We start from the raw sequence: 72,089 nt of genomic DNA, 5'->3' as shown, positions 1-72,089 counted from the left end.
AGGATCATCAACTATATTCTTGAATAAGGTGAACAAGAAATTATTCAAATGTAAAATTGTACTAGTGAGAATTTTCAATCCACATTTAGATTTTTTCATATTACAAGAATACTAAATTGACAACATAAAAAATTAAATTGGGCCTCTTTTTAAATAAGAATTCTATGCGTGGAGAGTTTTACACCATGCTTTATATACTTCATCTCAAAAAGAGCATAACATACTAAACTACTGGGTATTAATTAGTAATTCACAAAATAAACTTTAAATCCTCTCTTAGTAGCTTTTATGCACTTCAAAGATATGAAATAATTTTTTTAAAATTTAAATCTTAATAGTGTTATATAAACTATAAGTATCTTGTCAAAAGATGATAATATTCTTATAAAATATTTACCTTATGGATATAACAAGCATAGTTTATAAATTGTATGATGTCATGATTTTTTATTCAACTTTTATAATTTCAATTCTTCCATTTTATACATTATTAGATACTACGGAAGTTGCTATATACAATGAAGATTTCAGTTATATAAAAAGTATTAAAATAATATAACATTATGCATAAAATTTAATTTACCCTAATCTTTATATTACCTCACTCTTGTGATTAATAATTCAATCATCTACACATTACATCAATAATGCAAAATTTATTTTTTTTACGTATAATGTAATGTTAGTCTATCACGTTTCGAAGACAACTTCTTATTGGCCTAACGATCTTCCTTCTTTAAACGACAATGTAATTTTTTGCACTATCATATAAAGAGATTGCTCCACCATCATCTTGAGAATTAGAATAGTTGGCTAAAATATTATTTTCGCAATATTATAGTTTCACTTGCTTAAGATATTCGGAATAATATACGATGACGCATTATGCATGTTTCGATGTTAAAACTTATGATTAATAACACCAAGTTTACCACAATATGGACCGTAAAAATAAATAGTTTGTGAAAATTTGTGTAGTTTTTTTAATGCCATCAAGATTGCTTTTTTTTTTTAAACTAATTATGCTATATTATTCAACATTTTAGATAATATCATATAATTATTAAAATTTAGATCTTTTTTCAAAATATTTTACTAACATGAATTACTTTTATTTTTTAGCCATTGCTATAAAAGAGGCGATAGTTGGGGATGAGATCAGATCAATTGATATTAATCCTATAATCATACCTCCCCTTTAAAATCTAGTACACCTTACATCTCCTTGAGCTAATTTTTTCTAATATCCTAAAAAATAAATTTTAATGCATTATGTATTATCATTATCATAATATGTGATGAATAAAAAATGATAAAATAAAAGTCTTTAATACTATCGATAAAATTGATATGGTTTGATGTCAACTTGAGGAAAAAATGACCCAAACGAAATTATAAATATCAATTTTGAACATTTATAGATTGCCAACAATCATGACAAGTATTATTATATCAAAGAATGCTCTCTTTCTATTTCTAGAAATAGAAACATCCAAGTTTATAAGAAAAGAAGTTTTGACATGACTATTACCACGTGAAATCAAGTTATATCATTATTTTGCAAAAATTTTCCAGTAAGATGAATAATTTTTTTTGATATTATTTAATTATATAGTTTATTATTTTAAATGTGCAATTCTTGTAATAGGGGTAGATTTTCAATTTCCTCTACAAATGCAAATCAATGTCCATAAAACTAACTTTATTAAAGTACAATTATATTATTAGCTACTAAGTCAAAATATTTCTATAAAAAGAAACTCTCATTATAAGTTACCTATAATAAAATAATCTTAGAGCATTAGAATTTGCTCATCTTGAAATTTAAGTGATTGCAAAGTCAATGTTGGCAAAACAAATATTTAAGGTATTTTAACAAAATATCTAATTTGTCTTCATAAATTTTGATTATGTTTAACTTTTTAGTTCACATATTTATACAATTGATTATTAAAATTCATCTTTGTTATTTAGCATGAGGGAAACAAATTAACACAAAATGAAAGAATTTTTTACAAATATTTCTAACTTTGCCATGCTCGTTTAAAATCATGATAACATCATATTATGACTCAAATTATCATGATAATCTTGATGTTTATTGAAATATTTTGCTCTTTTGATATAAAATAATGAACAAACATCTTGAATATGTCAAATTGACAATAATTTCATCCACATTTTGATATTTTTAAATTTTATGAAAAAGATTATCGACTAGGTTCATTAATAAAGGTGAAATAGATATTATTCAAATCATTATTTCTAAGAGTGAGAAATTTTGCTTTTTATATTTTCAAAAATTACAAGAAAATTGATCGTCAAAAATATTAAGTTAGTTTTATTTTTAAAAAAGATTTCTATGTGTGGAGTTTAGGACTATGCCTCATGTAATTGTTCACAAAATTAGCATAAAGTATTGGATGACTAAAGGATTACTAGCCAATTTACAAAAGAGATGCTTATTCCTCTCTCAATTATATTTATGCACTTGAAGGATATGGAATATATTTTTTTCAACTTACCATACAATAATCTTAGTTTTTACATAAAGTATATGCATTATGTTAAAAGATGACATTATTTCTATAAAATATTTATTAATAAATATACCAAGCATAGTGTATAAAGTCACAATTCTTTATTTAATTTATATACATTTCCCTTGTACCATGAGATATGTTATTGCATGCAAAGAAAGTTACAATATACAATGAAGATTTCAGTTTCTAGACGACCATGGTTAGTTACAAAAAACTAAAACCTCATGCATAACGTTTAATTAATCCTAATCTTTAAAGCAAATCACTCTTGCGATAAAAATTCATCCATCAAGATATATTACTTCAGTATTGTAATTTCATTTACAAATATTCAAGTGTTGGCCCATCATGTTTCTAAGACAACTTCTCATTAGCCTGATGGTCTTCCTCCTCTTAACGACAATGCAATTTTTCCCGGTAGCGTCTGATAAGCTTGCTCCAACATCATCTTTAGCATTAGAAGAGTTGGCAAAAATCTTAAGTCAGTAGTAATTATTATTTATTTATTTATAATATTTGAAATAGCGTATGATCCAGCATTATTTTAGTTTTGATATTAAAACCATGATAAATACCACCAAGTTCTTCTAAATGCGGACCATATAGGAAATATGTTAAGTGAAGAGTTATCTTCAATTCTTTTGATGCAAATATAAAAGCTTATTTCTTTTACTAATTTTGCTATATTCGATAATCGTATGCTTGTTAAAATTTAGATCTTGTTTCAAAATATTTTACTAATTGAATTACTTTTGTTCTTTAGCCATTGCTATCAAAGAGACTATAGCTGGAGATGACATCAAATCATTCGATATAAAACCTTTTATCATTCCTCCTCTACATAATCCTATAGTCCCCGCTGTACACGATTAGGTTCATTGTCTTAATATCATAAACAATAAACTGTAATGCATTATGCGTTGTCATTATTTTACTTCGAAATGAACTAAAAATTATTAAAATACATGTCTCTCAAATTTTGTCGATAAAATTGAAATAGTTAAATGTGAGCTTATAGAAACGATAACCCAAATGAAATTTTAAATATTAACTTTAATCCGTGAAAAGCATTATTATAACTATCGATTTTATATTTTCTTGAAAAGAAGGTTGGATATAACTATTACCACATAAAATATAGTTACGTCATTATATTACATAATTGTTCCAATATAATATATTGTTTCTCAATATTATTTAATTATATAGTCTATTGCCATAAATTGATAATTCGTGAGAGCGAGTTAGAGTTCCAATTTCCACTACAAAAGTAGACCAACACACAATATCCTCACTCGATTATATTATACCAATATTCTAAGCTCTTATATTTTAATGATAAATAACTTACATGATAGTTAAATGAAAAAATTTTAATTTCAAGTCACTAGTTGGTAATGAGTTGAAACATTGCTATAAAAAGAAAGTATAAATGCCTTATTAGTTGCCCAAGATAAACTAGCATTGGACCATTAAAATACTCTCATCCTGAACTTTAAGTGGTTATAATCTTAGAGTAGGGAAAACTAAAGTTTTCTAAAATTTTTATATAATTGTGACATTTTAGATTTTTAATATGTTTGACTTTTTGTTCACTCCTTTTAACAATACATTATTAAAATTTATCTTTTTTAGGATTTGAGTAAAAGAATTAACATAAAAGCAAAGATAAATAATTACAAATATTTTTAGGTTTATTATCGACAAATACAATATTGATAACATCATATCTCGATTTAAATTATCATGAGATAATAGATATTTATTATAAAATATTATACTTCTAATATAAAATAATTAACAAATGACTCGAACAAGTCAAGTTGACAATCAATATATCCGTATTTTAATATTTTTAACTTGTACGAAAAGGATCATCAACTATATTCTTGAATAAGGTGAACAAGAAATTATTCAAATGTAAAATTGTACTAGTGAGAATTTTCAATCCACATTTAGATTTTTTCATATTACAAGAATACTAAATTGACAACATAAAAAATTAAATTGGGCCTCTTTTTAAATAAGAATTCTATGCGTGGAGAGTTTTATACCATGCTTTATATACTTCATCTCAAAAAGAGCATAACATACTAAACTACCGAGGTATTAATTAGTAATTCACAAAGTAAACTTTAAATCCTCTCTTAGTAGCTTTAATGCACTTGAAAGATATGAAATAATTTTTTTAAAATTTAAATCTTAATAGTGTTATATAAACTATAAGTATCTTGTCAAAAGATGATAATATTCTTATAAAATGTTTACCTTATGGATATAACAAGCATAGTTTATAAATTGTATGATGTCATGATTTTTTATTCAACTTTTATACATTTCAATTCTTCCATTTTATACATTATTAGATACTACGGAAGTTGCTATATACAATGAAGATATCAGTTACATAAAAAGTATTAAAATAATATAACATTATGCATAAAATTTAATTTACCCTAATCTTTATATTACCTCACTCTTGTGATTAATAATTCAATCATCTACACATTACTTCAATAATGCAAAATTTATTTTTTTTACGTATAATGTAATGTTAGTCTATCACGTTTCGAAGACAACTTCTTATTGGCCTAACGATCTTCCTTCTTTAAACGATAATGTAATTTTTTGCACTATCATATAAAGAGATTGCTCCACCATCATCTTGAGAATTAGAATAGTTGGCTAAAATATTATTTTCGCAATATTATAGTTTCACTTGCTTAAGATATTCGGAATAATATACGATGACGCATTATGCATGTTTCGATGTTAAAACTTATGATTAATAACACCAAGTTTACCACAATATGGACCGTAAAAATAAATAGTTTGTGAAAATTTGTGTAGTTTTTTTAATGCCATCAAGATTGCTTTTTTTTTTTAAACTAATTATGCTATATTATTCAACATTTTAGATAATATCATATAATTATTAAAATTTAGATCTTTTTTCAAAATATTTTACTAACATGAATTACTTTTATTTTTTAGCCATTGCTATAAAAGAGGCGATAGTTGGGGATGAGATCAGATCAATTGATATTAATCCTATAATCATACCTCCCCTTTAAAATCTAGTACACCTTACATCTCCTTGAGCTAATTTTTTCTAATATCCTAAAAAATAAATTTTAATGCATTATGTATTATCATTATCATAATATGTGATGAATAAAAAATGATAAAATAAAAGTCTTTAATACTATCGATAAAATTGATATGGTTAGATGTCAACTTGAGGAAAAAATGACCCAAACGAAATTATAAATATCAATTTTGAACATTTATAGATTGCCAACAATCATGACAAGTATTATTATATCAAAGAATGCTCTCTTTCTATTTCTAGAAATAGAAACATCCAAGTTTATAAGAAAAGAAGTTTTGATATGACTATTACCACATGAAATCAAGTTATATCATTATTGTGCAAAAATTTTCCAGTAAGATGAATAATTTTTTTCGATATTATTTAATTATATAGTTTATTATTTTAAATGTGCAATTCTTGTAATAGGGGTAGATTTTCAATTTCCTCTACAAATGCAAATCAATGTCCATAAAACTAACTTTATTAAAGTACAATTATATTATTAGCTACTAAGTCAAAATATTTCTATAAAAAGAAACTCTCATTATAAGTTACCTATAATAAAATAATCTTAGAGCATTAGAATTTGCTCATCTTGAAATTTAAGTGATTGCAAAGTCAATGTTGGCAAAACAAATATTTAAGGTATTTTAACAAAATATCAAATTTGTCTTCATAAATTTTGATTATGTTTAACTTTTTAGTTCACATATTTATACAATTGATTATTAAAATTCATCTTTGTTATTTAGCATGAGGGAAACAAATTAACACAAAATGAAAGACTTTTTTACAAATATTTCTAACTTTGCCATGCTCGTTTAAAATCATGATAACATCATATTATGACTCAAATTATCATGATAATCTTGATGTTTATTGAAATATTTTGCTCTTTTGATATAAAATAATGAACAAACATCTTGAATATGTTAAATTGACAATAATTTCATCCACATTTTGATATTTTTAAATTTTATGAAAAAGATCATCGACTAGGTTCATTAATAAAGGTGAACTAGATATTATTCAAATCATTATTTCTAAGAGTAAGAATTTTTGCTTTTTATATTTTCAAAAATTACAAGAAAATTGATCGTCAAAAAAATTAAGTTAGTTTTATTTTTAAAAAAGATTTCTATGTGTGGAGTTTAGGACCATGCCTCATGTAATTGATCACAAAAAGAGCATAAAGTATTGGATGACTAAAGGATTACTAGCCAATTTACAAAAGAGATGCTTATTCCTCTCTCAATTATATTTATGCACTTGAAGGATATGGAATATATTTTTTTCAACTTACCATACAATAATCTTAGTTTTTACATAAAGTATATGCATTATGTTAAAAGATGACATTATTTCTATAAAATATTTATTAATAAATATAACAAGCATAGTGTATAAAGTCACAATTCTTTATTTAAATTATATACATTTCCCTTGTTCCATGAGATATGTTATTGCATGCAAAGAAAGTTACAATATACAATGAAGATTTCAGTTTCTAGACGACCATGGTCAGTTTCAAAAAACTAAAACCTCATGCATAACGTTTAATTAATCCTAATCTTTAAAGCAACTCACTGTTGCGATAAACAATTCATCCATCAAGATATATTACTTCAGTATTGTAATTTCATTTACAAATATTCAAGTGTTGGCTCATGTTTCTAAGACAACTTCTCATTAGCCTGATAGTCTTCCTCCTCTTAACGACAATGCAATTTTTCCCGGTAGCATCTGATAAGCTTGCTCCAACATCATCTTCAGCATTAGAAGAGTTGGCAAAAATCTTAGGTCAGTAGTAATTATTATTTATTTATTTATAATATTTGAAATAGCGTATGATCCAGCATTATTTTAGTTTTGATATTAAAACAATGATAAATAACACCAAGTTCTTCTAAATGCGGACCATATAGGAAATATGTTAAGTGAAGAGTTATCTTCAATTATTTTGATGCAAATCTAAAAGCTTGTTTCTTTTACTAATTTTGCTATATTCGATAATCGTTTTTATTGCTTCGTATGCTTGTTAAAATTTAGATCTTGTTTTAAAATATTTTACTAATTGAATTACTTTTGTTCTTTAGCCATTGCTATCAAAGAGGCTATAGCTGGAGATGACATCAAATCATTCGATATAAAACCTTTTATCATTCCTCCTCTACATAATCCTATAGTCCCCGCTGTACACGATTAGATTCATTGTCTTAATATCATAAACAATAAACTGTAATGCATTATGCGTTGTCATTATTTTATTTCGAAATGAACTAAAAATTATTAAAATACATGTCTCTCAAATTTTGTCGATAAAATTGAAATAGTTAAATGTGAGCTTGTAGAAAAGATAACCCAAATGAAATTTTAAAAATTAACTTTCATCCGTGAAAAGCATTATTATAACTATCGGTTTTATATTTTCTTGAAAAGAAGGTTGGATATAACTATTACCACATAAAATATAGTTACGTCATTATATTACATAATTGTTCCAATATAATATATTGTTTCTCAATATTATTTAATTATATAGTCTATTGCCATAAATTGATAATTCGTGAGAGCGAGTTAGAGTTCCAATTTCCACTACAAAAGTAGACCAACACACAATATCCTCACTCCATTATATTATACCAATACTCTAAGCTCTTATATTTTAATGATAAATAACTTACATGATAGTTAAATGAAAAAATTTTAATTTCAAGTCACTAGTTGGTAATGAGTTGAAACATTGCTATAAAAAGAAAGTATAAATGCCTTATTAGTTGCCCAAGATAAACTAGCATTGGACTATTAAAATACACTCATCCTGAACTTTAAGTGGTTATAATCTTAGAGTAGGCAAAACTAAAGTTTTCTAAAATTTTTATATAATTGTGACATTTTAGATTTTTAATATGTTTGACTTTTTGTTCACTCCTTTTAACAATACATTATTAAAATTTATCTTTTTTAGGATTTGAGTAAAAGAATTAACATAAAAGCAAAGATAAATAATTACAAATATTTTTAGGTTTATTATCGACAAATACAATATTGATAACATCATATCTCGATTTAAATTATCATGAGATAATAGATATTTATTATAAAATATTATACTTCTAATATAAAATAATTAACAAATGACTCGAACAAGTCAAGTTGACAATCAATACATCCGTATTTTAATATTTTTAACTTGTACGAAGAGGATCATCAACTATATTCCTGATTAAGGTGAACAAGAAATTATTCAAATATAAAATTGTACTAGTGAGAATTTTCAATCCACATTTAGATTTTTTCATATTACAAGAATACTAAATTGACAACATAAAAAATTAAATTGGGCCTCTTTTTAAATAAGAATTCTATGCGTGGAGAGTTTTACACCATGCTTTATATACTTCATCTCAAAAAGAGCATAACATACTAAACTACTGAGGTATTAATTAGTAATTCACAAAATAAACTTTAAATCCTCTCTTAGTAGCTTTTATGCACTTGAAAGATATGAAATAATTTTTTTAAAATTTAAATCTTAATAGTGTTATATAAACTATAAGTATCTTGTCAAAAGATGATAATATTCTTATAAAATGTTTGCCTTATGGATATAACAAGCATAGTTTATAAATTGTATGATGTCATGATTTTATATTCAACTTTTATACATTTCAATTCTTCCATTTTATACATTATTAGATACTACGGAAGTTGCTATATACAATGAAGATTTCAGTTACATAAAAAGTATTAAAATAATATAACATTATGCATAAAATTTAATTTACCCTAATCTTTATATTACCTCACTCTTGTGATTAATAATTCAACCATCTACACATTACTTCAATAATACAAAATTTATTTTTTTTACGTATAATGTAATGTTAGTCTATCACGTTTCGAAGACAACTTCTTATTAGCCTAACTATCTTCCTTCTTTAAACGACAATGTAATTTTTTGCACTATCATATAAAGAGATTGCTCTACCATCATCTTGATAATTAGAATAGTTGGCTAAAATATTATTTTAGTAATATTATAGTTTCACTTGCTTAAGATATTCGGAATAATATACGATGACGCATTATGCATGTTTCGATGTTAAAACTTATGATTAATAACACCAAGTTCACCACAATATGGACCGTAAAACTAAGTAGTTTGTGAAAATTTGTGTAGTTTTTTTAATCCCATCAAGATTGCTTTTTTTTTTTTAACTAATTATGCTATATTATTCAACATTTTAGATAATATCATATAATTATTAAAATTTAGATCTTCTTTCAAAATATTTTACTAACATGAATTACTTTTATTTTTTAGCCATTGCTATAAAAGAGGCGATAGTTAGGGATGAGATCAGATCAATTGATATTAATCCTATAATCATACCTCCCCTTTAAAATCTAGTACACCTTACATCTCCTTGAGCTAATTTTTTCTAATATCATAAAAAATAAATTTTAATGCATTATGTATTATCATTATCATAATATGTGATGAATAAAAAATGATAAAATAAAAGTCTTTAATACTATCGATAAAATTGATATGGTTAGATGTCAACTTGAGGAAAAAATGACCCAAACGAAATTATAAATATCAATTTTGAACATTTATAGATTGCCAACAATCATGACAAGTATTATTATATCAAAGAATGCTCTTTTTCTATTTCTAGAAATAGAAACATACAAGTTTATAAGAAAAGAAGTTTTGACATGACTATTACCACATGAAATCAAGTTATATCATTATTTTGCAAAAATTTTCCAGTAAGATGAATAATTTTTTTCGATATTATTTAATTATATAGTTTATTATTTTAAATGTGTAATTCTTGTAATAGGGGTAGATTTTCAATTTCCTCTACAAATGCAAATCAATGTCCATAAAACTAACTTTATTAAAGTACAATTATATTATTAGCTACTAAGTCAAAATATTTCTATAAAAAGAAACTCTCATTAAAAGTTACCTATAATAAAATAATCTTAGAGCATTAGAATTTGCTCATCTTGAAATTTAAGTGATTGCAAAGTTAATGTTGGCAAAACAAATATTTAAGATATTTTAACAAAATATCAAATTTGTCTTCATAAATTTTGATTATGTTTAACTTTTTAGTTCACATATTTATACAATTGATTATTAAAATTCATCTTTGTTATTTAGCATTAGGGAAACAAATTAACACAAAATGAAAGACTTTTTTACAAATATTTCTAACTTTGCCATGCTCGTTTAAAATCATGATAACATCATATTATGACTCAAATTATCATGATAATCTTGATGTTTATTGAAATATTTTGCTCTTTTGATATAAAATAATGAACAATAATCTTGAATATGTCAAATTGACAATAATTTCATCCACATTTTGATATTTTTAAATTTTATGAAAAAGATCATCGACTAGGTTCATTAATAAAGGTGAACTAGATATTATTCAAATCATTATTTCTAAGAGTGAGAATTTTTGCTTTTTATATTTTCAAAAATTACAAGAAAATTGATCGTCAAAAAAATTAAGTTAGTTTTATTTTTAAAAAAGATTTCTATGTGTGGAGTTTAGGACCATGCCTCATGTAATTGATCACAAAAAGAGCATAAAGTATTGAATGACTAAAGGATTACTAGCCAATTTACAAAAGAGATGCTTATTCCTCTCTCAATTATATTTATGCACTTGAAGGATATGGAATATATTTTTTTCAACTTACCATACAATAATCTTAGTTTTTACATAAAGTATATGCATTATGTTAAAAGATGACATTATTTCTATAAAATATTTATTAATAAATATAACAAGCATAGTGTATAAAGTCACAATTCTTTATTTAATTTATATACATTTCCCTTGTACCATGAGATATGTTATTGCATGCAAAGAAAGTTACAATATACAATGAAGATTTCAGTTTCTAGACGACCATGATCAGTTTAAAAAAACTAAAACCTCATGCATAACGTTTAATTAATCCTAATCTTTAAAGCAACTCACTGTTGCGATAAACAATTCATCCATCAAGATATATTACTTCAGTATTGTAATTTCATTTACAAATATTCAAGTGTTGGCCCATCATGTTTCTAAGACAACTTCTCATTAGCCTGATGGTCTTCCTCCTCTTAACGACATTGCAATTTTTCCCGGTAGCGTCTGATAAGCTTGCTCCAACATCATCTTCAGCATTAGAAGAGTTGGCAAAAATCTTAGGTCAGTAGTAATTATTATTTATTTATTTATAATATTTGAAATAGCGTATGATCCAGCATTATTTTAGTTTTGATATTAAAACAATGATAAATAACACCAAGTTCTTTTAAATGCGGACCATATAGGAAATTTGTTAAGTGAAGAGTTATCTTCAATTCTTTTGATGCAAATCTAAAAGCTTGTTTCTTTTACTAATTTTGCGATATTCGATAATAGTTTTTATTGCTTCGTATGCTTGTTAAAATTTAGATCTTGTTTCAAAATATTTTACTAATTGAATTACTTTTGTTCTTTAGCCATTGCTATCAAAGAGGCTATAGCTGGAGATGACATCAAATCATTCGATATAAAACCTTTTATCATTCCTCCTCTACATAATCCTATAGTCCCCGCTGTACACGATTAGGTTCATTGTCTTAATATCATAAACAATAAACTGTAATGCATTATGCGTTGTCATTATTTTACTTCGAAATGAACTAAAAATTATTAAAATACATGTCTCTCAAATTTTGTCGATAAAATTGAAATAGTTAAATGTGAGCTTGTAGAAAAGATAACCCAAATGAAATTTTAAATATTAAATTTCATCCGTGAAAAGCATTATTATAACTATCGATTTTATATTTTCTTGAAAAGAAGGATGGATATAACTATTACCACATAAAATATAGTTACGTCATTATATTACATAATTGTTCCAATATAATATATTGTTTCTCAATATTATTTAATTATATAGTCTATTGCCATAAATTGATAATTCGTGAGAGCGAGTTAGAGTTCCAATTTCCACTACAAAAGTAGACCAACACACTATATCCTCACTCCATTATATTATACCAATATTCTAAGCTCTTATATTTTAATGATAAATAACTTACATGATAGTTAAATGAAAAAATTTTAATTTCAAGTCACTAGTTGGTAATGAGTTGAAACATTGCTATAAAAAGAAAGTATAAATGCCTTATTAGTTGCCCAAGATAAACTAGCATTGGACCATTAAAATACACTCATCCTGAACTTTAAGTGGTTATAATCTTAGAGTAGGCAAAACTAAAGTTTTCTAAAATTTTTATATAATTGTGACATTTTAGATTTTTAATATGTTTGACTTTTTGTTCACTCCTTTTAACAATACATTATTAAAATTTATCTTTTTTAGGATTTGAGTAAAAGAATTAACATAAAAGCAAAGATAAATAATTACAAATATTTTTAGGTTTATTATCGACAAATACAATATTGATAACATCATATCTCGATTTAAATTATCATGAGATAATAGATATTTATTATAAAATATTATACTTCTAATATAAAATAATTAACAAATGGCTCGAACAAGTCAAGTTGACAATCAAGACATCCGTATTTTAATATTTTTAACTTGTACGAAGAGGATCATCAACTATATTCCTGAATAAGGTGAATAAGAAATTATTCAAATATAAAATTGTCCTAGTGAGAATTTTCAATCCACATTTAGATTTTTTCATATTACAAGAATAATAAATTGACAACATAAAAAATTAAATTTGTATTTTTTTAATAAGAATTCTATGCGTGGAGAGTTTTACACCATGCTTTATATACTTCATCTCAAAAAGAGCATAACATACTAAACTACTGAGGTATTAATTAGTAATTCACAAAGTAAACTTTAAATCCTCTCTTAGTAGCTTTTATGCACTTGAAAGATATGAAATAATTTTTTTAAAATTTAAATCTTAATAGTGTTATATAAACTATAAGTAACTTGTCAAAAGATGATAATATTCTTATAAAATATTTACCTTATGGATATAACAAGCATAGTTTATAAATTGTATGATGTCATGATTTTTTATTCAACTTTTATACATTTCAATTCTTCCATTTTATACATTATTAGATACTACGGAAGTTGCTATATACAATGAAGATTTCAGTTACATAAAAAGTATTAAAATAATATAACATTATGCATAAAATTTAATTTACCCTAATCTTTATATTACCTCACTCTTGTGATTAATAATTCAATCATCTACACATTACTTCAATAATGCAAAATTTATTTTTTTTACGTATAATGTAATGTTAGTCTATCACGTTTCGAAGACAACTTCTTATTGGCCTAACGATCTTCCTTCTTTAAACGACAATGTAATTTTTTGCACTATCATATAAAGAGATTGCTCCACCATCATCTTGAGAATTAGAATAGTTGGCTAAAATATTATTTTAGTAATATTATAGTTTCACTTGCTTAAGATATTCGGAATAATATACGATGACGCATTATGCATGTTTCGATGTTAAAACTTATGATTAATAACAACAAGTTCACCACAATATGGACCGTAAAAATAAGTAGTTTGTGAAAATTTGTGTAGTTTTTTCAATCCCATCAAGATTGCTTTTTTTTTTTAACTAATTATGCTATATTATTCAACATTTTAGATAATATCATATAATTATTAAAATTTAGATCTTCTTTCAAAATATTTTACTAACATGAATTACTTTTATTTTTTAGCCATTGCTATAAAAGAGGCGATAGTTGGGGATGAGATCAGATCAATTGATATTAATCCTATAACCATACCTCCCCTTTAAAATCTAGTATACCTTACATCTCCTTGAGCTAATTTTTTCTAATATCATAAAAAATAAATTTTAATGCATTATGTATTATCATTATCATAATATGTGATGAATAAAAAATGATAAAATAAAAGTCTTTAATACTATCGATAAAATTGATATGGTTAGATGTCAACTTGAGGAAAAAATGACCCAAACAAAATTATAAATATCAATTTTGAACATTTATATATTGCCAACAATCATGACAAGTATTATTATATCAAAGAATGCTCTCTTTCTATTTCTAGAAATAGAAACATCCAAGTTTATAAGAAAAGAAGTTTTGACATGACTATTACCACATGAAATCAATTTATATCATTATTTTGCAAAAATTTTCCAGTAAGATGAATAATTTTTTTCGATATTATTTAATTATATAGTTTATTATTTTAAATGTGCAATTCTTGTAATAGGGGTAGATTTTCAATTTCCTCTACAAATGCAAATCAATGTCCATAAAACTAACTTTATTAAAGTTCAATTATATTATTAGCTACTAAGTCAAAATATTTCTATAAAAAGAAACTCTCATTATAAGTTACCTATAATAAAATAATCTTAGAGGATTAGAATTTGCTCATCTTGAAATTTAAGTGATTGCAAAGTCAATGTTGGCAAAACAAATATTTAAGGTATTTTAACAAAATATCAAATTTGTCTTCATAAATTTTGATTATGTTTAACTTTTTAGTTCACATATTTATACAATTGATTATTAAAATTCATCTTTGTTATTTAGCATGAGGGAAACAAATTAACACAAAATGAAAGACTTTTTTACAAATATTTCTAACTTTGCCATGCTCGTTTAAAATCATGATAACATCATATTATGACTTAAATTATCATGATAATCTTGATGTTTATTGAAATATTTTGCTTTTTTGATATAAAATAATGAACAAACATCTTGAATATGTCAAATTGATAATAATTTCATCTACGTTTTGATATTTTTAAATTTTATGAAAAAGATCATTGACTAGGTTCATTAATAAAGGTGAACTAGATATTATTCAAATCATTATTTCTAAGAGTGAGAATTTTTTCTTTTTATATTTTCAAAAATTACAAGAAAATTGACCGTCAAAAAAATTAAGTTAGTTTTATTTTTAAAAAAGATTTGTATGTGTGGAGTTTAGGACCATGCCTCATGTAATTGATCACAAAAAGAGCATAAAGTATTGGATGACTAAAGGATTACTAGCCAATTTACAAAAGAGATGCTTATTCCTCTCTCAATTATATTTATGCACTTGAAGGATATGGAATATATTTTTTTCAACTTACCATACAATAATAATAGTTTTTACATAAAGTATATGCATTATGTTAAAAGATGACATTATTTCTATAAAATATTTATTAATAAATATAACAATCATAGTGTATAAAGTCACAATTCTTTATTTAATTTATATACATTTCCCTTGTACCATGAGATATGTTATTGCATGCAAAGAAAGTTACAATATACAATGAAGATTTCAGTTTCTAGACGACCATGATCAGTTTAAAAAAACTAAAACCTCATGCATAACGTTTAATTAATCCTAATCTTTAAAGCAACTCACTGTTGCGATAAACAATTCATCCATCAAGATATATTACTTCAGTATTGTAATTTCATTTACAAATATTCAAGTGTTGGCCCATCATGTTTCTAAGACAACTTCTCATTAGCCTGATGGTCTTCCTCCTCTTAACGACAATGCAATTTTTCCCGGTAGCGTCTGATAAGCTTGCTCCAACATCATCTTCAGCATTAGAAGAGTTGGCAAAAATCTTAGGTCAGTAGTAATTATTATTTATTTATTTATAATATTTGAAATAGCGTATGATCCAGCATTATTTTAGTTTTGATATTAAAACAATAATAAATAACACCAAGTTCTTCTAAATGCGGACCATATAGGAAATATGTTAAGTGAAGAGTTATCTTCAATTCTTTTGATGCAAATCTAAAAGCTTGTTTCTTTTACTAATTTTGCTATATTCGATAATAGTTTTTATTGCTTCGTATGCTTGTTAAAATTTAGATCTTGTTTCAAAATATTTTACTAATTGAATTACTTTTGTTCTTTAGCCATTGCTATCAAAGAGGCTATAGCTGGAGATGAAATCAAATCATTCGATATAAAACCTTTTATCATTCCTCCTCTACATAATCCTATAGTCCCCGCTGTACACGATTAGGTTCATTGTCTTAATATCATAAACAATAAACTGTAATGCATTATGCGTTGTCATTATTTTACTTCGAAATGAACTAAAAATTATTAAAATACATGTCTCTCAAATTTTATCGATAAAATTGAAATAGTTAAATGTGAGCTTGTAGAAAAGATAACCCAAATGAAATTTTAAATATTAACTTTCATCCGTGAAAAGCATTATTATAACTATCGGTTTTATATTTTCTTGAAAAGAAGGTTGGATATAACTATTACCACATAAAATATAGTTACGTCATTATATTACATAATTGTTCCAATATAATATATTGTTTCTCAATATTATTTAATTATATAGTCTATTGCCATAAATTGATAATTCGTGAGAGCGAGTTAGAGTTCCAATTTTCACTACAAAATTAGGCCAACACACAATATCCTCACTCCATTATATTATACCAATATTCTAAGCTCTTATATTTTAATGATAAATAACTTACATGATAGTTAAACGAAAAAATTTTAATTTCAAGTCACTAGTTGGTAATGAGTTGAAACATTGCTATAAAAAGAAAGTATAAATGCCTTATTAGTTGCCCAAGATAAACTAGCATTGGACCATTAAAATACACTCATCCTGAACTTTAAGTGGTTATAATCTTAGAGTAGGCAAAACTAAAGTTTTCTAAAATTTTTATATAATTGTGACATTTTAGATTTTTAATATGTTTGACTTTTTGTTCACTCCTTTTAACAATACATTATTAAAATTTATCTTTTTTAGGATTTGAGTAAAAGAATTAACATAAAAGCAAAGATAAATAATTACAAATATTTTTAGGTTTATTATCGACAAATACAATATTGATAACATCATATCTCGATTTAAATTATCATGAGATAATAGATATTTATTATAAAATATTATACTTCTAATATAAAATAATTAACAAATGGCTCGAACAAGTCAAGTTGACAATCAATACATCCGTATTTTAATATTTTTAACTTGTACGAAGAGGATCATCAACTATATTCCTGAATAAGGTGAACAAGAAATTATTCAAATAAAAAATTGTACTAGTGAGAATTTTCAATCAACATTTAGATTTTTTCATATTACAAGAATAATAAATTGACAACATAAAAAATTAAATTGGGCATCTTTTTAAATAAGAATTCTATGCGTGGAGAGTTTTACACCATGCTTTATATACTTCATCTCAAAAAGAGCATAACATACTAAACTACTGAGGTATTAATTAGTAATTCACAAAGTAAACTTTAAATCCTCTCTTAGTAGCTTTTATGCACTTGAAAGATATGAAATAATTTTTTTAAAATTTAAATCTTAATAGTGTTATATAAACTATAAGTAACTTGTCAAAAGATGATAATATTCTTATAAAATGTTTACCTTATGGATATAACAAGCATAGTTTATAAATTGTTTGATGTCATGATTTTTTATTCAACTTTTATACATTTCAATTCTTCCATTTTATACATTATTAGATACTACGGAAGTTGCTATATATAATGAAGATTTCAGTTACATAAAAAGTATTAAAATAATATAACATTATGCATAAAATTTAATTTACCCTAATCTTTATATTACCTCACTCTTGTGATTAATAATTCAACCATCTACACATTACTTCAATAATGTAAAATTTATTTTTTTTACGTATAATGTAATGTTAGTCTATCACGTTTCGAAGACAACTTCTTATTGCCCTAACGATCTTCCTTCTTTAAACGACAATGTAATTTTTTGCACTATCATATAAAGAGATTGCTCCACCATCATCTTGAGAATTAGAATAGTTGGCTAAAATATTATTTTAGTAGTATTATAGTTTCACTTGCTTAAGATATTCGGAATAATATACGATGACGCATTATGCATGTTTCGATGTTAAAACTTATGATTAATAACACCAAGTTCACCACAATATGGACCGTAAAAATAAGTAGTTTGTGAAAATTTGTGTAGTTTTTTTAATGCCATCAAGTTTGCTTTTTTTTTTAAAACTAATTATGCTATATTATTCAACATTTTAGATAATATCATATAATTATTAAAATTTAGATCTTCTTTCAAAATATTTTACTAACATGAATTACTTTTATTTTTTAGCCATTGCTATAAAAGAGGCGATAGTTGGGGATGAGATCAGATCAATTGATATTAATCCTATAATCATAACTCCCCTTTAAAATCTAGTACACCTTAATCTCCTTGAGCTAATTTTTTCTAATATCAAAAAAAATAAATTTTAATGCATTATGTATTATCATTATCATAATATGTGATGAATAAAAAATGATAAAATAAAAGTCTTTAGTACTATCGATAAAATTGATATGGTTAGATGTCAACTTGAGGAAAAAATGACCCAAACGAAATTATAAATATCAATTTTGAACATTTATAGATTGCCAACAATCATGACAAGTATTATTATATCAAAGAATGCTCTCTTTCTATTTCTAGAAATAGAAACATCCAAGTTTATAAGAAAAGAAGTTTTGATATGACTATTACCACATGAAATCAAGTTATATCATTATTGTGCAAAAATTTTCCAGTAAAATGAATAATTTTTTTCGATATTATTTAATTATATAGTTTATTATTTTAAATGTGCAATTCTTGTAATAGGGGTAGATTTTCAATTTCCTCTACAAATGCAAATCAATGTCCATAAAACTAACTTTATTAAAGTACAATTATATTATTAGCTACTAAGTCAAAATATTTCTATAAAAAGAAACTCTCATTATAAGTTACCTATAATAAAATAATTTTAGAGCATTAGAATTTGCTCATCTTGAAATTTAAGTGATTGCAAAGTCAATGTTGGCAAAACAAATATTTAAGGTATTTTAACAAAATATCAAATTTGTCTTCATAAATTTTGATTATGTTTAACCTTTTAGTTCACATATTTATACAATTGATTATTAAAATTCATCTTTGTTATTTAGCATGAGGGAAACAAATTAACACAAAATGAAAGACTTTTTTACAAATATTTCTAACTTTGCCATGCTCGTTTAAAATCATGATAACATCATATTATGACTCAAATTATCATGATAATCTTGATGTTTATTGAAATATTTTGCTCTTTTGATATAAAATAATGAACAAACATCTTGAATATGTCAAATTGACAATAATTTCATCCACATTTTGATATTTTTAAATTTTATGAAAAAGATCATCGACTAGGTTCATTAATAAAGGTGAACTAGATATTATTCAAATCATTATTTCTAAGAGTGAGAATTTTTGCTTTTTATATTTTCAAAAATTACAAGAAAATTGATCGTCAAAAAAATTAAGTTAGTTTTATTTTTAAAAAAGATTTCTATGTGTGGAGTTTAGGACCATGCCTCATGTAATTGATCATAAAAAGAGCATAAAGTATTGGATGACTAAAGGATTACTAGCCAATTTACAAAAGAGATGCTTATTCCTCTCTCAATTATATTTATGCACTTGAAGGATATGGAATATATTTTTTTCAACTTACCATACAATAATCTTAGTTTTTACATAAAGTATATGCATTATGTTAAAAGATGATATTATTTCTATAAAATATTTATTAATAAATATAACAAGCATAGTGTATAAAGTCACAATTCTTTATTTAATTTATATACATTTCCCTTGTACTATGAGATATGTTATTGCATGCAAAGAAAGTTACAATATACAATGAAGATTTCAGTTTCTAGACGACCATGGTCAGTTTCAAAAAACTAAAACCTCATGCATAACGTTTAATTAATCCTAATCTTTAAAGCAACTCACTGTTGCGATAAACAATTCATCCATCAAGATATATTACTTCAGTATTATAATTTCATTTACAAATATTCAAGTGTTGGCCCATCATGTTTCTAAGACAACTTCTCATTAGCCTGATGGTCTTCCTCCTCTTAACGACAATGCAATTTTTCCCGGTAGCGTCTGATAAGCTTGCTCCAACATCATCTTCAACATTAGAAGAGTTGGCAAAAATCTTAGGTCAGTAGTAATTATTATTTATTTATTTATAATATTTGAAATAGCGTATGATCTAGCATTATTTTAGTTTTGAGATTAAAACAATGATAAATAACACCAAGTTCTTCTAAATGCGGACCATATAGGAAATATGTTAAGTGAAGAGTTATCTTCAATTCTTTTGATGCAAATCTAAAAGCTTGTTTCTTTTACTAATTTTGCTATATTCGATAATAGTTTTTATTGCTTCATATGCTTGTTAAAATTTAGATCTTGTTTCAAAATATTTTACTAATTGAATTACTTTTGTTCTTTAGCCATTGCTATCAAAGAGGCTATAGCTGGAGATGACATCAAATCATTCGATATAAAACCTTTTATCATTCCTCCTCTACATAATCCTATAGTCCCCGCTGTACACGATTAGGTTCATTGTCTTAATATCATAAATAATAAACTGTAATGCATTATGCGTTGTCATTATTTTACTTCGAAATGAACTAAAAATTATTAAAATACATGTCTCTCAAATTTTATCGATAAAATTGAAATAGTTAAATGTGAGCTTGTAGAAAAGATAACCCAAATGAAATTTTAAATATTAACTTTCATCCGTGAAAAGTATTATTATAACTATCGGTTTTATATTTTCTTGAAAAGAAGGTTGGATATAACTATTACCACATAAAATATAGTTACGTCATTATATTACATAATTGTTCCAATATAATATATTGTTTCTCAATATTATTTAATTATATAGTCTATTGCCATAAATTGATAATTCGTGAGAGCGAGTTAGAGTTCCAATTTCCACTACCAAAGTAGACCAACACACAATATCCTCACTCCATTATATTATACCAATATTCTAAGCTCTTATATTTTAATGATAAATAACTTATATGACAGTTAAATGAAAAAATTTTAATTTCAAGTCAATAGTTGGTAATGAGTTGAAACATTGCTATAAAAAGAAAGTATAAATGCCTTATTAGTTGCCCAAGATAAACTAGCATTGGACCATTAAAATACACTCATCCTGAACTTTAAGTGGTTATAATCTTAGAGTAGGCAAAACTAAAGTTTTCTAAAATTTTTATATAATTGTGACATTTTAGATTTTTAATATGTTTGACTTTTTGTTCACTCCTTTTAACAATACATTATTAAAATTTATCTTTTTTAGGATTTGAGTAAAAGAATTAACATAAAAGCAAAGATAAATAATTACAAATATTTTTAGGTTTATTATCGACAAATACAATATTGATAACATCATATCTCGATTTAAATTATCATGAGATAATAGATATTTATTATAAAATATTATACTTCTAATATAAAATAATTAACAAATGACTCGAACAAGTCAAGTTGACAATCAAGACATCCGTATTTTAATATTTTTAACTTTTACGAAGAGGATCATCAACTATATTCCTGAATAAGGTGAACAAGAAATTATTCAAATATAAAATTGTACTAGTGAGAATTTTCAATCCACATTTAGATTTTTTCATATTACAAGAATACTAAATTGACAACATAAAAAATTAAATTGGGCATCTTTTTAAATAAGAATTCTATGCGTGGAGAGTTTTACACCATGCTTTATATACTTCATCTCAAAAAGAGCATAACATACTAAACTACTGAGGTATTAATTAGTAATTCACAAAGTAAACTTTAAATCCTCTCTTAGTAGCTTTTATGCACTTGAAAGATATGAAATAATTTTTTTAAAATTTAAATCTTAATAGTGTTATATAAACTATAAGTAACTTGTCAAAAGATGATAATATTCTTATAAAATGTTTACCTTATGGATATAAAAGCATAGTTTATAAATTGTATGATGTCATGATTTTTTATTCAACTTTTATACATTTCAATTCTTCCATTTTATACATTATTAGATACTACGGAAGTTGCTATATACAATGAAGATTTCAGTTACATAAAAAGTATTAAAATAATATAACATTATGTATAAAATTTAATTTACCCTAATCTTTATATTACCTCACTCTTGTGATTAATAATTCAATCATCTACACATTACTTCAATAATGCAAAATTTATTTTTTTTACGTATAATGTAATGTTAGTCTATCACATTTCGAAGACAACTTCTTATTGGCCTAACGGTCTTTCTTCTTTAAACGACAATGTAATTTTTTGCACTATCATATAAAGAGATTGCTCCACCATCATCTTGAGAATTAGAATAGTTGGCTAAAATATTATTTTAGTAATATTATAGTTTCACTTGCTTAAGATATTCGGAATAATATACGATGACACATTATGCATGTTTCGATGTTAAAACTTATGATTAATAACACCAAGTTCACCACAATATGGACCGTAAAAATAAGTAGTTTGTGAAAATTTGTGTAGTTTTTTTAATCCCATCAAGATTGCTTTTTTTTTTTTAACTAATTATGCTATATTATTCAACATTTTAGATAATATCATGTATTTATTAAAATTTAGATCTTCTTTCAAAATATTTTACTAACATGAATTACTTTTATTTTTTAGCCATTGCTATAAAAGAGGCGATAGTTGAGGATGAGATCAAATCAATTGATATTAATCCTATAATCATACCTCCCCTTTAAAATCTAGTACACCTTACATCTCCTTGAGCTAATTTTTTCTAATATCATAAAAAATAAATTTTAATGCATTATGTATTATTATTATCATAATATGTGATGAATAAAAAATGATAAAATAAAAGTCTTTAATACTATCGATAAAATTGATATGGTTAGATGTCAACTTGAGGAAAAAATGACCCAAACGAAATTATAAATATCAATTTTGAACATTTATAGATTGCCAACAATCATGACAAGTATTATTATATCAAAGAATGCTCTCTTTCTATTTCTAGAAATAGAAACATCCAAGTTTATAAGAAAAGAAGTTTTAACATGACTATTACCACATGAAATCAAGTTATATCATTATTTTGCAAAAATTTTCCAGTAAGATGAATACTTTTTTTCGATATTATTTAATTATATAGTTTATTATTTTAAATGTGCAATTCTTGTAATAGTGGTAGATTTTCAATTTCCTCTACAAATGCAAATCAATGTCAATAAAACTAACTTTATTAAAGTACAATTATATTATTAGCTACTAAGTCAAAATATTTCTATAAAAAGAAACTCTCATTATAAGTTACCTATAATAAAATAATCTTAGAGCATTAGAATTTGCTCATCTTGAAATTTAAGTGATTGCAAAGTCAATGTTGGCAAAACAAATATTTAAGGTATTTTAACAAAATATCAAATTTGTCTTCATAAATTTTGATTATGTTTAACTTTTTAGTTCACAAATTTATACAATTGATTATTAAAATTCATCTTTGTTATTTAGCATGAGGGAAACAAATTAACACAAAATGAAAGATTTTTTTACAAATATTTCTAACTTTGCCATGCTCGTTTAAAATCATGATAACATCATATTATGACTCAAATTATCATGATAATCTTGATGTTTATTGAAATATTTTGCTCTTTTGATATAAAATAACGAACAAACATCTTGAAAATGTCAAATTGACAATAATTTCATCCACGTTTTGATATTTTTAAATTTTATGAAAAAGATCATCGACTAGGTTCATTAATAAAGGTGAACTAGATATTATTCAAATCATTATTTCTAAGAGTGAGAATTTTTGCTTTTTATATTTTTAAAAATTACAAGAAAATTGATCGTCAAAAAAATTAAGTTAGTTTTATTTTTAAAAAAGATTTCTATGTGTGGAGTTAAGGACCATGCCTCATGTAATTGATCACAAAAAGAGCATAAAGTATTGGATGACTAAAGGATTACTAGCCAATTTACAAAAGAGATGCTTATTCCTCTCTCAATTATATTTATGCACTTGAAGGATATGGAATATATTTTTTTTAACTTACCATACAATAATCTTAGATTTTTACATAAAGTATATGCATTATGTTAAAAGATGACATTATTTCTATAAAATATTTATTAATAAATATAACAATCATAGTGTATAAAGTCACAATTCTTTATTTAATTTATATACATTTCCCTTGTACCATGAGATATGTTATTGCATGCAAAGAAAGTTACAATATACAATGAAGATTTCAGTTTCTAGACGACCATGGTCAGTTTCAAAAAACTAAAACCTAATGCATAATGTTTAATTAATCCTAATCTTTAAAGCAACTCACTCTTGCGATAAACAATTCATCCATCAAGATATATTACTTCAGTATTGTAATTTCATTTACAAATATTCAAGTGTTGGCCCATCATGTTTCTAAGACAACTTCTCATTAGCCTGATGGTCTTCCTCCTCTTAACGACATTGCAATTTTTCCCGGTAGCGTCTGATAAGCTTGCTCCAACATCATCTTCAGCATTAGAAGAGTTGGCAAAAATCTTAGGTCAGTAGTAATTATTATTTATTTATTTATAGTATTTGAAATTGCGTATGATCCAGCATTATTTTAGTTTTGATATTAAAACAATGATAAATAACACCAAGTTCTTCTAAATGCGGACCATATAGGAAATATGTTAAGTGAAGAGTTATCTTCAATTCTTTTGATGCAAATCTTAAAGCTTGTTTTTTTACTAATTTTGCTATATTCGATAATAGTTTTTATTGCTTCGTATGCTTGTTAAAATTTAGATCTTGTTTCAAAATATTTTACTAATTGAATTACTTTTGTTCTTTAGCCATTGCTATCAAAGAGGCTATAGCTGGAGATGACATCAAATCATTCGATATAAAACCTTTTATCATTCCTCCTCTACATAATCCTATAGTCCCCGCTGTACACGATTAGGTTCATTGTCTTAATATCATAAACAATAAACTGTAATGCATTATGCATTGTCATTATTTTACTTCGAAATGAACTAAAAATTATTAAAATACATGTCTCTCAAATTTTATCGATAAAATTGAAATAGTTAAATGTGAGCTTGTAGAAAAGATAACCCAAATGAAATTTTAAATATTAACTTTCATCCGTGAAAAGCATTATTATAACTATCGGTTTTATGTTTTCTTGAAAAGAAGGTTGGATATAACTATTACCACATAAAATATAGTTATGTCATTATATTACATAATTGTTCCAATATACTATATTGTTTCTCAATATTATTTAATTATATAGTCTATTGCAATAAATTGATAATTCGTGAGAGCGAGTTAGAGTTCCAATTTCCACTACAAAAGTAGACCAACACACAATATCCTCACTCCATTATATTATAACAATATTGTAAGCTCTTATATTTTAATGATAAATAACTTACATGATAGTTAAATGAAAAAATTTTAATTTCAAGTCACTAGTTGGTAATGAGTTGAAACATTGCTATAAAAAAAAAGTATAAATGCCTTATTAGTTACCCAAGATAAACTAGCATTGGACCATTAAAATACACTCATCCTGAACTTTAAGTGGTTATAATCTTAGAGTAGGCAAAACTAAAGTTTTCTAAAATTTTTATATAATTTTGACATTTTAGATTTTTAATATGTTTGACTTTTTGTTCACTCCTTTTAACAATACATTATTAAAATTTATCTTTTTTAGGATTTGAGTAAAAGAATTAACATAAAAGCAAAGATAAATAATTACAAATATTTTTAGGTTTATTATCGACAAATACAATATTGATAACATCATATCTCGATTTAAATTATCATGAGATAATAGATATTTATTATAAAATATTATACTTCCGATATAAAATAATTAACAAATGACTCGAATAAGTCAAGTTGACAATCAATACATCCGTATTTTAATATTTTTAACTTGTACGAAGAGGATTGGGGTAGAGAGCTCGCAAGAGGAACAGAGTCCAGGATCGACAAAGTTGAGGCCCTAGTCGATCGATTGTCAGATGACACCAAGGACTCCGTGCAACACCTGCAGGAAGTTGTGGCGGAACTCACTTCGAGGGTGACCATGCTGACAAGGGCACTAAATGCGGGAGGAAGCAACACCCGCGTTGCACCACCACAAAACTTGAGGGCACCTGAGCGTCACAGTTATGGAGGGGCCAGAGATGCCAAGGAGTTCGAGAACTTTCTATTCGATATGGAACAATACTTTCGAGCTACAAGGCCCGATTCTGAGGAGACCAAAGTTTCGATAGCGACCATGTATCTTAATGGAGATGCAAAACTTTGGTGGCGAACCCGTTGGGAGGAGATCCAATAAGGTCGGTGTCGAGTCGGCACATAGGAGGACTTGAAGCGGGAGTTGAGAACTCAGTTCCTACCGGAGAACACCGAGTTCGTCGCAAGAAGGAAGTTGAGACAACTCCGCCAAAATACTTCCATCCGAGACTATGTGAAGCAATTTTCTGCACTAATGCTGGACATCCAGGATATGTCCGAGAAGGATAAATTGTTCAGCTTCCTCGATGGTTTAAAGTCATGGGCGCAACAAGAACTACATCGAAGGAATGTCGCCGATTTAGTCGGGGTAATTGCTGCTGCAGAAAGGCTCACCGACTTCATTTCCTCTGAAAACCCAGGGAGAAGGAAATAGTCTTCAAACAATCGCCCTCCAAAATATTCTCGTGGGAAGGAGCTCGGTGGCGAACAAAAGAAGAAGAGTTCCCACAAAGGGCCAAGCCCGAAGGGCAAGGCCTCGAAACCTAGTGGATGCTTCTTGTGCGGAGGGCCGCATATGGTGAGGGAGTGCCCACAAAAATAGGCACTCAATGCTTTAACAGCTTTCATCCACCCCCCCCCCCCCCCCCCTCAATCAAACAACGGCAAAGCTGTTGCTCTTAGTTCAAGCAGTTCTGAATCCAGCAGCGACGACGAGGAGTCGCAAGGACCCCGGATGGGAGCAATGCGTTTGTTGAACACCATGCGGGGTCAAGTGGGGGAGAATTCGAAGACAAGGCTACATAAAGCAGGAAATAGTGAGCTAATGTACGTCGACATCAAGCTCAATGGCCAAACAACCTGTGCGATGGTAGACACGGGCGCTACCCACAATTTTATTGCCGATCTAGAAGCAAAGCGACTTGGATTGATCTTAAAGAAGAGCCCAAGTCGAATGAAGGCGGTGAACTCGGAGGCCAAGCGAATCTCTGGGTTGGCAAAGGGAATCCCCATCAAGATCGGAACATGGAGCGGGAGCACGAACATGATGGCGGTGCCGTTGGACGACTTCCAAGTGATCCTTGGAATAGAATTTATGAACACGACGAAGTTGGTGCCGATGCCGTTCCTTAACACCCTATGCATGATGGGGGGTGACGACCTCTGTGTGGTTCCCGTCTCTCGGAGAGGAACCAAGGACCCCCAACAGATATCGGTATTACAATTAAAGAATGGGGTACGAAAAGGCGAACTAACATTTGTGGCTGCTATGAAGCTAAAGCCACTCGACAAGGAGGCCAATCATGAACCTGCTGTGGTGGCGAATGTCCTGAAAGAGTTTACTGATGTTATGCCACCCGAATTGCCGAAGACTCTTCCGCCACGCAGGGGCGTGGATCATAAAATCGAGCTGGAGCCAGGAGTGAAGCCTCTAGCGAGACCACCCTACCACATGGCCCCGCCAGAGTTGGCAGAACTCAGAAAGCAGTTAGGTAAACTGCTAAGCGGTGGTCTCATCCGCAGTTCGAAAGCACCATTCGGAGCTCCAGTTCTCTTTCAAAAGAAACAAGATGGGAGCCTCTGACTCTGTGTCGATTACCGAACCCTCAACAAAGTGATGGTGGAGAACAAGTATCCCATCCCGCTCATTGCGGACTTGTTCGACCAACTGGGCAAAGCCAAGTATTTCTCAAAACTCGACCTTCGGTCGGGGTATTGGCAGGTGCGCATCGCTGAAGGCGACGAAGCGAAGACTACCTGTGTAACCAGGTATGGAGCGTTTGAGTTCTTGGTGATGCCTTTCGGCTTAACCAATGCCCCGACCACGTTCTGCACTCTCATGAACTAGCTATTCAAGGAGTATTTGGATAAGTTCGTGGTCGTTTACTTGGACGATTTCGTCGTCGACAGCCAAACGCTTGAGGAGCACATCAAGCACCTTCGGAAGAATTTTCAAGGTTCTCAAGGAGAACACTTTGTTCATAAAAAGGGAGAAATGCTACTTTGCCATTCGGATGGATAAGTCAAAGGTGCAAGCGGTTATGGAATGGCGAACTCCAAAGAAGGTGCCAGAGTTGAGATCCTTCCTTGGTTTTGTCAACTACTATCAACGCTTCATTGTGGGATATTCGAAGCGTGCAACTCCACTAACGGAGTTGCTGAAGAAGGAACAGCCTTGGAAGTGGTCTAACAAATGTGAAATAGCATTCCAAGATTTGAAGGCTGCTGTTCTGGAAGAACCGGTGCTCAAATTGCCAAACTACGGAGAGCCTTTCGAAGTCCATACAGATGCTTCAGACTTCGCAATTGGGAGAGTGCTCATGTAGGAGGGTCATCCGGTAGCCTACGAGAGCCGCAAGCTCAACGAGACCGAGCGTCGGTATCCAGTGCACGAGAAGGATATGACAGCGGTGATCCACTGTCTACGAGTTTGGAGACACTACCTTCTCGGATCGCGATTTGTGTTGAGGACGGACAACATCGCTCTGAGTTATTTCCATACACAGAAGAAACTTTCCCCAAAGCAAGCACGATGGCAGGACTTCTTGGTTGAATTTGATATGGTAATGGAATACAAGCCTGGAAAGGCAAATGTCGTGGCCGATGCATTGAGTCGGAAAGTGGAGCGCGTGAATGCCGTACAATTGGAGGGCGGAGGCCAAGCAAGTCAGTTGCACTCCAACTTCCCTTCCAGGATCAGGGATGGACTGTATAGTGACCCCCAGGCAGTTATCCTGATGCAGCTCATCAAAGAAGGCAAGGCACGACGATTTTGGGTCTAGGAGGGCCTCGTGTACACAAAAGGGAATAGGGTTTATGTTCCTCAAGTGGACAATTTGAGGCGTGAACTCCTAAAAGAGTGTCACGATTCCCTTTAGGCTGGACACCCAGGTATTCACCGAACGTTGGCTCTCGTGGAGAGGGCCTTCTACTGGCCGAAGATGTGGATTGATGTGGAGGAATATGTTCGAGCGTGCCTCACTTGCCAACAAGACAAGGCGGAACAACAGAAGCCGGTGGAACTTTTGGAGCCGTTGCCTGTACCAGAAAGGCCGTGGGAGAGCATTTCCTTGGACTTCATATCAAGCTTGCCACTTGTAGGGAGACTCGGATCGATACTCGTGGTGGTCGATCGATTTTCAAAGTATGCAACTTTCACTGCTGCTCCCCTACATTGTTCAGTAGAGGAGGCGGCCAAGCTGATGATGAAGGATGTGGTGAAGTATTGGGGAGTCCCACACAATATCATTAGTGATCGAGACGCTCGGTTCCTGGGACGATTCTGGACCGAGCTATTCAAATTATTGGGGTCAAAGTTATACTTCTCCACAAGCCTCCACCCCCAAACGGATGGCTAGACTGAAAGGATAAACTCGCTCTTGGAGCAATATCTTCGGCACTACGTGAGTGCCAACCAACGAGATTAGGTGAAGTTGTTGGACATTGCCCAATTCTCCTACAACTTACAGCGGAGCTCTGCGTCCAACAAGAGCCCCTTCGAGATTATTACAGGACAACAATCGTCAACTCCTCACACTATGGCAATTGGGTATACCGGGAGTAGTCCGTCAGCTTACCACTTTGCGAAGGAGTGGCATCGAAATACAGATATTGCGCGGGCTTACTTGGAGAAGGCGGCAAGAAGAATGAAGAAGTGGGCAGACTTGGGAAGGCGACCGCAAGAGTTCAAGGTCGGCGATTTGGTGTTGGTAAAACTCCAACCAACATCACTCCAATTCTTCAGGAACAAAATCCACAAAGGATTGGTGCGCAAGTATGAGGGGCCCTTCCCAATTATCAGCAGGGTAGGCAACGTCTCCTACAAGTTGCAACTGCCGGTGTGGTTCAAGATTCACAATGTTCTTCACGCCAGCAACCTAAATGCCTACCATTCGAATCCGCAAGATGCGTCTTGAAGTGTTCCAACTCGGCTACCCCCTACCACCGCCTCCTACGAGAAGCGAGTTGAAACCATTCTGGCGGACCGGAATATAAAGCTACCCAATGGAGCTGAGTAGACAGAGTACCTGGTGAAGTGGCGAAAGCTTCCCCGAACTGAAGCCAGTTGGGAGTCTGAAGATGCCCTACGACATGAAGAAACAATCATCAACAACTACCAACAAGCGTCGATGAGGGCGTCGACAATTTAAGTGGGGGAGAATGTCACGAACGGTCGTCGCGCACCCGCAACAACTCCATTTAACGAACCGTTCGTCGCTCACACCTACATGTATAGCTGCTTGGCAGCCTATTTTGTCTTAGTTTTGGGTCATTTTGCTTGTAAAAATATAAGTTCGAATAAACTGCAGCATTACAAAGCGACCGCTCACCGAACCGAGCAAAACAGCCCCAAAACAGCCCAAAATAGCTCCGTTTTCGCGTGCCGCGGGCTGATTTCTGGAATCTGCCTCCGCTCACCAAAACGTCAGCCATCTCAGCCCCTTTGAACCCCCCGGGTGGCACAGGGCTGGATGGGGCTTCGGATATATACTGGGCGTTGAACACTCTTTCGCAAGTTCGTACGTTGCCTTGACGGGAACTTGTTGTCGCGCTCGGGACCAGGTGAGCGGCTGTTTGTGGGCTTGCAGCTTTTCGTTCCACCTTTTAAAGCCCTTGTTTTCCCCCTCTCCCTCTTTTCTCTTGTGCATGCAAGGTGCTCGTTGAATTGCTTGTAAAGCTTCCCCTTTTCGTGAGACGTCGGGACTTATCCGTCGCTCGTTCTTTTGAACTAATCAACTTTCTCTTTTTACAGGTCCTTCGGGACCTGCAAGAGGTTACAAGTGGGCTGATCCTTGCGGAGCAATATCGCAAGGGCGAAGCGCGACTTAGGCAACGCAAGCTATGTTCACGTCTTTGCCGTAAGGGTGACTTGCGACTTAGGCAACGCAAGCTAAGTTCGTGTCTTTGGCTGCAAGGGTGCCTCACGCCTTAGGCAATTCCAGCTAAGGCCGTGACAGTTCGTCGGAAATTCTGCAGGAACCAGTCGAGAAGTCTAGGAGCTTGCCGGAAGAAGCTCGTCGAACTCGCCAAGAAGATCATCGTGAAGTCTAGGAGCTTGTCGGGACTCCGTTGGAACATTGCCGAGAGATCATCGGAAGTTCATCGGAAGATTGCCGAAAGCTCATGGAAGAAACTAGACTTACGAACTTATTTAGCTTAGGAAATGTCTTAGAATTCGTGGTTAGCATGTAATTGGGATTGGATTTGGGCCAACCCAATTAGGGGCCAGTTGGGCCCATGTAAGGACTGTGTTGGGCCCAATGAAAGGCCCAAACAATGACCCAAGAGATCGCACAGTCTCCGAGACTATGTCAGGCGGTGGTACAGCCCAGACATAGCCTCCGAGAGGCTGCAGGCAGTGGTACCGCTAGTCTGGGTAGTGGTACCGCCCAACACATCCTCCCAGGTAGTGGTACTGCCAGACTGGGCGGTGGTACCGTCCAGTGTAGTGTCAGTGTCAAATTGACACTGGCGGTGGTACCGCCTGGACCCAGGAAACCTAAGATGAGATGTTTTTAGGCTCAAAGTTTGAATCAACTTGAGGCCTATAAATACCCCTCTCATCCCTGGTTAATATACACAAGCACAAAGAATTTAAAAAGTGAAAAACACTGTTGTAATCTCTTGTGAGAATCCTCCTCTTCAAAGTTCTAAGTGTTAGAATAGTTTGAGAGAGGAGTGAGTGCTTGTAAGGGTTGTCTCCTAAACCCGGTAAAAGGAGAAGAGGGGTGTAAGAAGGAGGTTGATCTTCGCCTATTAAAGGAAGATCGATAGTGGATGTCGGTGGCCTCGAAGGAAGAGGAATCGGCGAAGTGGATGTAGGTCACGATGACAGAACCACTCTAAAATCTGGTTTGCATTTCTTTGAGCAATTTACTTTAACTGCAAACCTCCTTACTTACTCTTTACATCCAATACTCTCTTACGTACGCTTTCAAAGTTATTACCTTTACGAAATGGTTTTTTATCGGAAACGGATTTTATCGTACGAAAGTTTTTTGAATCGACGTAATCTTTCCGCTGCACTAATTCACCCCCCCCCTCTTAGTGCCGACTCTGTTCCTAACACCTACGATCACCATCGCTCTTATGGGCAGTTCTGCTCACAGGCTACCAGTAGCAGTCTATCGCTCGTCGGCTGCTTGCACGCAAATGGCGGCCAATGTTGCCATCTACAAGGGTCCTCCTCTTTGTGGGAGAGGATGAAGGAGGTCAAGCATCATCCTCTTTAGCGGTGATCCATATGGCAGGGGCTGCAAAGTCACTCCTAAAATTGCTAGTCAAATCTCCACACCTATTGGCTGAAGAGAAGGGGAGAGGAGAATATAAGGTGATAACCAAGAAATCTAGCCTGTGGCCCTTTAGTTCTCTCCTCTTTATAGAGGCTCATTGTCAACTTAACCTTAATGGATCCTACCCTATTGGGTATTGGATCTCCGTCCAACTATCCAAGCCTTTTAGATTAGTGGATCTCTATCTAATAATCTCTCATTAGCTCTTATTGGATCTCATCCATAGGATCCAATAATTCAGGGGCTTATTGGATATCCAATAAGATATGAGCTCTAACGGATATCTCATATCCAAACTTGTACTCGTCAAAACACCTATCATATATGTATGACCCTTAGGCTCAATATCAAGTTGGGCATGAGTCATACCTGTTAGAACTCCTTCTAGCTCTATGAATTATTATCTCCATAATAATTCACTTGTCTCATCGACTATGAATGTACTAGGCTACTATGCTGTAATCCCCAAATGATATAGGGGAATCTAATTCTTTGGACCTATCTATCTTTAGTTATCGTATATTTATAGTCCCTCATCCATCTAATTTTCAAGAGACCGTATACTAGGCATGGTGTTGTCAGGCCCATACGGTTTCACCTCGAGTCTCGCTCTAATCGGATACTCTCGGAGAACTATTTCTCTCAATCCGAATGACCTTAGCCAATGATTTATTTGAGCAAGAACATATAGGATATTCCTCTCATAATATTGAGAGTGGATGATCCTCTATCGATAGTCAATAGTCCTCGTAAGGTTAGCTGCCACTCCCGATGACCGACTGTATTAGATCTAGAACTTCTAAACCTATAAGTTTAATATCAAAGAGTGGAGTACTCATATAGGACATATTTGGTATTTCAAGTCTAAGGACCAGGTACACCACTAAGATGATGGAATCGTTGTCTGACAATGAGGTATTATCAACCATCCAGCATTCCATGAGCACTATAACCTATATGGACAGGTTGATTCACTATAACCCATCAGCGAATCAATCATGCAAGTGTGGGGATAACGAGGTATCATCAATCATCCAGTATTCCGTGAGTACTATAACTATAGTACAAGTACTCACTGTAACCCTAGTGTCCCACACGAGCAACTATGAGACCAACCACCTCCATTATATGGACGGGTATACAACACACCAATTTGTCCAGTTATCTCGATGTCCATCTCAAGTAACCTATAACCAGGATTATTTAGGATATATGTTTAAAGGTAAATCGATCTCATTATCGTGATCTCGTCATGATCCAATTTCTATTGTAAAGATCCATGGACATCATAATATATTTATGCATCAAGCAATATAAAGTGAGAAATGTCATAATAATAATAATAAGCAAAAAGACTACGTGTCATGTCACATGTGCCTTTACTTATGTGATTGGCTTGTATGACACTTATGATTAGCACCTATTACTAGAGGTGAAAAATTCAATCAAAACCAGTATCCAAAAAATAACTTAGAAAGGAATCAAATGAAAGATATTTCATATGCATATGTAGTTGAAAGTCTATTATATGCTCAAACTTGTACAAGACCATATATCAGTTTTATAGTTGCAATGCCGGATATATATCAAAGCAACCTAGGAAAAAAATATTGGAAAGATGCAAAGAAAATAATTAATATCTGCAAGGGACGAAAGATTATATGCTCACATATATGAGATCAGATCAGTTTGAAATAACAGGATATTTAGATATTAATTTTGTAAATTGTCTCAATAGTAGGAAGTATAATTTAAGATTTATATTTATGTTGGCTGGAGGGACAATTTCTTAAAAAAGTATAAAGCAATCACTTATTATATCATCAACAATGAAAACTGAATTAAAGACATACTTTGAGGTCACAAATCAAGTTTTATGGTTATGAAATTTCATCTCAGGACTTAGTGTGATCGACTCAATTGTCAAGCAGTTGAAGATATTTTGTGATAATACCGTAGTAGTTTTCTTCTCTAAGAATGACAAGTACTCTAGTGGTTCTAAGCATATTAAGATAAAGTTCTTGGTGGTTAGAGAAAGAGTCTAGAAACAACAAGCGTCAATTGAGAACCTGAGTACCACCAAGATGATTGCTGGTCCATTTACTAAAGTCTTACAGTCTAAAATATTTAAAGAACATATTTTTAAAATGAGGCTTGTGAGCAAGCCATAAAAAATATGGTGATGTATGTTTAGGTGGATACTATTATTGATATTTTTTCTTAACTAAAGTTATTTATTTCTGCTATTATGTTTATATTTATGTTTATACATATTTTGATTGAATGTAATAATAGGATTATCTTTACAAAATAAATTATATGGGTCATTATGAATTATATTAGGAAAGACTAACAATATTATGAAACCTAGAAAGGAGTATGACATTGATAATATACAACTACTATGACTCACATTAATAATTTGATGTAATATAGTATTATTATACTTATTGGACTTATTGGCTTTTTTTTAAACATTTATGGTCATATATATAATTGTTTTTTAAAATTTTCATAATCCAATTAGGTAAAATTATTTTCAAACAAATTTTGTTTTGTTTATTTTGATTTTGATTTTTTTTTTATCTTACCAATTAATGGGCTAAGTAGGAGAATGTTAGATTATGTGGCCCTATTTAATTGATAATATATATTTTAGACTGATTGGATTCTGATAAAAGTTATAACTAATAGAAAGAAAGTCCATATTAAGATAGGATTTCTTAGGAGATGCTATTAGAGAAATTCTTTTAATTACTTATTCTGGACCTTCTGCTCTCGCTTATACATAGATAGGACCTCCTAGAGACTAAATATGATACTATGCATGGTTACACAGTGTGTTGATGTGATGAATGTAGACACAAACATGGGACATGAATACGTGATAATCATTGAGAGATACAGTTCCTCTCTAATCCTTCATGTCCCTAATCTATATCAATCTAAGTAGTACTATAAAAAGATAGGAGGAGAGGAGAAAGAGAGTCTAGTTCTCCTAACAGATCGATAGTAGTTTTTAGATCTGAAGATGGTGTTCTTACAGATTTGATAAAGTTCTTTCTAGATAACATCGAAAGATACACATCTTAAATTTAATCTATTATTATTTGATTTCAATCTTGATATAAAATTTTTTTATATTATATGTAACATATTATAGATTTATATTTACAAGAATAAGTCAATGAAGAAGAGGACTTCAGTTGCTAGTTGAAAGGTAAGAAGGTGGTCGGCTATTGATGAAACAAGAATAGTAGTACCTCCTTCTCTTCCTTACCTTTTCTCTTAGTTCGAACTGAAGTTCTAGGTCAACTGACTTCAGAAAATTGCTGCTGGAACTCAATCAACAGTTGTTGCTTGAAGAGTACTCTCTTTGATGTCAAATTTTATTTCAGCACGGGCCACGAAAGGCTGATGGACGAAGGATTGTTGGAATGCCGACTTCTTCCTCTCTTTTCCCTCTTCTCTTCTTGTTTGTAGCTATGACTTTTCCTAGGACTGACTAAACCCTAAGGAGGCTAGCTTCTTGATGATGATGATTTAAAGTCTTCGGATGTCTTTTAGGAGGGTACAACTTGGATGCCTTGAAGAAGATTATGCATCACTTGTTTTTTAAATGAAGGGATGGAGTCCTAACCAAGTTAGGACATTTGAATCAACTCTACTTGAGCCAAATTAGAGTCTGACTCGAACTCAACTAGATTGGTTAAATACTATAAAATATTTATTAGAAACTTCTTAAGGATAGTTATTTATCTGACCAGATTAACATGAAAGAATATTAAATTTGAATGACGAGCAAAGTTTTTCGGAAAAGATGATGAGTGCTCATATTTTAGTATATGCTTATATGATGAGGACTTATTCCTTCAGGTAGAAATAGCTTCTGTTTATAGCAGGGACAGATAGCTTCATAGTTTGTAGTAATGCTTCAATGTAGGAATTTGGGTGTGTGCTAATGCAGATAGAGAAGTTCATGGCTTATGTATCTGGAGAACACAAAAATCATGAAAAATATGATCCCACACATGATATTGAATTAGCTACAATTTATTTTGTTCTAAAAATTGAAAGATATTATCTTTATGAGTAGACATATGAAGTATATATTTATCATAAAAGCCTCAAATATATATAAAAATAGATGAAATTAGACATGAGACAGAGGAGATGGATGATTTTTCTTAAAGACTATGTCCTTAGTACTAACTATAATCTTGGAAAAGCAAATTTAGTGGTTGATGTTTTAAGTAAAAAATTAGCTAGTTTGTAGCTCATCTTTGTGTCCAAAGGACTTCCTTATTATCAAGTCTATTGGACATAGGAGTATAAATAAATATTGGATTAGGCATAAAAAAAATTTCTGGCTACTCTTATGGCACAATCATCTTTTGTGGAGAGAAACAAAGAAGATGATCCATTCCTACAAACAATAGCCAAGGAAATTATCCAAAAAGAAAGACCAAAGTTTCAACAAATGGATAATGACTCTATTAAATTGAAGAATTGACTATATGTTCTAAAGAGCTATATGATAAAATTATAAAATATGATGAGTCACACAAGTAATAGATTTATTTTGCATCATAGAAGTACCAAGATATAAAGAGATTTATGTTAGAACTATTAGTGGTATGGGTTATAACTAAGTATATTTCTAAATGTTTAATTTGCCAATAAGTTAATATAGAGCACCAAGTGCAAGTTAAAAATTATAGGGAATGTCTATTCTAGAGTAGAAATGGGAGCATATAATAATGGACTTTTTGCCCAGATTGCTCAAAATACTAAACAGATATAATAAAATATGATGATGATGAACTGTCTCATGAAATCAACCCTTATTCTTTTGATTATTAAAACCTACTCATTAGATATTTTAGTCAAATTATATGATAGAAAGATTGTGCTATGTTATGAAGTGTCTATCAAGATCATATTAAATTAAGATCCAAGGTTCATATTAAGGTTTTAGAATAGTAAAACTTAGGATACACAACTCAAGTTTGGTATGACCTACAATAGACAATACGAAGGAATTTGTCATATTAAAGGATCTCTTAAGGGGTTATGAGGGACATTTGCATTTAGTAAATTTATTTATAATAATAATTTTTATTCTGGTATCTAGATGGCACCAATTGAAGCCTTGTATGGAAGGAAATGTAGATCATCCATGTTCTGGGATGATGTTGGGGAAAAATTCTTCTAAGACCATAAACTCTGACTCACACACCCTTTCCTTGCACAAATTGGCTTGGGTTTTGGGAGCTTGGAGGAGAAAGGGCAGCTAGGTCTAGATATAAGTTATCTGTATTTAATAATTATTAATTTTGTATTTAATTATTTTTTCTTTTAGATGATATCATATTAGTTGTTTCAAAAATTTTGATACAATTTTACAATTTTATGAAGGCATCATATAAGATATTCATGAAATTATGGTATGGAATCATGATTTAATAATGTTGTAATTTTCTACTAATTTTGGATTTATAAAAACAAGAAAATAAATTTAAGATGGAATCCAAAATAATCAATCTTATTAAATTTGGTTTGTTTTCAGAGTTAGATGGTGTCAGTAAATTATCCGGTATGAGATGCAATCTTGATTTAATAATTTAAAATTCATACATCTAATTTTTGGATTATAGTATTTCAAGTAATTATTATTCTGTGACAAAAAAGAAGAAAAGAAAAACAGCAGGTCCGAATTGGACCGGCCCAGCTTGGGTCGGATATGGATTTGGACAAGCCCAGCTCAGATCGAGCCCATGGAGGCTCAGTCTTCTGGGACTTGAATCGGGTCAGGTGAAGAGTCTCTTTTAAGTATACGAAAAGGATTATAGACAATTTCTTACGTGGAAGAATTAGCCATATACTCAAACAAAAGGGTCAAGATAAATCCAGCCTCTTGAGAAAGATGCCAATTGAGTTTAGATACCTAAACTTCGTAAACCATTTCAATCAGGATTATGCAGATAACTCCATCCACTCCCGAGTCAACACAAGGGCTCCGTATGGGCAGGTTTTGATATCCTCTCTTGCAGAGAACTTCATCCACTCCAGAGTCAACGCGAGGGCGAGGGCGATGGTTCTGTATGGGCTAGTTTTTACTGTTGAATCTCGGATTTTGATGATAAAATCAATTGATGGATTAATTGATCTAATCCATATTATTGAGTTAAGTGTGCAAGATTAATTACGATAACCAGAAAATATAAAGTAAGAATACCGGAGTCAAGTTCGAATCGGGTGGTGAAGAGTCTCTTTTAAATATACGAAAAGGATTATAGATAATTTCTTAGAATTAGTCATGTACTCAAACAAAAGGGTCGAGATAAATCCAACCTCTTGAGAAAGATGCCAATTGAGTTTAGATACCTAAACTTCCTAAACCATCTCAATCAGGAGCAGATAACTCCATCCACCCTTGAGTCAAAACAAGGGCCTGTGCACCAACAAGAACAAGATGCCAATTACCCCCTTCTTGAAGGCATTACCAACAAGAACAAGTTGCCTGTTATTTAAATCAGCAGATAACTCCACAGCCCACTCTTCTCCATTGCCCACTGATTATTGCCTCCTCCATTTCCTTCGTCAACAATTGCCGGCCGACCTATGGATATATATATATATATATATATATATATATATATATATATATATATATATATATATATATATATATATATATAAGACATACCGAAACAAACTCATGTCACAGCTCATCAATGTATTTTGACCCCAAGGAAAGCCAGTGAAACAAGCAAAACGATGGTCAAACAGGCGCCGGTGCACCAAAGCAAGCACAAAGTTTCCAGAACTTGGAGCAAAGCAAGACGAAAAAGATAATGGTCAAACGCAAAACAGAAATCCCCAAGTGGTGCAAAACAAATCCCGGTCTTGCACGAAAGGCTCCTTTCGTTTCAAAGCAACAGAACTTTCTCCCCCTTGTTTCAGGGAATGAAAGGGCACATAAAGTTGGACCAACTGATAACGCCCATGGCCTAGATTGTCACACCCATCAACCTCAACGTTTTGTTCATTCATACATTCTCTTTGCATGACGTAAAGTTTGTTCGCCGTGCAGTGAGAGAAGGGATGGTCGACAAAACCTGCTGTCGAAGCAGCGACTGTAGCTTGGCATGCCTTTTTGTTCTCCATCATGTGCTTGCCAACATCGTTGGTGGTCTTCTCAAGGGCACGCCCGAGGGCATGTTGCCGTCTGCCATGCATTGTCAGGATCAAAGAGATTGTTTCAAGTGCCAAAATTTTTACAAAGTAAAGGACTGAACTAAACCTAGGCGGCGAGCAACCCAAGGAAAAGAAATTAGCATCAAGCAGCTCGAAATCTTCATCACTTGCAGAATCCTTGGGCTCTCTCAATCATAGCTTCTATGATTTCTTCAACTTCCATTTATATGCCTAAGGGTATTGGTGTTGAAGCTGCTGCTCTGATGCCATCTTAATTCACAAAAGTAATCATGAACCATATTATCTACGTAATCTTGGATTAGGACGCACGGGAAAGACCACCTGAGGTGCAAAAAAACGCATATCAAAGGTAAGAGTAAATGATGGAGGGATGATGATGGATGCTGAACATGGTTGCTTTATGGACATGAAAAGGGTGTTAGAAAAGTTGAAAAGGTGAGCACTGATCTTTGATTCAAAGATCTGAGTTGAGGCCTAAACCCCAAGCTAATGATGAAGGCAATGATATGTTTTGTGGGAATTTAGGCACTTAATCTACCTCGCCTTTTTTTGGATTAGGGTTCTCGGTGGAGAAAAGGTTTTGCATGGGAAAAGCTTGAATGGAAAGTCGATCCAAAGGTTTGCTCATCGTCTTCGGACGTGCTCGATTCGTCCTTGAGTGCTTTTTTCTTCTTTGACAACTTCTTCTTCAGTTTTATATACTCATCTTTAGAGTACCCCAGTTTCTTGCATTCGTAGCAAGTAGTTGTGTTCTTTTTAAGTTTATTTTTATTATTTGATTCTTATTTCATGAACTTTTTAAATTTTATAGTGAGGAGTTTTATGTCATCATCATCATCACTTGATTTATCACTCAAGTAGTCTTCTATTGTTCGAAGTGCCAAATCCTGCTTATTCTTTCGAAGGTTGTTATCAAGTACATTATGTTCGATACAAGTCATTTCATAAGTCATTAAAGACCCGATAAATTTATCAAGTGAAAAATAGTTCAAATCCTTTACTTCTTAAATAGTCATTACTTTAAGATCCCAATTTTTAAGAAGATATTGTAAAATTTTGTTTAAAAGTTCAAAGTTAAAAAAACTTTTACTAAGTACTTTTAAACTATTGATGACATCCGTAAACCAGGTGTACATGTCAACAAAAATTTCGCTTGGCTTCATTCGAAATACCTCAAAATCATGCATCAAAAGATTTATTATAGGCTCTTTTACTCTATTCATACCTTCATGAGTTACTTCTAGTGTATGCCGAATCTTATGTGTAGTTTTGCATAAATAAATACAATTAAACTTATTTTTATCCAAAGCACAAAATACAGCGTTCATAGCTCTAGTATTTAAAGAAAAAATATTCTTCTCCAAATCATTTCATTCGTTCATTGGTTTAGAAAATTTTTAAAAATTATTTTCAATAATATTTTATAAATTGAGGTTCAATGAAGGCAAGAAAACTCTCATCCGAGTTTTTCAATAAGTGTGGTCTATCCCATTAAACATAGGAGAATGAATGATAGAGTGAACATCTTGTAAGCCGAAAAGAGCCATTACTCTTAGGTGTTAAACCAAACGAGAAAAAATGTGGCTCTGATAACAACTGTTAGGATCAAGTCGGCACTAAGAGGGGGGGGGGGGTGAATTAGTGCATATGTAAAAATTACGTCGAATTAGAAATCTTCGTACGATAAACCGTATCAAGGAGTGTTCAACTTTAAAAATGTTCATAAGAGTGTACAACTAAAGTAATGAGAAAGTAAAGCAGTTTGCAATAAAGGTAAATAGTAAAACAGAAATGCAAACCAATTCATAGTGGTTCGGTCGTCGTGACCTACCTCCACCCTCGATTTCGCTTCACTCGAGGCCACCAGCTTCCACTATCGATCTTCTTTCCAATGGGTGAATATTAATTACCCTTACACTCTTTCTCCTTTATTCAAGTTCAGGAGAGAACATTTACACCCTTTTTTTATAAGTGTTCCCTCAAACACCTCTCTTAGGATTATTACTAAGCTCTTAGAGGAAGGACTCTATACTTAAAAGAGTTTTACAATCTTGGAATCACAAAGTTTTTGCTCTATTTTCATGTGTATTCATAGCAAAAATTTGTGGGGTATTTATAGACCCAAAATGACTTCAAAACTTGGAACCAAAATTCAAATCCCCGAAAACACGAGTGGTACCAATACCTGCATTGGGCGGTACCATATTTGATAGCATGGAAAAGTGTGCTTTTAACTTTTTCAGCTCATGGGTGGTTCTATCTAACCTTGGGTGACCGAATGAGTCTTCTACTTGGCCCAAAATAATCTCAACTCAGGCCCAATGGGCCCCTAATTGAGTAGGCCTAATTACATTCTAAACCAACCTAATTAGAACTAAAACTACTGTGCTCTAGACTTATTACAAAGCATTAATCACATGTTGTCCAACATGTCATTGGTTCATTCGATGCTTCGTCTGACCCTTCGACGCATCATCTTCTCCTTCGATGTATTACCCAATCGGCATGTTACCTTCTCGCAACATCCGATCTCCTTGGCGCAATGTCCAATCTTCTTGGCCCATTACCTGAACTCATGGTATGAAGCCTTCTGCCAATACGTTGATTGATCATCCGACTCGACGTCCAATCTTCTAACATGTTCCACTCTAGCCCAACATTGATTTTTTTTATTTTAATTATCTCTTCATGATTGAAGCTAGTCCTGCATCATTCAAAACTTAGATTAGATCATTAACTCTATCAATTGATTTTATCATCAAAATTAGAAATTCAAACACTTTATTGTCCTATTTCTTTCTTTTTGGTGCTTACTTTGGAGCTTAAGCAAAAGAAGTAAAATGTACTTTAATACCGACTATGTTCTGGTGGAGTTGAAATTTATATTTTCTTGTTTGAAATATGATTTGATAAAGTTAACTCAGTTTTTCCTTTCCCTTTTATCACAAGTAAGAATCTAAGTTTACAGTGTCATCTGCAACTGAGACATGTCCAGGTATGTAGTATGCCCTCCTTTTAATTTTGATGCTATTAGTAGCAGTTTAGTAGGTTATTTGACTATTAGTTACCATTAAGGCTTGTCATAGCTGTTAAACGTGAAACCTCTAGAGTGATTCTCTTTGCAAACGGACCAGTTGAAGAGGTGATTTAATGGTGAAAGAGAAATACTAATATGGTTGGCATCATCTCAGCGCTGGATCCTCGGGTAGTTGATATTCTAGTATCTAAGTGACCAATATTTCAATATTAGATAATAGACATCTCACATTTTACATAATCTTTTCTCTTATAATGCTAGTTGAATCCTCTAAATCGTCTACTAACTTAAGCAGAGGAGTATTGTTGAAAATATCTTGACCTAATTTTACAAGGTTGGGCATAATTGGAGTCTAATTTATTCGATGTTAATAGAAATTAACTTGGGATCAATTTAGAAGAAGTTTCTCAGTTTACTTCGAATAAACTCCCAACTTAGATAATTAAAATATTATTAGATCTAACCCGGGCTTGAACCGGACAATAGGAGCATTGAGCCTAAATCTAATCAGTTATTAAAAAAGAAAAAAAGTAAGGTCGTGGATGGCATAAGAGGTGGGCCAACGGAAAAAGATCTACTTAATAAACAAAAGAAAGTTAGAGGAGAGAGAAAGCTTGGTTTTGAGGCATTTGATCAAGTGATTAAATTTCATCGACTTTAGCTTATATAGAGAATCCTTACAATAAACTCTACAATCCTAATGGTGCTAATCTACGATTTGTCCTCTCCGAAGTGCTTTTTTGATATACTCACTTGGTGAGACTTAAACCTTTCCTTTGATGAAATTCATATATGGCAATGATGATATATTATTATTGAGCCAAGATCTGTATTCTTGATGTTATTATGATCCTCTAGTTATTTTAGAGAATACTTATTGTAAACCTATTATCATTATTGGTGACAGTGGAGATTTGAAGTGGACTACGGTCTTGTGATTTCTCCCGCATTGGGCTTTTCACGTAAAAATTTAGTGTCTCACTTTATGATTGATTCATTATTCTACTATTTATGTTGCTTTGGTTAATATTTGTTTTGGGTAACATATTCCACTTTGAGGTCTATGATGGAAGATTTGCTATATTGTAAAGATTTGTATAATCCTATCAAAATTAAAGAAAAAATTTTGCATTGAAAGATGGGAAATGAGAGATTCAACATAGAAAAGCTATTGCCTATATTAGAAGATGGATGGATATAAATTTGCAAGAGCATATTTTTGATAAAATCAAAGCTAATGTTATTTGATAAATGTTAGAAAATATCTTTGTGAAAAAGGCACCGAGAAATAAAATTTCTCTCCTCAAAAGCTTATCAATTTAAAATATAAAGATGGTAGTAACATTGTTGAGCACATAAGCTCGTTTCAAAGTCTTGCAAATAAGCTGGTTACTATGAAAATGAATATAGATGATGATATGCAAGGATTATTACTTTTTAGCTATTTATCAAAAAGTTGAGAAACCTATATGGTGACAATTTCTAACTCCATGCCAGAGGAGACTATAACTATAAACATAGTTAAAAATAGTTTGCTAAATGAAGATGCCAGAAGGAAAGAACAAGGAGAATCTTCTTCTAATGCACTTGTTATTGAAAAATAAGAAAGACGTAAAAGAACTCATAATAAAAATCCATATGATTATAGAGGAAGATCTAAGTCTAGAAGAGATATCAAGTGTTTCCACTACAATACGCCAGGTCACATAAAGAAAGAGGGTAGGTTTTGGAAGCGAGAATAGAATGAAAGGAAGAAAAATAAAAAAGAGACAACTACATTTATTGCTAAATGTGATATCATTATTGTTTGTGATGACGAATGTGTCAATCTTGTAGCTCAGGATAGTAATTAGGTAATTAACTCTGGTGCTTCAGTCCATATTACTTCTTAAGGTGATTTCTTCAGATCTTACACTACTGATAATTTTGACAATGTTAAAATGAAAAATAGTGATATATATAAGATTGTGGGTATTGGAGATATTTGCGTGGAGACCAGTACTAGGAGTGTTAGTCATAGGTGCCTTGTAAACCAATCACATGAGTGATGTCATGTGTGATACAATACACTATCTTTTTGCTTATTATTATTTATTAATATTTTCTCACTTTCTGTTGCATGTTACATATATTGTGATGTCCATGGATCTATACAATAAGAATCAGATCATGATGAGATCACGATAATGAGACTGATTCGCCTTTAAACACATACCCTAAATAATCTCGATCATAGATTACTCGAGAGGGATATCAAAATAATCGAACAGACTAGTGTGCTATATACCCGTTCATATGATGGAGATGGTTGGTCTCATAGCTACTCATTTGGGGACACTAGGGATATAGTGCAGGTGCTCATTGGAGAATGAGTTTACTGATTGATCCACTCATAGAATATTGGATGGTTGATGATACCTTATTGTCATACAGTAATTTCATGATTCCAATTGTGTCTGCTCCTTAGACTTGAGACACCATGGATATCCTGTATGAGTGCTCCACTCTTTGATACCAGACTTATAAGTCTAGAAGTTCTACATCTAACACAACTAGTCATTAAGAGTGGTAGCCAACTTTATGAGGGCAATTAAGTCTCGATAGAGAATCATTTGCTCCCGATGTCATGAGAGGAATATCCTATATGTTCTTACTTTGACAAATCCCTAGCCAAGGTCATTCGAATTGAGAGAGAAAGAGTTCTCTAGGAGAATTAGATTAGAGCGAGACTTGAGTAGATTCCATGTGGGCCTTATAGCACCATGCCCAATGTATGATATTTGAGATATTAGATAGATGAGAGATTATAAATACATGATAACCAAGGATAGATAGGTCCAATAGATTGAATTACTCTATATCATTTGGGGACTACCCCGTAGTGGCATAGTACGTCCGTAGTCGATGAGTCGAGTGAATTATTATAGAGATAATAATACATTGAGTTAGAAGGAGTTTTGATAGGTACGACTCATAACCAATTCGATATTGGGCCTAGAGGGTCACACACATATGGTAGGTGGTGTGACGAGTAGAGGTTCAGATATGAGATATCTATTGGAGCTCCTATCTTATTGGATATCCAATAAGCCAATGAATTATTGGATCCTATGAATAAGAACCAATAAGAGCTAATGAGAGATTATTGGGTAGAGATCCACTAATTGGCTTAGGTAATTAGATAAAGATCCAATACCCAATAGGGCATGATCCATTAGGGTAAAGTGGCAGAAATCTTTATAAATAGAAAGGGCCAAAAGGTGGTATAGGCTAGTCACCTCTAGGCTGTCCCCCCTATTCTCCTCCCTCTCCTCTTCTCCTAAGCCAACGACCCCAATTGAGGGCGTGTGGACAGTAAGAAGGGTTTGCTCCTTCTTGATCATGTGCTGCGTGTGGAGAGGAAGACTATACGATGATTTGAGGAGTGTCTTCACCACATCTACCTTATGGATCACTACTAGAGAGGAGGACAGTTGACCTCCTTTATCTACTCCTATAGATATGAGATTTTTCAGGGATATACGATCTCCCTAGGTAACAAATCTCACTTGATACTTTTTTTGGAAAATATGTATTTTTTATTTTCTATTCTTTCATTGTGCATGTGATGCTCTGATCAGATTTTCCAATAATAGTATGAAAGCCAGGTTGATTCGTGTGATGATTAATTTTTAAACTACGTGTGTTAATGAATCATGTAGAATTGTTTTATACACGATTGCTGTAATTTTTGTTAGTTCTCAAATCTGGACAATGCCTCTACTCTCTGTTTAAAGGTACTTTAGATTAATGTTTTATCGCCAATATTATTATCACATAATAGAGGAAAAAGGGCAGCAACTATTGCTGCCCTGCGATTTGGGTCACCTATAGCTAGGGGTTTTTAGCCACATGGGGCAAGCAAGTGGCCAGGGTTTTCTAATCACCCATGGACACCTTGCAACTAGGGTTTCTTGGCTATAGAGGAGACCTTGGGGGCTAGTGTTCCTTAGCTTCCCAAGGCTATCATATGGACAGGGATTCCTAGTCGTAGGGGTAATCCTAGCGGTTAGGGTTTCCTAACCGCATGAGGCACCCTTAGGTAGGATACCCCAAAAATATATAAAATAATAATAATAATAATAATAATAATAATAATAATAATAATATTATTATTATTATTATTATTATTATTATTATTATTATTATTATCTAGTAGTCCTATGATGTATACATATGATGTATGATGTGAACGGATGATCATGGACCGTGTGATGTAATGTATGTGTATACGTGATGTGATTATTATTATTATTTAGGTTTGCAAGCCTCTATTTTTTCTCTTTATTATTGGGCTTCCATGCTTGGATTATGTTGTAATTGCATGAGGAGACACGGTAGGAGCGTGTAGGTGACAACGGGACCCACGAGGTCGAGACGGACAATCGCGACACATGGAGATGTGTACAGATACCGGTAGAATCGATGAGTATGAGATGGATGATCACAAGGCATGGAGATGCACCAATGCACACATAGATCTTTATGTGAGTGATCGAGCCCATTGGCTTGGGCTTGATCATATTAGGTTGTGGTCCATGATCATCTAGTGTGATTACTCATGCGATGTATATATATATATATATATATATATATATATATATATATATATATATATATATATATATATATATATATATATATATATATATATATATATATATATATATATATATATATAATACGTATGCATGTGACATCATATTAAGAGATTGAATCAAAATCTCCTCTCACGATACTATTCAGTTGGTAAGCACGAGGCAATTAGATTGACCCACATGGCCTTCCATCGTTATAGGGAGAAATCGATTCTCAACGAACGTTGAGTTGGTCAAGTCCCTCGAGGCTCACTCTTTGAATTCAGATTTTGATGATGAAATTAATTGATGAAGTTATGATCTAATTAGTATTTGAGTAATGTAGGACTAACTTCAATCACAGAAAGACAAATTGATTGAAGCAGGAAAAATCAAACATTGGGCCGGAGGACTGGTCGATGTGCTGGAAGGACTTTGTGCCATGAGTTCAGGCATCGGGCTAGAAGGATCGGATATTGCACTAAAAAAATCGGATGTTGTGAGAGGTCAACATGTCGATGGTTGGGCAATACACCGAAGAAAATGATGATGTGCTGAAGGATCGAACGAAGCGTCAGATGAGCCAATGATATGTTAGACAACATATAATTCTAGTCTTGTAATCATGTGTCTTAATTAGTCATAGTCAGGTCTTAATTGAGTTAGTTTTGGGTGTAATCATGCTAACTCAATGAGAAGGCCATTGAGCCTTAATTGGGGCTGAGTTTGGCCTATTAGGAGGTCCATTCAATGACCCAAAGTTGGGTCAAGTGGTGGAATCGCCTATAAGCTAGAAAAGTACAAAATGTACTTCTTTTCGAAGATCTGATGGTGGTACCGCTAGTGTAAGGCGGCAGTATACCACTAGTGTTGGGCGTTGGTACTACTTAGTATCAGTGTTGCAGGTGGTGGTACCGCCCAGCACAAGTGGTGGTACCACCAGTACCCCGAAATCCTAGGGATTTGAATTTGGTTCCATTTTTTGAAGCCATTTAGGTCTATAAATACCCCACTAATTCCTACTTGGGTAAGTAAGAATAAGAGTAGAAAGGGGAAAGAATACTTAAGGAAAAAAAGTTACAATCTCTCTAAAGTTTAGAGTCTCTTCCTCTTAGAGTTAGAAGTTTTCTAAGGGAGGATTGAGGTCCATTGTAAAAGAGAGGTGTGAAGGTTCTTTCTTGAGCCCGTGAAAAAAGAGAAAGAGTTATAAGAGGGTAGTTGGTCTTCACCCATTAAAAAAAGATTGTCAGTGAATGCTAGTGACCTTGACGGAAGAGCAATTGAGAGTGGACGTAGGTCACAATGACCGATCCACTATAAACTTAGTTTACATTTACTTTCTGCTCTTTATTGAGATTGCTTTCTGATTTAATTGCTTATTACACTTATTCTAAGTCAAACACACTTTCAATATTTGTTTTTATCGAACGAAAGTTTTCAAACTGATATTTTTATGAAAGCACTAATTCAACCCCCCTCTTAGTGTTGTTTTCAGTCCTAACACCACCTATATTGCGATTTAAGATCTTGCCTATAATCTAGAGATGTCATCGGTGATCTAAGGATGTGGTATGCTTGGTCAAATCTCTCGAGAGTATATCATCGAATCAATCTCATCTTATAACAATAGTGATGACTTAACCGAACATCATGATTGGTTAAGTCCCTCGAGGCCATGATGATTCAGAGGCCGAATAGGATGGGAATCACAAAGAGTTGTGATCGACAAGAGTTGCCTACCTTTTTGGGCTTAGTGTGATTAGTCGAATCTCTCGAGGTTACACCAAGATGCTAATTGGATCTCGATCTCCATTAGAGATCCGCTAGGGGTCTCCAATTCACATACTAGAGAGTGTTGTGTGTTTCGTGAGAAAAATAGTAGGAGTAGATTAAGATAGAAGTCCATATCTTGATTGTTTACTTTTATGCAAAATCTACATGTTATTTATTTCTGCTATATCTTTTGTTTGTTAGAAACATGTTACTTTCAAATCCCTTATGTGGCATACTTGATGTCAATCGCCTCACTGGTCTAAATTATACGGATTGGTTTCGTAACCTGAGAATCGTTCTCACAATGGAAAAAATCGCATACATATTAGAGCATGCGCTATATTAGGCCTGGTACATAGCATGACATACATAATAGACCCTATTGTTGAGGCATAGAGTATCATATCCATGTTCTCCCTTTCTTCAGGAGTCTTTGGGGATATACTCCTAGAAAGCGATATCCTATGTCTCATCGGTATGAGATCTCTCTTGGAATTTTTCATGCCAAATCTTTTGACAATAATGTCTATGTACCTGGACTAGGACAAGCCAAGCATCCTCTTGGATTTATCTCTATAGATCTGAATCCCCAAGATATAAGATGCTTCCCCTAAGTCCTTTATGGAGAAGTATCTAGATAACCAAGCCTTTACTATGGATAGCATTCCTACATCATTCCCAATGATCAGGATGTCATCCACATATAACACCAAGAAGGTGATAGTGCTCTCACTTACCTTCCTATATACACAAGGCTCATTTTCGTTCTTAACGAAGTCATAAGATCTAATTACCTCATCATACCTTATGTTATAACTTCGGGAAGCTTGCTTTAGTCCATAAATGGATCTAAGCAACCTGCACACCTTATCTGGGTAGTCCTTGGACACGAATCCCTTGGGCTGTATCATATATACCTCCTCCTTGAGGTTGCTATTGAGGAATACGATTTTTACGTTCATCTGTCAGATCTTATAATTATAGTATGCTGCAATAGCCAATAGAATTCAGATTTTAGCATGAGGTGAGAAGGTTTCGTAATAGTCAACACCTTGCCTTTGACAATACCCCTTAGCAACTAGTCTTGCTTTATAGGTCTCTATTTTTCCATCTACTATGATATTTTTCTTGAAGATCCACTTGCAACCGATAGATAGAATACCCTCGGGCGCATCAACTAGGTTCCAAACCTTGTTGGAGTACATGGAATCCATCTCAGAATTCATGGCTTCTTGCCACTTCCTGGAGTTTATACTCATAATAGCTTCCTCATAGGTTTGAGGATCAATATCCTTAACATCCTCTCATATAATATGTCCCACATATCTCTCAGGAGGATAGGATACTCTACCGGACCTATGTAAAGTTGTAACTAGTGTGTTATGTACCTGAATATACTCGGGCTGTAGAGTGGTGTTTGAGCTAGGTTCTCCAACCTCGCTCAACTCTATCATGCTCCCACTGTCTCTACTAAGAATATGTTCCTTCTCAAGAAACACATTTCTCTTGGCTACAAAGACCTTTTGATCATCAAGATGATAGAAATAATACCCATAAGTTTCCTTAGGTTATCCCATGAACTTGCACTGCTCCATCCTTGATTCCAACTTATCGGGGTTGTGTATTTAACGTGGGCAGGGTAGCCCCAAATCTTAACAACTTTAAGATCGAGCTTCTTCCCTTTCTATATCTCATATGGTGTAGACACTACTGACTTAGTTGGAACTCTATTCAAAATGTAAGCTACGGTCTCTAGGGCATATCCCCAAAATGAGATGGGTAGGTCACCGAAACTCATCATGGACCGTACCATGTCTAATAATGTACGATTCCTCCTTTCAGATACACCATTGAGCTGAGGTGTATAAGGAGGTGTCTATTGGGATAGAATCCCATGGTCTTTGAGGAACTAAGTAAACTCTATACTTAAGTACTCACCTCCTCGATCTGATCGAAGATTCTTGATACTCTTTCCAGTTTGGTTCTCCGCTTCATTCTTATATTCTCTAAATTTCTTAAAGGCCTCGGACTTGTACTTCATTAAGTACACATGTCCATACCTTGAGAAATCATTAGTAAAGGTAATGAAGTAGGAGTAACCACCAATAGCATGAGTTGACATGGGTCCACATACATCACTATGTATGAGTTCTAGTAGCTCAGTAGCTCTTTCTCCAATTCCACTAAATGAAGAGTTGGTTAGTTTTCCATGAAGGCAAGGCTCACAAGTTGCATATAACTCATAGTCAAATAGATCTAGATATCCATCTTTTAGCAACTTTTGAATCCTTCCCTCATGGATGTGACCTAGCCTACAATGCCACAGGTATGCACTATTCACCTCATCTCGTTTCCTCTTAGACACACTTACATTCATGATATGTGGAGTAGTGTATAGCATAAATAAACTATTATGCAATATTTCTCTCGTGATGATCTCATCATCTAATAATATTAAACAACCATTGTTCTCAAAAACTAATTTATATTCACTAATTGTCAAATATGAAATTGAAATAATATTTTTGATAATAGAAGGAACAAAATAACATACATCCAATGCAATAATAGCTCCACCAAGCAAATGTAGGGCAACCTCGCCAATAGCTACTACAGCAATTTTTGCTCCATTGCCCATCTTGAGGTCCATCTCGCCTCTCGCTAGTCTCCTAGGCCTTGCCAGAACCTGTAAAGAATTATAAATATGGTAAAGACTATCGGTATCTAATACCCATGTGTTATCATAAGAGTCTGACAAATAGAGACAGATCATGAATGTATCTAAAGCTTCTCGAAGCTTCTGTTTCACCCTCTCTGCAAGGTACTTTTGTAGTTCATCTTCCAATGCCTATCTTTTCCGTAGTGGAAGCACTGACCTTTGTCCTTTGCCGGGTCTTTCTTGGCAACCTTTGCTTTACCTGGTTTGCCCTTGCCCTTCTTAAGGGACTTTTATGCTTTTCTTTTCTTTTTGGTCTCACTAGTATAGAGAACTAGCTTCTTTTTCTTGATAGTGCTCTATGCCTCCATCAACATATTGAGGAGCTCCGGGAGAGTCACCTCAAGCTTGTTCATATTAAAATTCATTATGAACTATGAAAAGGAATCTGGTAGGAACTGAAGCACAAGATCCATAGATATGTTATCCTCTAGGATCATTCCTAAACCTGTGAGTTTCTCTTTCCAATCAATAATCTTTAGGACATGTTTATAAACCGGTGTCCCCTCAATCATCCTAACGCGTAAGAGGCTCTTAGATATCTCTATAACCGTTATTATTAAATATTATATTTAATAATAATGTAACCGTTCTTATTAAAATTCATAATTCATTATCATGAATTTCTTTATTAATTATGATTTAAATGATTTCAGTTTTTTATTCTTTATACATGAAACCGTTATTATTAAATTAAATATTTAATATCATTAAAGTTCTTCATTATGGTCCAAACGTTACAAATTTGAATTAATTCTTGAATGTTATGAATTGGTGATGATAAATGTTCTTGATGGGAGAACATCTATATATATGAGGATTTTGGTCCCTGGGCTTAATCATTTCTTTGAAGCAAAAAAAACTTTCCTACACCATCTAAAGTGAGAGTTCTGAGTTGAGAAGTGCCAAAGTTGAAGAAGAAATCTCTGCAGAAATTCTTGACAACAATGGCTGAAGGTACGCTATTTTATTTCCGTATTAGTTTTATTATGTTTCTATTATAATGATTTAGAAACACAAGTTGGCTTCAATAGTTTTCTTACATTTGGTATCAGAGCCTTTTGACCTCTGTCTTGATATGACATAGTTTTCATTTTTATGCCATGAAAATGATTTGATTTTGGTTTCTTCTTGGAATCTTCTTGATGCATTTTGTTGAAAATCATGAGGAAATATCATTTTCAATATTTTTAGTCGGTAAAATGCTCATATTACGTATGCATATTTAGTTATACAAAATTATGCTTATGAGCAAATTTTTTATGTTTAAAATGTCTAGTGATCCATATAATCTTAATTAATTAAAAATTAGCCACAACATCCTTGATTAATTAAAATTATATATAAAGTTAAAATAAGGATCACATAAGTAATTAGATAGCATATTGTGATTGATTATATTTCATATAATAATTGTTATCCCATAGGATCTTTTATTATATTTAATATAATTAATCAGGATAAAATATCAAATTATTTTCATAATTTACCCACAGGGATTATGAATTAGAATATAATTTGATAGTTTTATTATAAAGACCATTTGAATCTATTTGAATTAAGAATTTAACCCATAGGCAATTTTTATGTCATGAGATTCATATTTTTGACATGTTTCACATTGGTAAAACATGTAATTTAATCTATTAAGCTTAAAATTTTGACATAAGCATGTTTGATTTTATGCAGTTTCTCAAACTGTTAATTTCTCTGATATTCGATGTAATATTCCCGAACTTAATGGTGATAACTATAAGATATGGAAGGAGAGGGTTCTCCTCCATTTAGGGTGGATGGATATCGATTATGCTATAAAAAAAACGAATCACTTATAGTCACTAATACCAGCACTCCAACTGAGATCACGTTATATGAACGATGGGAGCAATCTAATCGGCTCAGCGTGATTTTATCAAAACTAAGATGACTACTGGCATACGTGGTTCTGTTGACCAGCATGAAAATGTCCGAGACTTGCTAAAAGCTATTGATGAACAATTCGTCACTTCAAATAAGACATTAGCAAGTACCCTTATAATGAAATTTTCATCCCTTAGACTCACTAACATAAAGGGTGTGCGTGAGCACATAATGCAAATGCGAGATATTGCGGCTCAACTTAAGAAACTTAAGGTTAATATGTCAGAATCCTTCCTGGTGCACTATATTCTGAATGTCCTTCCACCTTAATATCGCCCTTTTAAAATTTCATACAATACACATAAGGACAAATGGTCAATCAATGAATTAATGACCATGTGTGTTCAAGAAGAAGAGAGGCTAGTGATGAAATTGGGTGAGAGTGCATTGGTAGGAACCACTCACGGGAAGAACAAAACTAACAAACATCAAGCCAATCAGAAAGCTCATCAGCAAGGAAAAGGTAAAATACCACCCCAAGCTGATATCAAGAAAAAAGCAAGGTGTTTCTTTTGTAAAAAAAAGGGACACATGAAGAAGGAATGCACAAAATTCGAACGGTGGTCTGAAAAGAAAGGTAAACCAACCTCATATGTATGCTATTAATCTAATATGGTCAATGTTAATATTAACACCTAGTGGATTGACTCTGGATCAACAATCCATATTGTAAACTCTTTGCAGGATATGTAAAACTTAAGGAAGCTAGTGGGAAGTGAGCAAAGCATCTTATCAGGAAATAAGATGGGCTCACATGTGGAGGCAATTGGAACATGCATTTTAACTTTAAGTAGTGGTTTTGTTTTAAAATTAGAAAGGACCTTTTATGTACCAAGTTTCTCACAAAACATAATTTCTGTTTCCAAACTCATACAATTTGGGTATTCCTTTAATTTTAAAGACACATCATTTCGTTTATTACATAAATCTGATTGTGTTGGGAATGATATTTTGTCTGATGGTCTTCACCGTATTTTATTACAAAATGATAATACTCAAAGTTCAATGCATATTCACGCTGGCATTAAGAGGTGTAATATTAATGAGGACTCCTCTATATTATGGCATCGAAGATTAGGATATATCTCCGTATAGAGAATTAAAAGATTAGTTAAAGATGGGATACTTAGGACTCTTGATTTTACTAATTTTAAGACATGTGTGGACTGTATTAAGGGAAAGCTGACCAATAAGTCCAAAAAGGGTGCTAATAGGAGTTCAGACTTATTAGAGATAATTCATACTGATATATGTTGTCCAGACATGGACATACATGGTCAGAAATACTTCATCTCCTTTATAGATGATTACTCACGATACATGTATATATATTTTCTTCATAAAAAAAATGAAGCATTGGATCCCTTTAATGTCTTTAAGGCTAAAGTTGAGAACCAATGTGGTAGGCAAATTAAAATTGTGAGATCAGATAGGAGTGGAGAATATTATGGTAGATATATTGAAAATGGACAAGCACCTGGTCCTTTTGCTAAGTTTCTTTAAGAACATGGGATTGTTGCCTAATACATTATGCCTGGTTCTCGTGTTGTAGAAAGAAGAAACCGAACATTATTAGATATGGTCCGGAGTATGCTCCAATCTTCCTAAGTTCTTGTGGACTGAAGAACTAACAATGACTGTGTATATATTAAACCGAGTTCCAATCAAGGCTGTCCAAAAGACACTATTTAAATTATAGAAAGGTTGGAAACCGAGTTTGCGACATATACGCATTTGGGGATATCCATCTGAAGTCAGGATATATAATCCACAAGAGAAGAAACTGGACCCGAGGACTATTAGTGGGTGTTTCATTGGATATGCCAAAAAGTCCAAAGGTTACAGATTCTATTGTCCATCTCACACAACTAGGATTGTGGAATCAACAAACGCTAAATTTCTTGAGGATGATGTGATTAGTGGGAGCGATCATTTCAGGAACATAGTTTCCGCACATGATCATATAGAATCTCAACCTTCCATATCAAATGATAAATTGGTTATAGTTCATAGCACTTCTCAAGTACAAACTAGTGCTGAACAACCAATCATTGAAATTCCACAAGTTGTTGATAGTATTCTAATAGATCAAGCAGTTCATGAATTACAACAAGCTCCTGAACAACTAGTTGAACCATAAGTTCCTCAAGGAACCATTGGTATAACATTAAGAAGATCTACTAGAAATAAAAGATCAGCAATTCCTAGTGATTATGTTATATATCTACAAGAATCTGATTATAATATTAGAGCCAAAAATGATCCTGAAACATTTTCACAAGCCATAAGTTGCAAAGAATCAAATTTGTGGCATGATGCCATGAAAGAAGAGATGAATTCCATGATGCGCGATGGAGTCTGGGATCTTGTAGAGTTGCCTAATGAAGCAAAGGCTATTGGTTGCAAATGGGTCTTTAAAATTAAGAAAGATTCGTTAGGCAACATTGAGAGATTCAAGACAAGACTTGTTGCAAAGGGATTTACTCAAAAAGAGGGAATCGATTATACGGAGACGTTTTCTCCTATATCTAAGAAAGATTCTCTATGTATTATTTTGGCATTAGTTGCTCATTTTGACCTTGAGTTGCAACAAATGGATGTGAAAACGACATTTCTTAAAGGAGATCTAGAGAAAGAGGTTTATATGAAACAACTTAAAGGTTTCTCCTCTAGTGTTGGTGAACACTTGGTTTGCAAGCTTAGGAAGTCTATATACGGCTTAAAACAAGCCTCCTGCTAATGATATTTTAAATTTCATGAAGTAATTTCTTCACTTGGATTTGTTGAAAATCCCATGGATCAATGCATATACCAGAAGGTTAGTGGGAGAAAAATATGTTTCCTTATTTTATACGTAGATGATATTTTGCTTGCAACCAACGATAAGGGTTTGCTGCATGAGGTGAAACAATTCCTTTCTAAAAATTTTAACATGAAGGATATGGGTGAAGCATCTTATGTCATTGGCCTTAAGATCCATAGAGATAGACATCGAGGCATTTTAGGTCTATCACAAGAAACCTATATCGATAAACTTTTAGAAAGATTTCGAATGAAGGATTGTTCACTAAGTGTTACTCCCATTGTGAAAGATGATAGATTCAATTTGAACCAATGCCCAAAGAACAACTTTGAAAGGGAATTAATGAAAAACATCCCATATGCTTCTGTCGTAGGAAGCCTTATGTATGCTCAGGTCTGTACTAGACCTGATATTGCATTTATTATGGGGATGCTAGGTCGATATCAAAGTAATCCAAGTATGGACCATTGGAGAACTGCAAAGAAAGTGATGAGGTATCTACAAGGAACCAAAGATTACATGCTTATTTATAAACATACAGACAATCTGGATGTGATTGGTTACTCCAATTGAGACTTCGCCGGTTGTGTTGATTCTCATAAATCAACTTCAGGATAAATTTTTATAATGGCTGGTGGAGCTATTTCTTGGAGAAGCGCTAAGAAGACCTTGACTGCTACTTCTACCATGGAAGCTGAGTTTGTCTCTTGTTTTGAGGCTATTTCACATGGTGTATGGATTAAGAGTTTCATTTTTGGGCTTAGAATCATGGATTCTATTTCTAGGCCATTAAGAATTTTTTGTGATAATTCAGCTACTGTCTTTATAGCTAAAAACAATAAAAGTCGAAGTCGAAGTAAACACATCGACATTAAGTATTTAGCCATAAGAGAACGTATAAAAGAAAAGAAAGTGGTCATTGAGCATATTAGCACTGAATTGATGATTACTGATCCTTTGACTAAAAGCATGCCACCTCTGAAATTCAAGGATCATGTAGAGAAAATGGGACTTGGTTCCACTTTTTAATGATATTGAAACTCTTATATATTAAGAAAATTTCTCATTCATGTGCACATTATTTTGAGAAAATATATTGTTACTGAACCAAGAATAAACATAAGGTTTATTCATTAAGTAATATTACCAAATTGAGATTAAGAAACTAAATACATCGTGATACATGGATGATAATACTCGCTCTTAGAGGACTTATCGCTCTGATTCATGTATTTATTTCTTAAGAATGTTGTTTGAGAAAGATTAATTTAAATTATTAAGATAAACGTATGGACCAAGTGGGAGAATGTAACCGTTATTATTAAATATCTAATTTAATAATAATGTAACCGTTCTCATTAAGATTCATAATTCATTATCATGAATTTCTTCATTAATTATGATTTAAATGATTTCAGTTTTTTATTCTTTATACATGAAACTGTTATTATTAAATTAAATATTTAATATTATTAAAGTTCTTCATTATGGTCCAAACGTTACAAATTTGAATTAATTCTTGAACGTTATGAATTGGTGATGATAAATGTTCTTGATGGGAGAACATCTATATATATGAGGATTTTGGTGTTGGGAAATCATGGGGGCTACATCACATGTGCAGCGGAAGAACAAGAAAACAAAATCCCCGATTCCCAAAGAGATGTTCGTCGTCGTGCGAAGATTGGTGCGCAAAAGTCCGCGAAACATGAAACTGCGTATAGAGTAGATTGTGTTACCTAGGGAGATCGTATATCCCTATTTCCTTGCAGATCCTTAGGAGAGGGTGAAGGAGGTCAAGCGTCCTCCTCTCTAGCGGTGATCCACACAGCAGGGTTGCGATGACGCTCCTCAAGACTCCAGGCCTGCTCTGAGGTGGAGAGGAAGAGGAGAATAGGAAAGGCAAGCAAAGACTCTAGCCTATGAGGCTGTGAATCCCTCCTATTTATAGAGATCCCCTGTCAAACCCTAATGGGTCCTCCCCTAATGGGTATTGGATCTACATCTAATAAGACAAGGGCTCCGTCGGATATCTCAAGGACTTCCCTAGGGTAAATATTTTGGGAGTGATCAATTTTTTGAATTTTTGAGATAGTGCACAAAGAACCTATCACACCTTGACTTTGCACAAAATTTATGACTGCCACGTTTTCTTACGAAGCCCAGCATATACGACTTCCCGAAGGTAAATATATTGGGAATTGTCAATATTTTAAATTTTTGAGAGGGAGCATAAAAAACCGATCGAACCTTCACTTTTTGCAAACTTGATTACCGTCACGTCTTTTGGCAAAACCCAGCTTAAACAACTTCCGTAGAGCTAATATGTTTGGAATGGTCAATATTTCGAATAATCGAGATGGTGCACAAAAAACTGATCGAACCTCGACTCTACGTAAACTTTATAACCGTCAAATTTTGTTGCATAACCAACCTTAAACAACATCCTTGGAGCAAATATGTTTGGAATGGTCAATATTTTGAATTTTCAAGATGGTGTGCGAAAAACAATCGAACTTCGATTTTTCGCAATGTTTATGACTGTCACATTTTTTTCCCAAACTATGCTTATACTGACTACCCTAGGGCAAATATGTTGGGAGTGATCAATTTTTTGAATTTTTGAGACGATGCGCAAAAAATCGACCGAACCTCGACATTGCAAAAACTTTATAACTATGACATTTTTTTTCTGAAACTATGCTCCTACGACATCTCATGGACAAAATATGTTTGGAATGATCAATTTTTTGAATTTTTGAAATAGTGAATAGGAAACGGATCCAACATTGACTTTATTCAAAATTTAGGACTATTTTTGAATTTTGAATTTTTGAAACCAAGCTTTTACAACTTCCTTAGGGCTAATATGTTTGGAATGGTTAATATTTTAAATTTTCAAGACGATGCGCAAAAACTATTGGAACCTCGACTTTGTACAAACTTTATGACCGCTACTTTTATTTGCGAAAACCGGCTTATACAACTTCCATAATGCTAATATGCTGGGAATTGTCAATATTTTAAATTTTTGAGATGGTGCGCAGAAAACCAATTGAACCATGACTTTGCGCAAACTTTATGACTAACACTATTTTTTGTGAAACCATGCACAAACAAATTTGCTAGGGCAAATAAGTTGATAATGATCAATTTTTTGAATTTTAGAGACTGTGCAAAAAACCGATCGAATCCCGACGTTGCACAAACTTTATGACGGCCGTGTTTCTTACGAAACTATACTTATATAACTTCTTGTTTTTGCCAAATGACACACTCGGCATTGCTATACATGTCCCTCCACATCTCAAGACATTGCGAAAACTTTATGACCGTTACTTTATTGTGAATAGAATACTGTTCGAACCAAGCTTTTTCGGCTCACAAAACCGACCGAACCTGGACTATGCGCAAACATTTTGATTAACATGTTTTTTTGCAAAACCAGGCTAAAACAACTTCCATAATGCTAATATGCTGGGAATTGTCAATATTTTGAATTTTTTAGATGGTGCGCAGAAAACCAATTGAACCATGACTTTACACAAACTTTATGACTGACACTATTTTTTGTGAAACCTTGCACAAACAACTTTGCTAGGGCAAATAAGTTGATAATGATCAATTTTTTTAATTTTCGAGACTGTGCAAAAAACCGATCAAATCCCGACGTTGCACAAACTTTATGACAGCCATGTTTCTTGCGAAACTAAGCTTATACAACTTCTTGTTTTTGCCAAATGACACACTCGACATTGCTATACATGTCTCTCTACATCTCTAAACATCTTAGGCCCAATAGAAGTTTGATTGAACAAGAGCAAAACTAAGCTTAAACAACTTCCCGAAAGCTAATAAAAGGGGAATTGTCAATATTGTAAATTTTTTAGAGGGTCCACAAAAGACAATCGATTCTCAGCTTCGGGCAATCTTTATGACCGTCATTATTTTTCGTGAAACTAAGCTTAACAACTTCCCTTGGGAAAATGTGTTGGGAATGGTCTGTATTTTAAATTTTCGAGATGATGCACAAAAAACTAATCAAACTTCGACTTTGCAAAAACTTTATGATCGTAATATATTTTTTTTTAATCCAGACTTTTACAACTTTCCCTAGGGCTAATATCCCAATGATTGATAGTTCTCGGCTAGAGAAGAGGTAGGGAAGCGACCCTTGCGATAGGCGACAAGAAGCGACTGAGTGTAAGGGCACCTCACGGGCAGCACGCACTCCCGTGCCCTCAATGGCGAGTGCGAGGGTGACTTGTGGCAGGGGCGATGGTTGCTTCTCCCTAGGGCTACCTACTTGGCTCGTACAAATTTTCATGGGTTAATATGTTGGGAATGGTCAATATTTTGACTTTTCGAGATGGTGCAAAAAAAAAATTCGAACCTCAACTTTAAGCAAACTTTATAACCGTCATATTTTTTTTGCAAAACCAGGCTTATACAACTTCCCTAAGGCAAATATGTTGGGAATGGTCAATAAAATTTGTAAACGGTGCATAAAAAACCGATTGAACCTTGACTTTGCGCAATCTTTATGACCGTCATGTTTTTCTGTGAAACCATTCTCATAGGACTTCCCTAGGGTAAATATTTTGGGAATGATCAATTTTTTGAATTTTTGAGATGGTGCACAAAGAACCTATCACACCTTGACTTTGCACAAAATTTATGACTGCCACGTTTTCTTACGAAACCCAGCATATACGACTTCCCGAAGACAAATATATTGGGAATTGTCAATATTTTAAATTTTTGAGAGGGAGCACAAAAAACCGATCAAACCTTCACTCTTTGCAAACTTGATTACCGTCACGTCTTTTGGCAAAACCCAGCTTAAACAACTTCCATAGAGCTAATATGTTTGGAATGGTCAATATTTCGAATATTCGAGACGGTGCACAAAAAACTGATCGAACCTCGACTCTGCGTAAACTTTATAACCGCTACGTATTCTTCCCAACTTGCTTATCCTCGTGATGCCTCTTGCGCGAAGGGTTGGTCATTCCTCTGAATGCCAATCTCAGATGCCCGCTCCTCTTAGCGACTCCTTTTTCCTACATCTCCATGCCCGCTTTCCCCTAAACGGTCGCGCGTGCGGGCTGCCCTCAATGCAGTCCCGCTAAGTCCCCCACGTTTGCATGTCAAGTGTTTCTATGAGTGCTTGTCCAGCTCTGATACCATCTGTCATGGATTTAGCTGGTTTTGCCTAAGTCGTGCGGCACCGTTGCGTGTCCATCCGCAAAGGTCAGTCTCTCCGAAACATCTAATGGTCCCTTAAGACCTACAAAAGAGAAAACGGGTTAGAGAAAGCGCCTCACTCGGGATCCACAAGCAAACATTTCGAAAAACACTTGCATAGCCAATGCAAATTACAAACAGACTTTACAAGCTCTGAACGGTCGCACAACAAAGGATCCAAAATGGTCCACTATAGACCAAATATCTCTCACAAGTGTCCACATGACACAACCTTTATTTACAAGCCTAAAACGGCCACCAAACTCAACTAAAATGGGGTTGTTAAGCCTTCGACTGTCCCTCTACATGTTGTGCAACGCATGAACAAACCAAAATACACGGACATACATAAGCATTACATTAAAAGCCATGTTTACAGTTTTGCCCATGACAGACTGGTACCGAGGCGTACTGACCAATACCGCCCCAGATTTCGACCATTGCTGAGGCATGGTAAGTGTAGGTATTTTTAAGTTTTTGGATGTACCATCGGTATACCCTGGCATACCAACGGTACGTGCTGTACCGAGCGGAGCTCAATACGTCGGTACGAACCGGTATTTAAAACCTTGCTCCAGGGTATTGACATTAGATTGACGGCCAGTATCAAATACTGTCAAATCACCAAAGGAACCTCCTCATTGTGAGTTGTACTCCATAGTTGACCTATTGTTAGTAGCAAGGTTCGCAATACCGTACCGTACCGGAGTTTCGACCTGAGCTCGGTACCGGTACGGTACGGTATACCGAGCGGTACACCCAGGTGTACCGAGCGGTATATTCAGGCGTGCCGAGCTACAGTACTGCTACAATGTCGGACCGGTAAGATGCGGTCCGCGTACCGAAAGCATGTCGGACCGGTACGTACCGCCCGTACCGGGCGGTATAGTTCGGTACGGCAAACCATGGTTAGTAGAGTCTTGAATGGTCAATGGACTGATGAGAGAGCTAAAAATTATGGTACAGGGATGAGAAGCAAAATATTGTCTTGTACAAAAAAGCAGCATGCAAAGTTACATCCGTAAGGAACTAACATCTCAAACTATATAAAAAGGATTGTCATCTAGTGCATACTGGATGCATATTATTCCCTAGCCAGACCTGGACCGGTCGGTACCAGTACACTGGTATGTATGAGTGAAGATGAAGGAGAAGGCGAAGGCACAGTAAAGGAAGGAAGAAAAGGAGGCAGTGGAGGAAGAGGAGAAGAGGTGTATGCGCTAGGTGGCTGTGCGCAGAGATGGTGAGTGGCGACATCACATGATGTATCCTGTGTGATTGAGATGCGATTAGGGCAAAGGTGGTGCAGAGCAACAATGTACAAGGTAATGACGTGCACGATTAGGGCAAAGGTGCAAACATATTTTTTACATTTTATATGGGCAGGTTGAACTGTCCAAAACGGGGGCAGTCCACATACTGGTTCACACACCAGGACTGTTATGTACATACCAGTCCAGGCAAAACATCATTTGTTGCTCTATGTTTGATAGAAAAGTTACATATATTGAGGTATTATACCTTGACAAACTAATAGCAAAGGACACTGATAGAAGAAAAAGAAAAGTATTGTACCTCAAAAACTTTCTGCCAAATGGCTTCTTGCCCATTGAAAGCAAGTGGTAAGTTGACCCCTTGGAGAACCATCCAATCAATTTCCTTCTCCCATCTTTCCCAACTCCACCATGCATATGAATCTTAACACAATAAAAAACAAAGTTCACAACATGGAAGAAACAAATATAAATAGCATACAACTGGGGTGTCATCCCCTAGAATGCCACCCGAGGCAGTTCCAAGGGCTGGCATTTCACATCATAAACTATGCATCAATATCTTAGCCAATTTATCCAAACACCGTAAAGGTTCTAGCAAAATCAAGGGTCGCAAGTACAAGCAACACAAACTCACACTAGAATGTTACCATCATGGACAAATATTAGCACGAGGGCATGCCAACATTATGTAAAACGAGTACAAGGGCAGCGCAAAGTAGTAAAAAGCTCACGCAATGTGTCAGTTAAAATGCACCATGCACACACATTCAATGCACCATGGAAGTGCTGGAGAAGTGAAAGCATTTACAAAATATAACCATAAACTAATTGAACTTGTTGTTATATGACAGAATTCAGTGTTTAAAGTAAATTGAACCATTTGCATTAAAAAAAGTTAACTGACAATTTAAATGGATTGACAACACTGATCTAACAACGTGTTGATGGCCGAACAGTTATGGATAGTTATTTGTTGATGACCGACAACTTGGTAGGTAGTTGCTGGAGGGGTCAATAACCAGGTAGTCAGCAGTCAAGAGGTCACCAGCAATGGAACTAAATGGCAACAAACATATGTCATGGTAACTGACTATATATTTTAGATGAGTTTAAGCATACAACAGATGATGACTCTCCATGGTCCAAAGACACTGAAATGACTATAAATCAAATGGCTCAAACTTGCCATTCTTGGAAAATGTCGCTTCCTGCTGCCCAACTAATAGTGGAGAGAAATCTATTCATGAAATTAATGATTTATTAAACATATCCTCATTTCTTTTGCGAAACAATTTTTTACTAGATGCATAATGAAGAAACATTCTAGAGAATGTAATCACTAAAAATAGCTAATTGACCTAGATGGACTTAAGGACTATGACATTCTAACAGATTTACTATCTCTTAGCACATGTTTCAGTAGGTTTAACTTCTATGATTGTAAAATGTTAGTTAGAACTTGGAGGCAACCACCATGATTGTACATGTAACATCTGCACCTATGTAGGTGCTGAATCCACATCTAGTACAAACATTTTCTGGCCCATCCAAATTTCAGTTAGAAACATATAGAAAGCACAAATATCATGAGGCTAGATTATAACAAATTATGGAGTCTGATATGCTTATAGATGGTGACAAGCAACCATGTATAAAGCCGAAAGTGGAGCAAATTAGCACTCAGTTCAGCAAATTTAATCCAAAAAAATCAAACAAAAAAATATATTTCATTTTTAAATGTGAACCTCCATTATATGCTCTGAAGTGAATGGTATAAAGAATGGAACTTCATGGAGGTTATAATCACGTTAATTTTACCTCTTTGTTCCAGCTTTCGTATTTTATTTTAACTAATAGCTATGTTGTTCAAAAACAGTGAAACTATCCATTTATTTCTCTTCTTTTGAGGATAAATAATGTACCGAAGTACATAAGATGCTCAAATAATTTGTAGTAGTATTCACTAAAATTTACGAAACTAAAAGAAAAAATGTCCTTATGCTAGCTCTCATACATACACATGCCAAAAGTTGGTTTCTTGGATTTTCAGACTAGATTAAACTCGTTTCAACTTTATGTGTAGCTTTTAAGTAATATAAAAACTAGAAAGTGAATTTCAAATAATAGCTATCAAGATGAAATTAGATACTTCTGTCTCACATTAATAGACTTCTAGACCAAACTAAGGGGGCTATTGAGCGCCAAATCAACTTAAAAAATAAATAATAAAGTAACTTACAACTGGATGTAACAGCATTCTGGTAGTAACTCAACGGAACAGGTCTTTGTACCAAAATACCAGCCGAAGGAACATGCGGAAGGGAGCCCACTTTTGGTAGAGATGACAACTGTAGACCACCGGTCTTCTCCCAAGATATGTGTATCAGACACCAGTGTTTTAAGTACCAATGGAGACCAGCAGAAAGTTCCACACCACTTGTCCCTTGGATTCTGTTAAAACATTGACAGAGTATTTCAATATTGGAACACAAACCAGGAGGCACAATTACAGGATAAGCATCTGAAGTATTTTTTAAATACTTTCATATTTCACTAATTAAAAAAAAATGAAAAACCATATACAAAAACTTATAGTAGCATAATTCTGTACCAAAATTCCGATATCCATAAATCTTGATGGAAAGGAGTTCCATAAATTAGAAACAAATTTATTGGCCAAGACATCCAGATGTTGTCCCACACAATATCTTGATGGACACAGTCTAACAAACAGAACCATTAGAAGGAAGAAAGAAAGCCAACTAGATGGATTTTCAGCATCGACCAAGGAAAGCAGTAAGTAAAACCAATCAGATATAGAAGAATCAAGCTCCCTTCCATCTTTACCCAATGAATAAAAAATGTCAACAAAGTACAAAAGAATGCCTCTGCATACTGTATCCAACACAACCAAGCTACATTTAAGTAATTTGACTCCCAACTTATTCACCCTGGTTGATGACTTGGTGCCAAATTAGCATTCAACAAGAATAAGAAGGTCACCCTCCCACATCTTATGAGGAAAAACAAAATAATAATGTAGTAAAAATTAGCATCCATCAAAAATAAGGAGGTTGCCATCATACATCTTATGAGGAAGACCAAAACAATAATGTAGTAACCAATTAACAATATTACCAATCTAGCCTTGTTTTACTAATCTTATACTTTAGCAATTTCATTGAGGACCATACTCTTCATGGATTTTTCTATATTTTGTCAGTGAAGTTCAATCTGATAAAAGAACAAAGCAAATAAGCATTTTAATCTTCAATTTACAAAATCACCAACCTATACCATCAATGAACAAAAGAATGAATCAATATAAATATGAAAAACAATTAATGGTACTTACAGTATTTCTGGGAATCCTTTTGTACTTAATGATGGATGGTTGCTAATAATGAAGCATGCTACTCCACCACATGTTTCCTTAAAAATAAGTCCAGTGAAGTGTTATCCACTTAGCAGAGAATACAGTGATGAAAAATTTGAACATTTAAATGATCTGGATGTTGACAATTACTACAATCATATAGATACAAAAGATATCTTGATTAATATAGAACTTTGAAAGAGGATTGACACAATACTCCAATCAACAAATAGATGCAACTAAACGATCTAAAATTTCAAGTATTCATCTGCCACGTATCTCTATTGGATATTATATTCGCCTTCATCTAGCAAAAGTTTTTATACTTGTTTGAACCTATTACTGAATAGAATATATTAAACATGAATTAACTACTTGAACTTGTTACACATGTTAAGTTCCCTTACCCATGTCCCAATTTTCTTTCTAAAGATAAATGAGTTTGCAGAACACTTAAAAGGAATAATCATTGAGTATTAGCAAGATTCAATTGTCCATGACACATCAGAAAATGTTAGATCTTTTAATATAGTCTAATCACGAAGGAGTTAGTAAAATACACTAATGAAGAGTGCAGATCCAATTTAATTATCAGCCAAAAGCCAGTCCTTTGTATCTTGCTGAAAAACCTCCTATAAATCAATTCCCTTATGGATATTGAACAATTTTCTTTTTTGCTTTTCTCCACAAAATATTTACTAACTTGTAGACTCCTTTAATTAAGTTAACAGTAGCACTTTAACATCAACAAAATTGTTTTTCGATATGACCATTTGCTACTAATTTTCCATTTCTTCCAATTGCATCAACGAGGTCATGATAGCTACATCCACTTGAAATAACAAAGTTCCTCATCAATTACTAAAAGAATATTTGAGGACCTAAGCACCAAAATAACCCAACCATATACAACAGTTACTTAAATCTCTATCCTTCTAATTTTTGTCTTTATGACCTTGATGCTAGAGTCGATTTAACCTTCGAACTGAGTCCTGAATTTTTCAGGTTATCTGCACATTATCTGTCCTAGATTTTGCATTCTCAGATGTTTCGATGAGACAATGGCTTGTTTTGTTCTTCATGCATCTATACCATTTGCTGCTTCATTGATCAGTCTATCTTGTCGCTAGTCCAAATTTTCAATTTAACACAATATAGTGTTGGTCGATTTTAGATGTATTACTTAGTTCATCATAAGAACGACTCTGCACTTACCAAAAATGGTTCCTGAGAGTTCTTGGAAATAATCCAGCAGCTTCAGTTATGTTCTCTGCAATTATTTTCTGTTAATTGCAATTAGTTCTTGGAAAATGTTAATGCATCCTAATGTTAATCACGAAAACTAAAATGATCAACAGTCATCAGGTTCTAAACTGATGCATAGAATTTTCCTTGTAGACACAAACAATTGTGCTACATGACCTACATCATTCTTGCTTCCAAGTAATCTAACTATTAACTGAATCCACTGTAATATTCAGAAGTGTCACTGTTAGATACTATGTAGCCACTAGTTACTATTATTACACAGGAGATCAACAGTTGATACAAATTCCTGCCTGTAATCCACCCTTAACAAGAAGTGGCAAATAAGCAAGGTGGTCAAACATTTGTAATAATTTTCTGTACATGTTTGAATGTGGAAGATGTTGCCAAAGTGCATGGAAATGCAAGAATTTCTTGAATAACATACCATGATCCTCTATACAATGATGCCAATACTTCCACTTGTCAATTTTTTCCTCCTTTGAAGATTCAGGTAATTCAACTCTCCTAAAGTAATCCAAGAACCAACGGTCTAGCACACTAGAGCACATCAAGAATCAAATCCATAAAAGCCCAATTCAGCAGAAACCTTTCAAGAAATGCAGAACCGCGTAGTCCTATAACAAGTTTGGGCAATAAATTCTACAGAATCATATTATTTGATCGTCTGTCTAAGGTAAGAGAAATTAGCAATAAAGACGTCGGCGACCTTGGAAACCATCTCAAACTCGAAGTTGGAAACGTGAAAAAGGAGGAGGCGGGCGAGGAGGCCAGGGGCGGCGGCCACCTGGATGACGGCGGCGAGGGCCTCCGTTCTTGGATGTCGACAAGACTCTATATAGATTGGAGGACTCCAGCGGAGAAGAGCCATTCGTCCATGCGACGAGGCCTAGGAGAAAGACAAGAGAGAGAGGAAGGAACCCAAGACTCGGGGAAATGGACGAAGAAGGAAACCAATTCAGCAGAAACCAGATAATTTAACCCTCCTAAAGAAATCCAAGAACCAACGATCTAGCACATCAAGAATCAAACCCATAAAGCCTCGATTCAACACAAACCTTTCAAGAAATGTAGAAACGCGTAGTCCTGCAACAAGTTTAGGAAATAAATTCTACGTATTCATATTTTTTGATCGTCTGTCTTAGTAAGAGACATTATCAAGAACTTGCCGACCTTGGAAACGATCTCGAATTCGAAGCTGGAAACGTGGAATGGGAGGAGGCGGGAGAGAAGGCCACGGGCGGCGGCCACCTGGACGGCGGGCGGTAAGCGCTCCCGTTCTTGGATGTGCAGGACTCGATAAAGGTGGGATGACTCCAGCGGAGAAGAGCCGGTCGCCCATGGGAGGAGGAAAACGAGAAAGAAAAGAGAGAGGAAGAGAGCGAAGAGGGGACGGATTCCGGGTTGCGGGCGAGGAGAAGCCATGGGAATGGCCGGCCGGTCGGAGCATTTTTAAGTGGGTGAGTGGGGAAGGGGTGTGTCACCTGTGTCCCGTCCCATTCACCACGCACGAGAGAATGCGCTACCAGAAAGGTCCTCATAACTCTCTTTGTTGGACCCACACAAAACAACCAATCGGAAGGTGTCCTTTGGTATCCCGGCTCACACTAGATACGGATGTAGGATGACGCGGTGCTTACATAAGCCAGGAGAAGAGAACAGCGCAGGCCGGCAAGGGTTTTCGGGATTTTTGTATCATCCTCTACATTTAAGTATAATTTAATATCCATAATTCTTATTTATTCTTGTTAACATAAACGTCAGAAAATGAGATTTGATCTATCAAGACTTTATCCAATCTATCCATATACTGATCTATCAAGACTTTATCCAATCTAATCAATACATTTCAAAAATTACACTAATATCCATCATGTTAGCCCAAATTGTTTCCTATATTCGATCAAACCCTAAAATTATAGAATTCACTCATCCGTAAACATATACATTATATTAAAATTTTATAGGAGCAAATATTTCATTACGAAACTTTGAATATGTATAATGGATTTGTCAGAATACTATTGATATCAAGTTTTTTACCCTTAATTGATTGTAGCAAGTTAATTTTTACAATAGAATAATTTGATATTCAAGTATAATTAGATTATTACATTATCATCGATAGGATACGTACAACAAGGATTATAAAAGAGACAACATTGCACATATTAGGATAAAAATTCTTGATGATAATAAATACTAAATGCATGGCATGTAAATACATTCGAAGGAGATGAGGTATTAAAATTCTGACATACCTTGTGTGACTCAAGGAAGCTCAGGATGTTTGCAATGCTCAACAACAGCCATAGGAGTCCATAAGTCCTCACGAAGACAATGTAAATAATTTCTTGTTGCAATTATTTTTTTTGAAAAAATAAATATTTATTTATTAATTTAACTAATTACATCATAAACAAGGGAGAATAAAAATCTGATTTCTAAAAGAAAAAACTCAGGTGAACTCTCTCGAGGCCAATTAGCTTGTGGGAACAAGTGTTAAGGGTTCTACTTATATAAGAAAATATATTGATAATGATTTAATGTACAATATGTAGCCCACAATTAATTTGCTGCTTAATCTCTTATAGTTACTTTTAGTTATGATATTTTTTACTTTATATTATATAATAAATATATTATGATATTTATGAAACTATGCAATGAGAATTAGATTACGAAGAGATCATAATAATTAATTAGACCAATTTATCTTTAAACATAAATTTTAAATATTTATGGTCATAGATTACGGACATCTAATCGGATAAACTGATATATTATATACTTATCAATATGATGGAGATAATTGGTCTCATAGTTGTTTGTGTGAGAACACTAGGAGTATAGTGCAAGTGCTTAGTTTACTAAATGATTCGCTTACAGAATGTTGAATGGTTAATAATACCTTATCGTCAAATAATGATTCCGTAGTCTAAATTATGTATCTAGTCCTTAGACTTGAGGCACCAAGGATATCTTGTTTAAGTACTTCATTCTTTGATACCATACTTATAGGTTTAGAAGTTTCAGATCTAGTACAAATCATTATTGGGAATAGTAGCCAACCTTATAAGGCAATTGGGTATCAATAAAGGATCATCCACTCTTAGTATCATTAGAGAAATATCTCATATGTTCTCAATCAAGCAAATCCCTAGCTAGGGTCACTTCAGATTGAGAGAGAATGAGTTCTCTGAGAGAATTCAATAAGAGACTAGGATGGATCCCATATGGGCCTGACAACACCATGCCCAATATACAATCTCTAGGATATTAGATGGATTAGAGACTTTAAATACATAGTAAATGAGGACAGATAGGTCCAATGGATTAGATTCTCTTGTACCGTCTATAGATTATACCATAGTTGCTTAGTATATCCATAGTCGATGAGTTGAGTGAATTATTATGAGGATAATAATTCACTGAGTTAGAAGAAGTTCTAAGTCAGAAGGGATTCTAACAAGTTCAACTTATGGCCAGCTTGGTATTAGGCCTAGAGAGTCACATATGTTGAATCTCGGATTTTGATGATGAAACTAATTGATATGTGTTTATGATTTAATCTGTGCTTTGATTGACGTATGATGCTTCGATCAGGATGAGATAATTAAAACAGGAAGAATCATGTTGGGCCGGGGGAAAACATGTTAGAAGATTGGACGTCGGGCCGAAGGAACGGTCGACG

General features: G+C 33.0%; 1 protein-coding gene across 3 annotated transcripts; it reads right to left on the bottom strand.

Moving 5' to 3' along the window:
* Positions 1-39,986: 39,986 nt before the first annotated feature.
* Positions 39,987-69,886, bottom strand: LOC135628843 (alpha-N-acetylglucosaminidase-like). 3 transcript variants are annotated; one of them, XM_065135777.1, is made up of 6 exons: positions 69,569-69,886; positions 67,109-67,185; positions 65,993-66,204; positions 64,052-64,173; positions 52,345-52,476; positions 40,381-40,685 (listed from the first exon to the last, which is right to left on the bottom strand). In XM_065135777.1, the coding sequence occupies exons 1-6, from the start codon at positions 69,818-69,820 to the stop codon at positions 40,644-40,646; spliced, it is 837 nt and encodes a 278-aa protein (XP_064991849.1). In that variant the 5' UTR covers positions 69,821-69,886; the 3' UTR covers positions 40,381-40,643. The 3 variants fall into 3 exon arrangements, with proteins under 3 accessions (XP_064991851.1, XP_064991849.1, XP_064991850.1); XM_065135779.1 differs by lacking the exons at positions 40,381-40,685; positions 52,345-52,476 and adding an exon at positions 39,987-40,374; XM_065135778.1 differs by lacking the exon at positions 52,345-52,476.
* Positions 69,887-72,089: the final 2,203 nt, after the last annotated feature.

This window comes from Musa acuminata, chromosome BXJ3-1, assembly GCF_036884655.1.
Source record: "Musa acuminata AAA Group cultivar baxijiao chromosome BXJ3-1, Cavendish_Baxijiao_AAA, whole genome shotgun sequence".
Taxonomy (NCBI): Eukaryota; Viridiplantae; Streptophyta; class Magnoliopsida; order Zingiberales; family Musaceae; genus Musa; species Musa acuminata.
This window is presented reverse-complemented; position numbering and strand designations above follow the sequence as displayed.

What these genes read in the sequence shown, in the direction of transcription:
- LOC135628843 (XM_065135777.1), bottom strand. Translation starts at nt 69,820, where the DNA reads ATGGCTTCTCCTCGCCCGCAACCCGGAATCCGTCCCCTCTTCGCTCTC. An exon ending in GAATGCTGTTACATCCAGTT is followed by an intron (nt 64,174 to 65,992) that starts GTAAGTTACTTT and finishes TATTGTGTTAAG; the next exon opens with ATTCATATGCATGGTGGAGT. An exon ending in GAGCTATTATTGCATTGGAT is followed by an intron (nt 40,686 to 52,344) that starts GTATGTTATTTT and finishes TTTGCACCTCAG; the next exon opens with GTGGTCTTTCCCGTGCGTCC.